General features: G+C 29.6%; 3 protein-coding genes and 1 pseudogene across 3 annotated transcripts in view; 3 read left to right on the top strand and 1 right to left on the bottom strand.

The window, feature by feature from the left end:
• Nucleotides 1–7,638: 7,638 nt before the first annotated feature.
• On the top strand, nt 7,639–16,424 carry LOC129321079 (protein SIEVE ELEMENT OCCLUSION B-like; annotated as a pseudogene).
• Nucleotides 16,425–29,230: 12,806 nt separating this feature from the next.
• LOC129320997 (protein SIEVE ELEMENT OCCLUSION B-like) lies at nt 29,231–35,106 on the top strand. Its single transcript, XM_054966719.1, has 8 exons — nt 29,231–29,475; nt 29,851–29,931; nt 30,275–30,696; nt 31,297–31,388; nt 31,492–31,631; nt 32,253–32,720; nt 33,548–33,857; nt 34,621–35,106. The coding sequence occupies exons 1-8, from the start codon at nt 29,266–29,268 to the stop codon at nt 34,884–34,886; spliced, it is 1,989 nt and encodes a 662-aa protein (XP_054822694.1). The 5' UTR covers nt 29,231–29,265; the 3' UTR covers nt 34,887–35,106.
• A 15,631-nt stretch (nt 35,107–50,737) lies between these two features.
• Nucleotides 50,738–53,324, top strand: LOC129319628 (protein SIEVE ELEMENT OCCLUSION B-like). Its single transcript, XM_054964724.1, has 3 exons — nt 50,738–50,986; nt 52,147–52,366; nt 53,041–53,324. Exons 1-3 carry the CDS (start codon nt 50,738–50,740, stop codon nt 53,322–53,324), a joined length of 753 nt encoding a protein of 250 aa, XP_054820699.1.
• An 11,991-nt stretch (nt 53,325–65,315) lies between these two features.
• LOC129319627 (protein SIEVE ELEMENT OCCLUSION B-like) overlaps nt 65,316–67,191 on the bottom strand; it is a 3,476-nt gene continuing 1,600 nt past the window's right edge. Inside the window, exons 4-6 of the mRNA XM_054964722.1 lie at nt 66,691–66,785; nt 65,937–66,073; nt 65,316–65,762 (exon numbers count right to left, since the gene is read on the bottom strand). Coding sequence (XP_054820697.1) covers nt 65,316–65,762; nt 65,937–66,073; nt 66,691–66,785 — 679 coding nt within the window. The remainder of the gene's footprint in view (nt 65,763–65,936; nt 66,074–66,690; nt 66,786–67,191) is intronic.

Raw genomic sequence — 67,191 nt, 5'->3', positions numbered from 1 at the left:
TAATGAGACTCAAAAGTCCCAGTAACTAAAGCCAATTTATGATAGTGTATACAAACAGTTAAGTGTGTGCTTACTAAGTGAGAATTAAAAATAATATTATTCCAACAAATATAAGAAATATTACAATATACACAAACAATCATCCTTATATCCCTCCATTAACCTCGAGCCGTAGCCCTCACTCGGTGCTAAATTACCCGGCCAAAGGTAGATTAGCCCGAGCCCTTACAAACCACCTATTAAGCTCCAATAGGGGCGTACCACGTGGCACATAAATGCAACAATAATAGCAAGTCTTCCAACACCTCCCACAATAATCAAACAAATTCATAATAATATTGCACAATTATATAATATTACAAAATTTATAATTTTCTTAATAATCACCCAATTAACATGAAGTAACACAAATCATAAATTAAAAGCATGGTTACCTTGTGGCTTTTTCAATAAATTATTCCTTAAAATTTCTCTCTCACCACAATCTTCACCAGTAATACAATCTATAAATAACATATTATTTATAAATATTAGTTTCAATTTTTGAAACTAATAAAATAATTCTAATAATAGAATTAAAAATATAACATAATTTCTAATCTCAATCTTAATACAAATCTAGAGTTAATACTATTAAGTAAAATTTTTAACTCCTCTTTTAATTATCAATAAACATTAATAATCTAAAAATCAACTTCTAAACTAATTTCTATTATCAAAATTTTCTTTTTATTTCATAAATTCGTACCTAAAATACCCAAAAATTAAAAATTGAGTCTCTAGCTTAGAATCATAATCTTATAGCCATAATAATTCATTTCTCATCCCAAATAATCATCTAAACCTCAATAAATCAATATATATTTTTAGATCTAGTTTAAAATTTGATCCATAAGCCACAAATTCAAAGATCATCAATAAATTTATACTCTAGAACATTTATTATACTACTGACAGCCTCAAAAATCATATTTATTCAACATAAATTCATCCCTCTTTCAGATCTTAAATTTTCTACCACTACAAACTCAGAAACCAAAGAAGAAGGATGACTAAAATTTTTTTTAAAATACTTACTTAGTCTTGAAAAGCTTAAAATCACACCTTAAATATCCTATTAAAAACTCTTACCTTAAAAATTCAGATCTTCCGCACCGGCGACTCACGCTCACAGATGCTCTCGCTGATCGCACACGAAAGAGGAAGGAAATGAAGAAAAATGAGAAGAGAACGGTGGTTTTTAAAAATGAATGTGGGTCCTACAATTTTTTTTTATTTTTCCCTTTCCTCTCTCTTCTTTCCTTTTCTTTCTTTTTTACTATTTTACATGTAATCAATGCGGCCACAGAAAGCAAACTCATTTTTCTTCTTCTTCTTCCTTTTTTTAAATACTTTTTCTTTTTTTTATTATAATAATAATTTAATAATATTTTTTTATTATTTTTTTAATTAATTTTTTTAATAATTTTTTTTAATTTTTTTAATTTAGAATTATATCCTAAATTAGATTTAATAATCATTTTCTACTAATTTGCTTACCTCTAAATATTTTTTTTAAATTTCTATTAACCCAAATTAACTATTAAAATTTAAATTGGGATGCTACAGTGCAAGAGGCTATATGGCTTAAGAGATTTATAGAACATCTTGGGTTTAGAAATGAAAGTACAAATCCAGTGTTAATTGATTGTGACAATACTGCAGCTATAGCTTATACCAAAGATCCTAAATATCATAGCAAAACCAAACACATAGACATTAAGTATAATTTTGTAAGGGATTATCTAGAGCAAAAGGTTATCACTGTTCAATACATTTCCATGAAATGTATGATAGCAGATCCCCTAACAAAACCCATAGCCGAGGAGATATTTGAGAAACATGTAAGGGCTCTTGGCATGGCTAGATTGACTTGATGTAATATATTGGTTATATTAATAATTTTTTTTACTTCTATATGTGTACAATTGAGAACATACAATGTCTAGTATGTCGTACAGGTTGATAAGGTTGACTCTCTCACACGAGCAATTACCTTTGATATTGAAATCAAAGATGAGACATTAGTGTTCACCAGCAAGGCAACACAAATGTTGATTTGGTAGAAAAGAAACACAAATCATATGTCACCTTGATCAAAGAGCAAGTCGAGATGAGATCCGTAAGCATACTTGGATCGAATCATGGATTGCCATATCCATAATACCTATAGCCAAACGATAAATTCTTCTAAATTGACGTCATGTGAGATCAATAGAAAAGAAGAATTTGGGTTTATATACAATGAATATCTAAACCTATGTTTGTATGGTGCTAATAATAAATGAAAATGACGTACAATCTTATAAGCAAGAGTAACACCATAACATGTGTTTCATACCACATGTGCTTAAGAATCACAATGGGAAGCAAGTGAATAAATCCCTGCTTTATTGCTGTGTGAGTCCCAGAAAGAAAAAAAATCCTTTTATTGATGTCCTTTGACTTTGACATTATCATGGAGATATGTTACAGTGTCTGCTACTTTAACATGCACCCTATGGTCATGATTGATGCGACCTAAAGGTTTCATGTTAGGAAAGCGACTGTTTCCTATCGAAGTGGTATATGGGCAAAAAGAAGATTATCTTAAATATACACATCTATGCTCGTATTCAAGACATGTCCCTTATGAAATAATTTATGAATTCATAAGTGTAGATACTATGCATATAAGAAAAACTATCTGAGTCTTGGACTGACTTAAGAGGGATCAAAGTAGTCATAATGAGAAAAAGTGTATATTGATAAATCTAAGACATTAAGGCACGCATTTAATCTAGAATAAAATCAACTTTAAAGTTATTTGTGCTGGTCCTTAATAGGATTCCCTAGTACAAATAACTGAGATGAAGACGTCAAGCTTATGCGATCACAGCAAAGCACCTAGTATGAAGAGAGGAAAGAGAAAGAGATAGAAATGACATTATCTTCTCCACCAAGTGTGAGTGGGAGATGTTGGGTTATCCACCCTTAGTGGATCAGGCCCATATAAAAGCTCAAATTGGTGAATGGGGCTCGTATGAGAATTATGAAAAATGTTTGGGTTCAAAATGCGATTTACTCAAGGCCAAGTGATTGGAAGTGAGGAAACTTAAGTTTGGAGGTTAGGTAAGTGCATGTTGTGATTGTTGTTGGTTTTTGTTGATTAATTATTTTAGTTGAGGATGATAAGACTCCATGAAAGTGCTGTCAAATTTTTAAAAGTATTAGTGTTTGACATTATGATTTAATAAGGATTAGGTGATGTTTAGGGCTTAAAAACATGTGTTGGAATAATGGAAATCAAACCTAGAATTATACTCTTATTTATTGACTTTTTGGCCAAGGAGAAAAGTACGGGAGTAGCCATATTGTTTTTGTTAATATGATTTTGTGTGGGAAAAGATTAGGTGAGTGACGCTAAAGCTTAATGATAAATAAGTGAAGTTTAAGGCAAAAGGGGAAAAGTTAGAGCAAGTTATGAGTAATTTTTGTTTCCATGGATTTAATGAGTGAAATGAATATAGCGTTAATGTATTCAGGGCATTTGGTTACGAAGGAAGATGAATTAGGGGTTTGGTCAAGTAACCCTGAAGATTTGAAGGGATAAAAAAGCAAGAGTTAGAAACTTTTCTCTTGTATGTGATATTATCCTTTTTATGGAATGGTTAATATGAAATTTCATGTCATGTTATGAGTAGCTAAATGCTAGCTTTATGTGAAGTTCTTCCATGGTACAATGATATGTTATGGCATAAAGTTTTATGTGCAATATTTGTTAGCAAATGCATTGCATATATCATGCCATACTTGTTAGTTATGTTTGATATTTGAATAGATCATACTATGTGGAATGGTTATGTTGTTACTGAAACTTTATGTCTCACTCCCAATTACTAACCATGTTAGGTGGAATGCTAACAAGAACAAGAAGGAAAAAGAATTCAAAGAATTAAGTAAGTGGCTTGCCAAGTTGGAGACTTTATGTTCTAAATCACATGTAAATTCATGTGAGCTATGTAAATTCACTCAAAAACAATAATATGAATCTTTGATATGTCTAGACTGATAAAGTATGAGTTGAAGCTTTAGAAATTTATTGGAGCTGTAATTTAACCATGTAAGTATCATGCTGTCTGATGTAGGATTTTCTAGAGGACCATTACTGTTTCATTAAAATGTTCATAGTTGATGGACTATGTCGACTCTAATAATTTGTATGCATAATCTAGACACATTAAGCTTTTCATAAGTTCAAAACTGAATCAATTGGAGCTCTGTAGCTTGCGTTAATTATTTTTCTAAGTGAAGGATCAGAATCTGTCATGAAAACAGAGCAACTTAAAGGAATGTATTAACTGTATCAGTTGGCCCAATCAGAGTTCTGTTTCGTATTTTTCTTTTGTAGAGGGCTCATCAAGGTTTATAATGAGTCAAGAATAAGATCAAGGTCAGTTTTGTAGAATTAGTTATGGATTTTTAAATTTAAGGAGCATAACCATTTTTTGAAAAAAAGCAGTTTTGGGAAACAAATAAGCTGTACTGTTTGGTACAAAAAAGGTTAAAAATGTATTTTTGTCATGTAAAGGACTTCATAAGATTTAAATATAATTTTAGATCATCTTAAATACAAAGTTTCTAGATTTAGTTATGTTTTTTTGAAGTTAAGCAAAAATTCTAGACTACACAATTGTGTAGTAACTTGATAATTGATTTATGAATTTTAATTTATGAGCTTAAATTTTCATTTTGTGAAACATATCGCTTTCAATTTCATAGTGAAACTGTGTAAGGAGAGGTTTTGACAATAAATTTTCTAGATTATTGGTAATTTTTTTTTCAATTCATTCTCCTAAAAATTTTTAATTGTTCTTAGATTCAAAAATCAAGATCAATGTCTTCTCAATTTCAATTAAATAGAAAATAAAAGAATAATCAGCAGATAAGAAAAATTGGCCTCTAGCAATCAAGCAATATAATTGTGCAATATAGAGAAATAGAAAAAGAAAGAAAGAAACGTTAATTGTTGAACTTTGGAGTCGTAATTACTCTCTTTCTTTTCTTAATCACGCAATCAGCTAATTAATATAGGAAATGATCACATGAGCATGCTATTATTTGTCAATTTAAAGAATAAATTAAATTTGACATTTAATTGCTTATGTTTACATCCACTAATAATCATCATATTTTTAATTTTTTAAAAATTTAAAATCATGGGGACCATTTGCATTTGAACTTTTGTTTTTGAAGTAAATCAAATTTAAATTAATAAAATAAAATAATACAAAAAGAAATAAAAAATATTTAATATCTAACCAGGTTCAAGATGAGGAGATAGTAGCTGAGAAAACACATTCTTCTCTTCAGGCTTCTTCATCGAAAATTGCAATATAAAAAATATATAGAACTTCCAATAAAAAGAAAAAAAGGAAAAGAATTTATATCAAGTTGCAATAAAATGGATGAGATATAAATAGCAGCCTTATTAGTTTCTCATAGGCTTCCACGAGCTTCTTGTCGACAATGCTTTACACGAGCCATGCATTTTTAGGCTTTTAAATAATAGGAAAATATAGTTTCACCATTAACTTTTTTCTTAAGCCAATAATTCTACTCTTATCTTTATATTCATTTTTTTATTATTATTGATTATTTATAATATTTTTAAGGTAAGATATTTATACTTTTACTTTATATTTTAGGTAATAGTCTTCAACCTAGTTTTAGGCTTCATATGGGTATAGTTTTATACGAGACTTCCACTTTCTATTTTAGGTGATAGTTTTACCTTAACTTTACACTTCTTTTATTGTATTTTCATTTAGCTAAAGCTGATAATTTATTTATTTATTTTGGTAAAAGCTATTTTTAGGCTTATTAATATAATATGGATTTTTACAACATGACTTTTTCTTTCTGTTTTAGACAATAGTCTTTCTCTTAACTTCACACTTCTTTAACTTTTGTACTTCCTCCCCCAATTTGATAATATATTTTTAATAAAATTACTAATGTCAATGAAATTAATTAATTAAATATACTTTAGAAATTTACTTTTTTCCAAAAAGAAATATAAACTTAAAAGAATTTCTTTCATTGAAAAAGGGATAGATAGAAAGAAATATATTTAAGGAGTGAAATAATGAGGGATAATTTTAGAATAAGTTTCATTTATTAATGAATCATTATTTTTTTTCAAAACATCTTAAAATGGGGAAAATCAAATACTATAAAAAACATAGTATAAAATGGGGCTATGGAGGGAGTATTCCCATTTACCTAATGATGATTGTTTATATTTTTCGGGATTGTGTGGCGCTCATTAGGGTCCCGCTTTTCATAAAATATGGGCTTTCCAAAATTTTGGATAATCTAGATTTAAATTTTTTAATTTGTAATTTTTTTTACAAAGAGATCATTTTTGAGAATTGTCAATTAGAAGATTTTTTGTATTCTGTATTTACCAAAATAAAAATTTATAAATTTTTTTTAACAAATCTAATTTTACCTATTTGGATAATCTAGATTTAATTTAAATTTAATTTGAAAAGTCCATATTTAACATTAGTTATTTTTATAAATTGATTGTTTATATTTATTTTAAACAGTCTAAATTTAATAATAAATTTTTTTATAATTTTTATAAAGTGATGGTCCAAATTTATTTTTGGAAGTCCAGATTTATTATTAAAAAATTTTATGATTTTCATAAATTTTTTATTTTTGGAAAATACAATATAAAAGTAAAGATAATCTCTTAATTAACATTTCTGAAAAAAATAATTTCTTTTTTAAAAATTACTCTCTCTAAACCACAATATAGAATATCTTTTAAAAGTCATACTTGGTCCAAAATATAACATTATGTAATTTTTATAACTATTTTTTCAAGCATACCCTTATTTTATTTACTATTCTTTTTTAAAAAAGAATGATGCATTGTAATTTTATAATTGTTTATTACTCATTATCAAGATAACTATTTTATTACTCATTATCAAGGCACTTATATAAAATATTTAACGAGAGTATATAATTAAATAGATTTAATTTTTTTTAAGGGATTAAGGTTTTGACAAATCTTTTCTAAAACCGTACGTTAGTTACTAATGCTTTGTGTTAATAATGTGGTCCAAAAGGCATATACTCCTTCGTCCCTATATATATATATATATATATAAGTTGTTTTTTAAAAGCTTATTTTGTCTTTAAATATAAGGGGTGATAATGATATTTTTGAGTAATTAGATAATTTTGCCCTTGTCTTGAAAAATGAAATAGATCATTAATTGTATATTTCCCCTACTACCATCATGATATTAATTATGATATTATTAAGGGTACAACTGAAAAATTATTGTGTTTTTATGTGAGTTTAACTAAATAACAAACCTTTATTGAGATACAAAATTCAGTTAAAATACCTTATATATAGGGACCGAGGGGGTAAGTTAAAAGCTTTAAATCCTGAACTGTTTAGATTAACTGAATAGAACAGCTCAGATCTCATCAAAGTGGAGCACACCACTTGATGAACACTGAAGATGATGGTCCCTATAAAAGAGTCATGGTTGTGAGGCAGGAAGCAAACACACTCATCATCATCATCTCGTGGCCATTTTGCTTTTGAAAAACCTGTGAGAAAGTGATGGATCAGCTTCAAGCATTTTCTTCGATCCCTTTCCTCTCTGCGAACAAGTCGGAATTATTAGCAGCAGCAGCAACAACCACCACCACCACCTCCTCGGAGGTGAACCCATTTACGACACCCGATGAGGAGATCTCCAAACTCATCATCGGAATCCATGACACCAACGCCGCCAAGTGCGACGTCGAACAACTTTTCAACGCTGTCTCTAACGTTGTCAAGAGCTCTGTTAATATCAGTAACATCAAGGTAAAACATCGTCCTCTTCCGTACGTTCAAACTTTTTCTTAAGTTTTGTCTCCCCTATTTATTTGTTTAATTATTTATTATAACGCACATTTTAAGAGAGATAGATGATCCATTGTTATTATATATTAGTATTAGTATAATATTTTAAAAGCTGAACCTTTTTTAACCAAACTACGCACTTGTTCACAGTATATTGGTCTAACCATAGTTAAACTAGTTGATATTAAATTAATATATTTTTAATTTATATATCATAATTAAATAAGAAATACATTTATTTTTTTAAAAAAATTATATAATGTAATTTATTATTGATGAAGATTAATATTAACTATGAATGAAGCTTTCCATTTAAAAATAAGAAAGATATTGATAGAATGATAAAATATTAGACACATTTTGAAGGCACAATGTTTAAGCTAAATTAAAAAATCAAGTTTAAACAAACAATATACATAAATAATGGAAAGTATAAAGATCAGAAAGATGTGTTTACATAAAAAAAATTCAAGATATATGAAAAAAAATCATTTAAAACTAATAAGATTAAAGGATACCAAACTAAAATTTTATATAAAATTAGAGCATTAAAAATATATTAAAAAAAAGGAACTCATTTACGTGTGTACTGCGGCGTTTGTTTGATCCCCACATCGCTTGTATCAAAAGGGGATGGAGGCGCGCATTACTATAAAAATAAGGGGTGGGAGACGCTAGCAGGTGAGAATATAAGAATTTTCTCCATCTAATCTTGATCCAAAATATATAAGCAACAAGTATTAGTAAATTTTTTTTTTATCATTTTACCCGTGTATTTATTAACCTGGATTCTTGTGTTTATAATTTATAAAAAGGGAACGTAATCTATATTTTCATGCGGATAAGAATTTTATTAGAATGCAGATTATAGTTAAAAGCTTCTTATATTTTAGACAAAATTAATGACTTAACAACCTCATTGATTCCACTGAAGTGGTTAGAGGTGTCCTATAATAGGAATTTAAGGGAGTATCATGTTAAAAAAATATAAAGCATCTTGGATCTTTTAAGGTGTAATTAATACAATTAAATACTCTTAATTAGGGGAATATTTAATTAGTTTTTCTTATTGGTTCAAACTTATTTAATAAGAATAAACATCAAAAGAATGTGTAGTTTTAAATGTCATTAATTAACCCTCATTGAGAGTATAAATTAGTTAAAAATATCTTGTAATAAATGAAAGGAGAGAGTATAATTAACTTGAATCCTTTTTTTTAATTAACAGAACTAATTCTTGATGCAATATTTAGAGGAGATTTAATTAGTGGTATTTTTGTAATTTACATATGTTTCTTGTTCTCTTTCACAGCGTCCCCAGAATGTGGAGCTTGTGGAAGACACATCCGATTATATGCCACCTTTCACTACACTCAAAGAAATTGCCTGTGAGGTCGTTCATATATTTCTTGCTGTTTCCTTCTTCAGAGTTCACTAACTTCTTTTCATTTTACATGTCATCGTTATTATATATATTTTGGTTCCACATATGTATGTTCTCATCGTAATATCGTATGTATTTTGTTTCCTGTCGGAAACCATCAAAAGTGAAAACTATAGTTTTCGAGGGATCAGGAGATAGTTATCTGCATCCACGAAAACCATGGTTTTAACATAATTGAAACCAAGAATATATAAAAATAAAAAGATTTTTGTGACTTCAGCATTATAAAGAGCTAATAATAATGCGATAAGCTAATCAAGAAGTATTGGTTGCATATATGCATACTCATCATTATTATATTGCATGTGTTTGGTTTCATGTTGGAAATATTAATCAAAATCATACATAGTAATATAGTTTTCGTGGAATCAATAGGTAATTATTTGCTTCCACATCAAAACTATGATTTTAGTAGTTTTTATTAACATGAAACCAAACATAAAAGTCAAAGGTTTAAGTGACTGCAATTGTATTGAAATGCCATCCTTCCAAAAAAACAAAAAACAAAAAACAAAAAACCCTTTGTCTTGTAGAGATTTTGCTCACATCCTTCCAAAAGTTCAAGAGAGAAAACAAATGCATCCGTAAATATCTGATCCTAACACATCAATTCCTTCAAGACGAAACTCCGATGTTAACGAAGCAGGGAAATTTGAATCACAAAAGCCTCACTACCCTTGCTCATCACAAGTCGTTTACTCATATCGACAAAAGCTAATTGTATGGTTAGAATTGTTTAAAAATTAATGACGTTTCTAATTTTTTCCCTTAAGAATATTATAAATTAAAAGAACATATGTATTCTTTACTCTCTCAATTTAATATTATAAGACCTTTTTAAAGTTTTATTTTTACAAAAACTCCCTCTAAACTATTATATAGGATATTTTCTATACAATTTTCCAATTATACTGTGCTCAAGTAGTTTATAAGTGTATTTTAGATAAACCATATGTAATCATCTAAGAACATGATTAGACAGATATGAAAATTTAAAAAAAATCAAAATTTTTATTATTTTTTAAAATATAAATTAATTAATACTCCCTCCATTAAAAAATGTAAGGTATTTTTTGAGGAGTTGGATGTTCAAAAATATAAAGTATTTTTAGTCTTTTGATGTGTAATCATTGTCTTTTTTTTTTTAAAAAATACCCATATGATTAATGATTTTATATTTATTATAGAGTGTTTAGTAATATAATTTTGGTGGAATCAATAGGTAGTTATTTGCTTCCACACCAAAACTATGATTTTAGTAGTTTTTATTTACATGAAACCAAACATAAAAGTCAAAGGTTTTAGTGACTGCAATTGTATTGAAATGCCATTTAAAATGTTGATCAAAATGAACAATTCATAAATATCCTCCCTTGATTGCTTATAAACTGTGATTTAGGAATTAAGAGAGATGGTTAAAATTGGGGGAAAAAATATATTTTTTGGTCCTTGAATTTTTCTCAATTATTAATTCAGTCTTTGAACTTCAAGTCAAAACAATTTATTTTTTATAGTTTTTCAATTCGAAACAACTTAGTTTTCAAACATAATTTCTTGACTTGGTGCAATTCAGTTTGTATAATTTCTTAACCCAATGAATCACGAGGATGAAGCTGTATTGTGTCAGGTTTCATGAACTAAATCAATAATTGAATGAAAATTTAGAGACTTCAAATTATATTATTTCTTGAAATTAATTAAAAGTCTTGATTGTTTCAAAAATTATACTATAACATTCCAAATCACTTTTAATTATAAAGCTATTTACCTTTATTTTTAATGGAAAAACACAATAATTGATCCCTATAATTTCATTGAGTTTAACTTTTAGTTGCCATAATTTTTTTAATATTTTTAATTCCTATAATTTAAGAAAAATTGGGTAACATTTGTTTAAGTCCTTATAGTTTCAGTTTTTTCTGTGTTTTTAATTCTTATCAAGACTTAAAACACTGAAAAAAATTACAAGAACTAAAAGCAAAATCCAATAAAATTATAGGGACTGATAATTATGTTTTCCCATCTTTAAATTTTAAAGTACTCATACATTGGATTTGATTGCAGATGACATGCAAGGATTTTAACAAATCTACAGCACACCAAACCATAGTTGGTATTCTGGAGAAACTAAGATGCTATACATGGGACGCCAAGGCAGTGATCGCTTTGAGCTTTTGCATTAGACTATGGGGAAACATGGCGTCTCTCTCTCATGAAAACTATAGATGAAAACTCTGTTGAGCTTCACATCTTCAAGCTTGGGGAAGAAGATAAAGAGTCTAATGAAGATCACATAAATCTCATTAGAACCTCAGTGGAAGACACTTTGAAACTGATTGAATATATCATCAAGTTGGAGAAGACGAGAGCTGATCTCAAAACTTATACCAAAAGAGACGTCCCAACTCTGTATACTACCCCTCGAGAGCTTTACACTTACTGGGCAATCCTCGCTCTTCTTGCTTGTGCTAATCAAAAGTTTGAACAGTGAGTCTTTCAATTTTCATCTCTCTTACGTTGTTTATTAAGTGTGAATGGACTTTTAGTTGATGTGCAATGTCTTACATTAGATAAAGTTGGACATCCTAATTAATATATAATAAATGAAAATGATTCATCATTAATTTAAGTCTTCAGTTAAAGTGGGTGGTGTCGTTCCACTATTCTGTTGTGTTAAATTCTTTATATTAAGTATATTTGAGAATATTTTACTTCATCAAAATAGTTTAAGACATGTAATTAGACATATCTTAAACTTTATATATTTTTAATTTTAATTTCTGGATATGAGATTTCTTTAATTTCTTTATCTTGAATATTTTTTCTACTACTTTTTTTTTCTTTTTCTTGTTTTGTTTTCTCTTTTAACCTCAAGAGGTCTCAGACCTATTCAATTATATATATTTTTTCCTCCTTCTCCTCTCTTCTCTTATTTCTCTATCTTTCATTCATTCATTCTCTCTCTCTGTTCTTCAGAAAAGTAGCTTAAGCCATTTTTTTATGATAGAAAACATAGGTTAAGCCATTTGATCAAATGCAAACACATATAAGTATGACATTACATTTTAACACAAAATTATAGTAAGTTTATATGTCTTATCCACTAATATACTTCTTTTTTAACTCAACTTTATTCAATGTAAAACTTTTTTGCTATACCAACGAGGTAAACTTGCACTTGACATCCCAACATACTCTTGTCTATTTGTTTTCCCCTCCCCATGTTCAGGCTATTGTTTTCCTAACAACATCACTTGTGAGAAGTTTGATCTAAACCAAGTTTTGAGAATCTCAAACATGAAATTGGAATTGCTTTAATTCAGGGATTGGGACATGAGATCGGAAGTTTTCAAGAAGCTCAAGTTTGCTGTCACGCGTGCAAGTGGAGATTTGACTAGGATCAGGGAAGAAATAGGTGATAAGACATTATTGTTTATAAATTTTCAAAGTTTTGAATCTGTTTCGGTTTTTTCTCTTGAATTCTGTTCGTAGGATTTATTGAAAATTATATTGCAGATTCAACAAAAGATCTGACTTGGCGATTGGATGTGATTCACTCTCCTTCTGGAACTTTGCAGCTCTTAAAGGCTCTGATCTTCCCTGAGGACACTCAAGTTCAACAGCTTGAAATATTTGAATATACTTCTGAAACACAGGTCAATATATAATGTTCAAAATATTCATATATACTTAAGGCAAAGAAGAATAATATGTTTTGTGTTATTTATTAGTCATGTCATTAAATTTTTATTGCAAAGTTTTACTTTTATTACCCCACTAATAGCTAGTAAGAGAAAATATTCCCCCTATTTTTAAATATAATTAATTAAGAAAATTTTAACTAACTCACACAGTTAAAGAAAATTAATTAATCCTAATAATTATATCTAAAATTTAAAAGTTTGAACTAAAATACCCTTGTGATTAATCATTCATTTTTTTAATTTAATGATCTTATCATTAATGAAGGGTAATTAAGAAAAGATGCCATAAATAAGGCTTCTTGAGCATTGTTGTTTTGTTTATAAAAAACAAGAAACCATATGATTTTTTTTTTCATATATTTAGAAGCAAAGGAAGTATGTTACTAAAGCATTTAATTTAATAGGGGCAAAGTTAAAAATGTATTAAAATTTTAAATATATTATTTAATAATTTTAAGATTTTTCTTGATTTCAATAAAACATACTAAAAATGACTTATAAATAGATTATAATACTTGAATATTATAATAATTAAAATCCTGGATTGATCTTTTTATAGGCCAAATGGGTTGGTGAGGACGAGCTAAAGACAAAGAACCTCTTGTTGTTCATTTCTGGCCTTTACAACATCGAAGAACAGATCTCAGTTCTGACATCAATCTATGATGAATTAAAAACAAAGAACTATCAGATTCTGTGGATTCCAATGGGAAACAAGTACAATGAAGCAGAGAAGAAGGAGTTCAATGAAAGAAGATCAAAGATGGCATGGTACGTGTTGAAAGATCTGTTTGAGATAAAAGGTCGAAAGCTGATAGAAACTGAGTGGCATTACATGGGAAAGCCTATGGTGGTGGTGGTCAACACAAGAGGTGAAGTAGTCCACATGAATGCACTGTACATGATATCCATATGGAAGATTGAAGCTTTCCCATTTGAAACTGATAAAGAAGACAACCTTTTCGAGAACTGGAAGTGGTTTTGGAACCCTATAACCACAGCTTCCAAGCAGGTTACAAAATCAAAGGTGAGATACAAGTCTTTATGCAAAATATGACCAAATATGGGCGGACATGAGTTGATGTGCGAACTTTAGTATCAAATAAAATTGCGTTTAATGAGTAGCAAAATGACACCACATTTGAATTCAATAAACCTTCAGGCTTAGTTCAAATTTATGGTTCTTTCTACTTTATTATATACTAATTAATTAGTTAAGCCTAACTTTATTAAATGTGAGACTTCACACATCGACTTAGGTCCACTCACGCTTAAACAATCTAACATGGCTTAATTAATTATAGTATAAAATAAAGTAGATGGATCTGTCAATTTAAAAGCTTTGAGATTTTGAATTAAAATGTAGCGTTTTTTCACTACTCTTGCCCATTTATTCTTCTCTCCCCTTATTTCTAGTTGGTCATTCTCTAGTCTTAACATACTCCCACTAGTCCTTAATATAAGATGTGGTGCCCTCCACTCCTCATTATCCATCTGTTCTCCCTCTAGTTCCCAAGCGTGGTAATATCTTTCTTGACAACATCCTGCCCATACACTATACAAGGACCTGAATTAATCTCTATCTAGGTGGAGAGAGAAGGATTTGTGAACTCCACTTGAATTTTCTTGCATCTAGAGAAGACTTGTGTTTTTTTTCCCATATAATTATTTAATTGGGTCATATTCAAGTATTGTCAGACCTAATTGAGAATAGCTCTCCCAAATGCATTTTTTTTTTCACATGTACATGAACTCAAACAATTGTAACTGTACCGCTTCCATTAGCACCAACATCTATTTGCACATATATCTATTTATCTATATGCAACCTTGCTATAATCATCAAAATCTAATTTTTAATTTCATGACTTTCCCTACTAGCTAACCAATTCTATATATTTTATATATCACCCACCAGCTGGTTGACGGGAACAACAGTTACATCATCATCTATGGAGGGACAGACACTACGATGATCCAGAAGTTTGATTCACTGATAAATGACATAAAAAAAGCTTCCATTGTTGTCAAAGATTTCAACTTGCAAAAGGCTGGTGAGAATGAAATATCAGAGTTTTGGAAGAGCATCAGCATCTTGTTCTTGAGCAGAGTTCAGAAGGAGAACTACGAGCATGACAGCGTTCTCAAAGACATTCAAACTGTACTGTCCTTCAAGACCCTAAAGGGATGGGCCATTCTAAGCCAAGGCGAGAACGTTATAATTACAGGTATTAAATTCTTTTATGATGTGTTTGGATTAATAAAAATTTGGATTTGGACCAAGTTTCTCATTTAGGTACACAAAAATTAGTCAAATCCAAATCCACTTCTTATTATAATTGATTTATAATTTTAAATTTTCCCTACACCCTAGTCAATTGACATTTCAATCATTTCAGATATCTTATTTTTATTGTGTTTTCATTATTGAGGCTTTCATGACTCTTATCTTTTCTCATTTGTTGTTCTCATCTCTCATCGGTTAAAAAAATAGAAGTAAATCCATCACTCTCAATATTTCTGTTTTCATTTCGCATCTCAACTCCTCTTTGTTCTTCATTTGAATTTTTTTAAACTACCACAATAAAGAGATTGAAATACATGGATTTTAAATATGAGATTTGAAATGTAAGATTTTAAATCTAAAATCTTGAAATAAAGAGCTTTAAATACATGGATTTTAAATATGCTTGAGAGTAATCTACCTTACCAAAATAGCTTAAACCATTATTTGATTAAATACATCTCAAGTTGTATATATTTCTAATCTATCTTTTAATTTTTAGATGTGAGACTTCTTTGATCCTTTTGTATCTAATAACAGGGTATTACACTGTGATGATTGACGCATTAGCAAAACTCAAAGAGTGGAAAGTGAGTGGCCAGAAACAAGAGTTTGCCGATTACTATGAAACTAATAAAGCGGAATCAGTTGCTTCTCCTTGCTATGAGATTGAGCTGAGCAATGTTAACTCAAGGATTCCGATTTCCATGGCTTGCTCTGAGCCATCTTGTCATCTTAGTATGGTGATTGATGTTGTCAAGTATAAGTGCTGCCATACTACTAGTCATGATCACCATGATCAAGCAAATGTGCACCATGCGTGAAGAAGAAGAAGAATGGCTATACATGATAAATAAACTTGTGTGTGTGATTATTATTTATGTAGCTTGATTAGTTTGTTGTTGTGTGCTACTTGATCTCCTTGTGTGATTCTGTGTGTCTCGTCTTCTATTGTGTCTGGTTTTGTTGTGTTGCTATTTTGTGAGGCTTTTTGGATATATCATAATGTATCCTTCATTAATAAATGATTAATATAATTTGTTACCCACTGCAGAACATTGTTATTTAGTAGCAAGACCTAATTTATATGCATGTTAATCACTGCACTAATATCAATATAAAAAAAAATCTACAAAATTTATGTTATTCATAAGCTATGAATAGTGTGGCTAATCAAACTTTATATAATATGTTTAGGGCTAAAGTACACATTTAGTCTTCTAACTCTACATAAAATTTTGTTTTGGTTATTTAAATTTATAAAGTATCTTTTTAATCTTTTTTTTTTTTTGCATTCATGTCTTTTTAATCCTTTAACCCTAATATTGTTAATTTTATTAACAATAAATTTTTATATTAAATTTTTAAATATTGATAAAATATTCTTAAACATTGACATTTTAAATTTAATTTTTTAAAATAACAATAATTAATATAAAAAATAATTATTATTTGAAACTAATAATGTTAGGATTAGAGGATTGAAAAATATTTTAAAAAATTAAGAGACTAAACTAAAATCTTATATAAACTTAGAATACCAAATGTAAACTTTAGTCTACGGTTAGTGTGAGAGACCATTTGAGTCATGATAACTAATTAATTATTAAATATGCATATGTAAAGTATGGGACCATACTTTTTTAATAAAATATTGTTTGGATGGCTAATTTTTTTTTAAATAAAAGCATTCGCACATTATATATATAGCTTTATTTTACAAAAGAATGCATTCCCTCCAGACTATAATATAAATAAAGGTAATTTGTGAGTATTGTACTTATGCTTGTTTTCATGGGCTCATGCCCGTGCTTGATTCATGACTTTTGCCGTATTTGTTTTGTAGCTTTTAGCTGTGCTTAATTAGTTATTTATCTTCATAGACTATATATCCATGCTTTTTTTAGTTTATTTACCCTTATAAACTGTGTGTTCACATTTGTTATTCATTTCAATAAAACCCTCCTAAATTTAAATGAATTTTTGTCATTTTTTATTTATTAGTTCTCTAAAAGAATTCTACCTAAGTGCAGCATTAGTTAAATTTTTTTACAATCTATGAGCGGTACAAAATTTTGATAAATTTTTATTTTCTATTAGCATTGTTTAATTTCATAGTTGTATTATTTAGAAAATTTATTATTTGTTAGTGGTTAAATATACGTTTCATCATTTCATTGATTTGTTTTAAACTAAATTTATTAGTTACTATCTTTGTAGTTATTTATTTATAATTTTGATTGGAACACTACTCAACAAATTTTTTTTATCTCAAATGCTGCAGTTGATCTTGCATTTTCTGCATATCATTGAGGGGCCTTAATGTTTTTTTTATTGAAAAGAAGAAGCACATTGTAAATATCTCTTTTTGATGAAACTATATATTGTATTATATAATTATAATTTAGTGCTTTATGTACACCATAGTTAGGTCCGGTCCTAGTTTTATTTTGTTGGTATGTAACTTGTTGATGTGGAGTTAGTCTCCCTTGTGGTTTGATTGATAAGTTTTATTATTGTAGAAATTTTGGGAGGTGCAAATTATTAAGGAGACTTTGTTGAAATTTCTACAAAACTTCAAAACTTTATGAATTTTATTATATATAACTTATATATTGATATTTTAGCTTAATCTCTAACTAATCATGACTTATGGAATATGAGTATATCTCATATTTCATGCTGGTTATATTCTTAGTATTGGGATGTGACATATATATAAGTTTGACCCAAATAGCTGTATTATCAAAGAAAAAACAATAGAAAAGAATATGTGAAGGATAATATCCCAAATGAAATCATACCCAAATTTCGCTCCTTGTGTGCAATCAAGCCAATTAAGCCATAAGAAACCTCCAAATAGAATTTATAGTCAACATATATACTCAAAAGTTATTGAAAAAATACAAAAAAAAAAAAAAAGATACTTAAACCGAAGGAGGAATTTATTATTATCAGCGAAAATCCACAACCACAAACAATAATTAAACAGAATTGCAGCTTGAAGCCTTTATTATTATCATAGCATTACTAATAATTCATGAAGACATAGTATTGAACATTAAACTAATAATTCATCAAGACAACATCTCCTTCATTCTTTCTTCAAATATGATGAGCAGGTCCATCATCCAAAACGACGACGTGCGTTTCCTTAATGGACTCGTGCATGTCGATGAACAGATTTTGCATGGGCATGGTGTCCATGACAACGCACGTATCTCACTAACTGAATCTCCATCTCACATTGGCATCTCACACATTCTAAAGGAATCAAAACATCACTCATATTACTATTAGCCTTTAGATCCAAATGTAAACAATTCGATTCAAGCGGAACACATTGAAACAGTGATTCTTAATTAGAAGCCCCATCGTCGAAGCCATGTTTAGAGTTGTTCTGTTTCCATGACTCGAACTCGTAGAGAGTTCGATAAACACTATCATAAGAACCAGCCATTGTAACATCGAACCCTCGGCTTATGATCACTCAGCCAGACTTTTCTCGTCGGGGGTGAGGAATTCCTTGAGATGGTCCAAGGAAGGGTCCTTGTTGATCTTCGTCCTTCTTTTCATCAAGCTAGTGAACACATTCTCTACAAAAGCCCAGATCGTGTCTGCATACTTCGTTAATCTCAGCCTTTCCATGATGATAATATTTTATAGCAAAACCGCTTGAACTTATGATCTTGTCCATTTTTATTTTCTCTAACAGAACAGTGATTTTGTCCATAAAACACTATATTTTCTTGTTCATAAAAGGAATTTTGTTCCATGACATAGATCTGGAGGAATAAATAATTTAGGAAGAATTACTCTTATATCCCACATAAGAAATGTAAATATAAAAATGTTCTATTGAAATCACAAAATTATTTTGAAATCCTATGTCCTTTATTCAAGTTGTCATATACTGTTACAATGTTGTTAATTATTAATACTTTGTTGTCAACTAAATAACTTCACTAATAACTACCAAACAGTAATTGATAGTTTGAATATAGCAAATTGGCAATAATTTATTAAAGAATATGAGACTTTAGAATAATTTTATAATTTCATGAGATTTTTTTATATTTATATAAATTGTTTTGTGTGGGTCCTCAAAGTGATCTTCTCAATAATTTAATGTCAAAATAACCCCATGTCATTAAAGCTAAAACGTACGGTTCGTTTCCAAGTCTCACATGTCTTTTTTTTTTTTTTCAAAAAAAATAAAATAATGGCCGTAACTTAACTTGTGCAAGGGTAGGTCAAGCAAAACTACAAAGAACGTAAGAATCAGTACGAAGATTTTAATATCGTGACCATCTTAGATGGGCATGACAATGGGCTCACCTATTAGTCTTGCATGTGAAAACACTGCGTTTTGATCACTGTACTGAGCTTTTCTGCTTTTCCTCACCTGCAAGTACTCCACTGGCGGTCCTATAATTTTCATTACATAACTGTACCCTAAAATTTACTGAGCTTTTCAGTAATGGAAGATTAATTTTGAGACGAGATGCCTCATTTAATTAATTAAGCAGGAAAAAAATAAACAGAAGAGAACAACATCCTGAGACAAAACTTAGATTTGGAGATCTAAATCTACTCATTCAGTTAGTGTCATAATTACAACTAATGAATTTTATTAACGTCTGAACATTATCATCAAGATGCATTAACTTCCCTGAAAAAAGTGCAAAACAATCCACCTCACATTAGAACACTCTTTGCATATGTTGCCCCCTTCAAAAGTTCAAGATTTGGTGTGCTTCGCTTGAGTATCATATGACAAACACCTCATAAAGAAATAAAACATGATACGGTGGATAACTAAATTTTCAAAATCTCAGGATGCCAATACAAATATATAGTCTTTCTGTTCAAAAAATATAAGACATTTTTAATTAAATTTTACCTTTAATAAAGTAGTTACTTGTCTTCAAATTAATCCCTTTCCATATTTACCCCTATTTAATAACGTGTTTCACTCTAAAATAAATGTAAAGTGATTTATTTAATAGAGGTACTTTTTTAAAAAAGACAATGATTATACCTTAAAAGATTAAAAATACTTTATATTTTTTAACATTTAACCCCTAAAAAATGCCTTTCATTTTTAAATGGAGGGAATATATATATATATATAAACACATGTTTCAAAATATTAGGATACATATAGCTATGTATTTTGATTCTTGAGTTTTAAACAAGTATTATTTCTAATTATAAAAAATTTACAGCAGTTAACAAAAATTTTAATTTTTTTGAATTTTTTAAGTAATATAAAAATATTTTATTGAAAAAAATTCGTAATAATACAAATGTTAAAACATGCAACATGTATCATGAATTAGAAGAAGCCCATCGCACTGGCTATGCATATTATCAAGTAATATGTATAAACAGCCTAGCCTGTTTATATTTTTTGAAATATTGGTGCTGGGGGGGAGGGGGCGAGGGTAGAGACGGAGATGGAGAGAGAGATATTAAAAGTAAAATAACTACTTACCAAACTTGAGAGTTGTTGATTGAACTCATTGAGCGTGCATTGACCAGAACCGGGTGAACTCATGACATCCCAACATACTCTTGCTTATATATTCTCTCTTATTTTCGAGTATTTGCTTCTCATTCCTAACATCATCACTTATGCAAAGTTTGATCTAAACCAAGCTTTGAGATCTCAAATATGTAATTCGGATTGGTTTGATTCAGGGATTGGGACATGAGAGATCGGAAGTTTTCAAGAAGCTCAACTATGCCGTCACTCGTGCGAATGGAGATTTGATTAAGATCAGACAATAAATAGGTGAGAAGACATTATTATTGTTTATAAATTTTCAAAGTTTTGAATCTGTTTCATTTTTTTTTCTTGCACTCTGTTTGTAGGATTTATTGAAAATTATTGAAGATTCAACAAGAAATCTGACTTGGCGACTGTATGTGATTCACTCTCTTTCTGGAACTTTGCAGCTCTTGAAGGCTCTGATCTTCCATGAGAACACTAAACTTGAAATTTTTGAATATACTTCTAAAAAAAAGGTGAATATACTCAAAATATTCATACATATACTCTATTTGATCCTATTTATAAGGCAAATAGAAAGATTTCTTTGCTTTATTTAGAAATTATGTCACTAAATTTTTATTACAAGTTTTTGCTTTTACCTCCACTAAATGATGGTAAGAGAAAATATTCCCTCATCTGTTTTTAAATATAAAAAAAATTTAACCTGACATAATTTAAGAAATTTGGTTAATCCAAATAATTATATCTGAAATTAAAAATGTTTGGACTAAAATGCCCTTGTATTAATCCTTCATTTTTTCCCTAATTTAATGATAGCATCATTTAGTGAAAGATAATCAAGGAAAGATGTCATAAATGCTTCTTGAACATTATTGTTTCGTGTTTATGAAAAATAACAAACCATATGAAAAATTTTCATATATATATATATATATATATATTTAAAAGCACAGGAAGTATGTTACTAAAGCATATATATTTAATAGGAACAAAATTAAAAATTTATTAAAATTTTCAATAAACCATTTAATAAGTTTTAATATTTTTTTATTCTAATAAAACATGTTAAAAGTAACTTATAAATAAAATTGGCAAGAGTACATGTAACATACTCAGGTAATTTGAATATTATAATACTTGAAATTCTAGATTAATCTTTTTACTGGCCAATGGGTTGATGAGGATGAGCTGAAGACAAAGAACTTCTTGTTCATTTCTTGCCTTTATAATATCGAAGAACAGATCTCAGTTCTATGTTCTATCCATGGTGAATTAAAAACAAAGAACTATCAGATTCTTTGGATTCCAATGAGAAACAAATATGATGAAGTAGAGAAGGAGTTCAATGAAAAAAGATCAAAGATGGCATGGTACGTGTTACAAGATTTGTTTGAGATAAAAGGTCAAAAGCTGATAGAAACTAAGTGGCATTACATGATAATGTTGTTCATATTATTATTCATTATTTGTTCATTACCCTACTGTCTATTATTTGCCCATTACTTTTAGTTGATTTTATTCCAAATGTTGTCATTAAATTAACACAAGTTATTTATTTCCCTACACATTGTGGTCCATTATCCTACATTAAGTTGTTCATTACCCTATTATCTATTGTTTATCCATTACAAATGTTCAAAAGCAAATTAAAAAAAAGTCAATTATTAACTAAAAATAATGGACAAACAATAGATAGTAAGGCAATACACAACTTAACGTAGGGTAATGAATAACAATATATAAGAAAATGAACAATTTAAAGCAACGGACAACCATGTAATTTTTCTCAACATTTTAATTTTATTGCAGTACGTACCATTGAATTGCTGCGAAATTTTAGAGTTTTTGAAATTTTCTTTTTTATTAACTATAGTTATATTTAAGGGGTACGTCTATATTGCAATTTTTTCAATTAATTATGAGGGTTACTCCTTTGAGAAGTTGGGATATATCTTTATTTTGCTTTTCAAAAGGATGGCACTTTTCTCTTTAACTTTGTCCTACTGTGTGAGAGCAACTCTTCGAGAAAAAAAGAGTATATTATGTACTAAAGGTAATAGGAAGGGGAATATTTTAAGAGTATGAACAAGGAAAAGAATAATACACGGTCTTTATATATTTTTTCCATTTTAAATTATGAGATACTCTTAAAATTTTTTATATATTATTAAATCTCATTAAATATATTTAATAACTTTATTTTTTAAAAATAAAAATATAAAACTTTCAAAAACACTCTTCATTTAATATATTGAATATAGAGAGGGACGGAAATTAAATAGAGAAAAGATAAAGGGTAATATTGGATTAAGTTCATTTAATAAAATTTTAATTTTATAAAAATATCTTATATTTTGAGAGGTCGAATTTTCTCTAAAAGTATCTAATAATTTGAAATAGAAGAATTACACACACACACATATGAATATCTAGAATGTTCCTCTTTCAGTACATGCTGATAAATTAATATTTCTCTCTCTTTCTATATATATATATATATATATATATCGTAAATCTACATACATGATAAGACATTATTTTTCTTCAAGCAAATGGTGATGTATGTACTGATTCCTATATATATATATATATATATTTATTTTATTATTTGATATTCAATATTATTAAGTTAAATTCGAGCATGGTCATATTTATAAGGTTAATAGTTTTAACCTTATTCAAGGATATTATTGAATTTGTTTTGCTTGACCCAACCATGGAGTCTTTAACATGATTTTACAATAAATAAAAACTATAAAATGTAGGGAAATGATTTCAATTTATTAAATACAAGAGATAATGAAAGTGTTCTTCAAGTTTGATCCAGTTAACAATTTGGGTTCTCAAGTTTTTAATTTTTATCAATTTGATCTCTAAAATTTGCCTCAATTATCAATTTGATCTTTATTATTTAAAGAGAAGGTAGCACTATTAAAATATGCTGACATGGATAATGGAAATATTGAGGGTATCTATATAGATTAATTAAAAAATTAAAGGCTAAAATATACAAAATAGCCTCAAAGTAGTTGCAAACAACTCTTCTCATTTTTAAATGTTTAAAATTAACCCTCTAATCTTTTATTTTTATTTTCAAAGCTTCCTATCATTAATAGAGTTTGCTATATCAGATTAATGAAATACACATGGCATCTAACATGGACAAATATTTTAATTATTTTTAACACAATTTAATGAAGAATCATATAAATAAAAAATTATCCTTTAAAACAAGAAAAATATGCACCACTAATAATATAAAAAATATGGATAAAAATTTTAAGTTATTGTTAGCTTAAATAGGATGCTACATAAGTTGCCACATGTTTTTTTTTGTAATAGGATATATAAATTTCTGTTAGTAAAATAACTAAAAACTAACAATTGGGAAGGCAATGGTAAGAAAATAAAAGGTTAGGAGATTTTAAATTTTTAACGGTGAGGAGATTATGTACAATTGTCTCAAAATTCAAGACAATTTTATATATTTTAATCAAAATTAAACTAATTTGAAAGCTAGTTTATTTTCGTTTAACTATATATACATGCCAAGTTATTAACATACTTTACTCATTAGATTAATTTTAAAGTTAATTTGTGTTTTGAAACTTAATTAAAGAACTAACATAAAAATTTACCAAATCAATATATAACAACTAAACTTAAAAGACCAAACTAATAACTGAATCAAATTTAAAATACTAAAAATTTTATCATCCTTGAATATTAATATTGTGTGAGGACGTGAGTATATGAAAAAGATGTGTCAATAAATAATATACGACATAGAAGTATATGCCATTTCAACGATGAGCAAATGAACTTAAAGAAGACAGCGCATATTGAATTAAAGAAGATTGTGACTTGACCGGGAAAAAAAAAAAGAAGATTGTGACTGCTTTTCACCAAAAAAGAAAAAAAGGAAAAGAAAAAAAAAAGAAAAAGAACATTGTGATTGGGAAAAAAGACAATTAAGGACCACCTAAGGATGTTAATTTCAATTAAGGATCATAAAATTTTGAAATCCCAATGAAGGACTTGGGATAAAAAAATGTAATATGTCTTAAATGCCTTTGAGATTCACTAATGTGAGGTGAGATTTACTAAGGCCACTTGAAAATTTACTAACCCGACTTAAAAAAAGTGCTAACATATATTGTGAAATTAAAACATAAAACCTCATGTGGAAATTGATTATTTAACAAAAAGTGACTTGTCCAAATTGGGATCCACTAACATGAGATGTGATTCACTAATACCACTTAAAAATTTATTAACCCAATGTGAAAAATTGCTATCGTATATTGTGAAAACAACATAATTGGAATTTCAACATGATTGAGTTTTTTTTTCTTAGGTGCATTTAAGACAAACTACATTTTTTTTATCCCAATTAAGGATCATGAGATTTCAAAATTTTATGATCCTTAATTGGAATTAATGTCCTTGGAGGTCTTTAATTGTCAATTTTCCTTGTGTTATGGTCCTTAATTGAGATTAATGTCCTTGGGAGTCTTTAATTGTCAATTTCTCTTGTGATTGTGACCGCTTGACGAGAAGGCCGACCACATGCATTCCCTAAAAACAGGATAACATTTATAAGTAAATGAACTTAAATTTAAAAATAATAGAATAAATATATTTTGAAACATAATTATAGTGCTCAGATCTATTTATATATAGAAGTTAGTCAAGAGGTTTACTTTAATCTCATAATGCAACACCTCAATCTATTTTGTTTCTTAAATTAATTAATTACACATATTAAAATGGGTTTCGACGGGTGATTCCAATGCAAATGATTAAAAGGGATATATTTTATATAAATCAACACACATCTTTTACAAATAGTTAACTTAATTAATTTCCTTAATATTTAGAAATTGGTAATTTAACTCTTAAATTTAGCATCAGAAGGAGTAATTTACTTAAAAAAAATTTCTGTATGCATGGTGACTTGTGATACTGATAGAAATTAGTTATTGATAAAATCAGCCTATGTGAAGAAGTTTGGAAATGTAAAATAAAATTATTAAAGAGGCTTCACTTTTCTAGTTTTTTTTTTGGGCAAAATCATATATTAAATTTTCAGGTCGAAAATCATATATTAAATTTTGTAATCAAGTAATTCTATCTTCCATTCTTAATAAATAATATGTTTAATCCATTCAATATATCGTATCATTGTCAATCTCAAATATTGTTTATATAAATTTAATTTTGAAAAATTTCTTTCGCTTCATAGCAATTGTTATAGATATTTTTAATAATATTTTAAAATCAATATACTACTCACTTCGTTCAAAAATATAAGACATTTTTTAAGAGTTAGATGTTCAAAAATATAAGGTATTTTTAATCTTTTGAGGTGTAATTATTGCCATTTTTCCAAAAGTGCCCCTATTAATGGTGACTTTATATTTATTGTAGGGTATTTAATAGAGGTAAATATGAAAATGATATGGTTAGTTTAAAAGTAGATAATTATTTTATTGAAGGATGAGATTCTGTTAAAAATACTTTATAGTTTTGAACGGAGAGAGTATGTATTTAGACAATAGTCTAATCTTTTGACATAACTCAATTAATATAAATTTCTTTCGTTAATATTTCTCTTAATACCTACAACTTTAAAAATAAATCAAGATCATTAATATTATAATGGTCATTAAAACTTAATAAATTTTCTAGATTAGTACAAAAAAAAAATTTCAATTCATTCTCCAAAATTTTAATTTCTTTCAGATTATCAAGACCAATATCCTCTGCTTCAATTAATTTCAATTAGATAGCAAATAAAAGAATAATCCAGAAAATAGATAAGAAAAACTGGCCTCAAGCAAACAAGCAATATAATTGAGCAATATAGATAATAGAAAAAGAAAGAAAGAAATATTAATTTTTGAATTTTGCAGTCGTAATTACTTTTCTTTCTCTTCTTAATCACGCAATCAGCTAATTAATATAAGAAATGATAACATGAGCATGCTATTAATTGTCAATTTAAATAATAAAATTAAATTTGACATTTGATTGATTAATTATGTTTACATCAGCCAATAATCATATTTTTAAATTTTTAAAAAATTTAAATTCATGGAGACCATTAGCATTTGAACTTTTTTTGGTAATAAATCAAATTTAAATTAATAAAATAAAATATTACAAAAAGAAAGAAAAAAATTGTGGTTCAATATCTAACCAGATTCAAGATGAAGATCAGATAGCTGAGAAAACATGGGCCTTGCATTTTTAGGCTTACAAATAATTGGAAAATATATTTAAACTTTTACTTTGTATATATTTTAGGTAATAGATTTCAACCTAGTTTTAAGCTTCATATGGGTAGTATTTTCATTTAACTAAAGTTGATAATTTATTTATTTGTTTGTTTTCGGTGAAAGCTAGTTTTAGGGTTAATATAATATGGATTTTTACACATGACTTTTTCTTTCTGTTTCAGATAATAGTTTTACTCTTAACTTCACACTTCTTTCACTTTTATACTTCCTCCACCCCATTTGATAATATATTTTTTAATAAAATTATCAATATCAAAGAAGTCAATTAAATATAGTTTAGAATTTTAACTTTTTTTCAAAAGGAAATATAATCTTCAAAAATTCCCTTTCATTGAATGAGAGATAGAAAGAAATATATTTTAAAAGTAAAACTACTGGGGATAACTTTAAAATAAGTTTAATTAATGAATCATTATTTTGCTCGAAACATTTTATAATATGGAACATCAAATTGCTATAAAAAATCATATTATAAAATGGGGCTATGGAGGGAGTATTTCCATAGATTGTTTTCAATTTTTGGACTTTACAGTGCTCAATAGGGTGACGAGCATCCACTTCTGATGAGATATAAGGTTATTCCAATTTAATTTGAATAATATAGATTTAAAGCTTTTTAGTTTATAATTTTATAATAAAGCTTTTTTTTTTGAGAAGGATCAGTTAGAGATTTTTTTTATACTGTATTTATCAAAATAAAAAATTATAAAAATTATAAATTTTTTAATAAATCTACTTTTACCAATCAATCTATATTTAATCTAGATGGTCCAAATTTACTATTAGAAACTTTTATAATCTTTATAAATTGATTGCCAAGATTTACTTTGAATAGTCTGAATTTAATATTAAAATATTTTATAATTTTTTATAAATAGATCACTGTCTAGATTTATTTTTGGTAGTTTAGATTTAATTAATATTAAAAAAATTTATAATTTTTATATTTTTTGGTAACTACAGTGTAAAAAAATTAAGATAATCTCCTAATTAGCACTTCTTAAAAAATAATTGTTTTTTAAAAAATTACTCCCTCTGGATCATAATACATAGTATATTTAAAAAGTTTTATTTGATCCAAAATATAAGATAGAGTTTTCATACTCCCTCTACTCCAAAATGTAAGGTATTTTTATTTTTTAATCTAATCTCATCCCCAATAAAGTAGTTACTTATCTTCAAATTAACTCTAATTTTTTATATTTATCTCTATTTAATAAGGTGTTTCACCCTAAGATAAATATAAAGTGATTTATTCAAAGGGGTTACTTTTTAAAAAAGAATAATAATTATACCTTAAAAGACTAAAAATGTCTTACATTTTTTAACATTTAACTTTTCAAAAAATGCTTATATTTTTGAATAGGGGGAGTAACTGTTTTTTAACAATATCCTTACTTCATCTATTATTCTTTTTTTTTAAAAATAGTGCATTAAAATTTTAATTATCATTATTAAGAAGCTTTATTTAACAAGAATATAATTGAAAAGATATAAAAAATTTTAAGAGATGAAAGTTTCGACTAAATTTTTTAGTATTGTGAATTACTCCTTTCGTCCCAAATTATAAGATACTCTCGAGGAAGATTTGACATCTCAAAATATAAAAGACTTTAATTATATAAAAAAAAGGGTTCACTAATGATTCTTTTCTAATATTACCCTTCTTATATATTCTTTCTCTTTAATATTCTACAAAGAGAATATTAAACGAAGGACATTTTTAAAAGTTTGTATTTTTTTTTCATAAAAGATTGTAAGTGTATTTAATGAGTTTTGTTAGCATGTGTAATCTTATTTAAAAATATTTTATAAATTGAGACATAAAGAGTAATTAAGGATGTTTTATATATTGTAGTCCAAAAAATATATATAAGTTAAAAATTTTAAAATAAATCCGAATGGATGACATCTAATAAAGTGGAGTAACACGTGATGATGAGCACAGAACATGATGGTCCCTATAAATAAGTAATAGGTGTGAGGCGTCAGGCAAACACACTCTTCATCATCTCGTTGGTCTTTCTGCTTTTGGAAAACCAGTGAGAAAGTGATGGATCAGCTTCAAGCAAGTTCTTCGATAATCCCTTTCGACTCTACAGAAACAACCTCGGAGGAGAACCCATTTACGGCACCCGATGAAAAGATCTCCGAACTCATCATCGGAATCCATGACGCCATCGGCGCCAAGTGCGACGTGGAACAACTTTTCAACGCTGTGTCCAACGTTATCAAGAGCTCTGTTAATATCAGTAACCTCGAGGTAAACAAATCGTCCTCTTCCGTACGTTCACCATTGTTCAGCATTATAAGAAACTTTGTCTCAATTTTTCTCTCCCATATTTATTGTAAGCCACATCTTAATTAGAAGAGAGAACAATGTGATGCAAATTTAAAAATTTTTCAGTTAAATATGGGAAAATCAGAAATTTACTCCCTCCAGTCTAAAATATAAACATTTTTTCTAACTAATTTTGGTTCAAAATATAAACAATCGAGTATTTATAAAGAATTGAGTTTTTCTTATTTATTATACTAATTAATTCTTGATGTGATTAATATATATTTGGAAGAGATTTAGTGGTTCGTTTTATTTATTTATAACGTAATTTACGTTTCTTTGTTCTCTTTCACACAGCGTCCCAAGAATGCTGAGCTTGTGGAAGACACATGCGATTTTATGCCACCTTTCACTACCCTCAAAGAAATTGCCTGTGAGGTCGTTCATATATTTCTTGTTTAATTTCCTCGTTCAGAGTTCATTATCTTCCCTATGTTTTCATTTTACATGTCATTGCTAATTTATTCTTTGAGTCATTTTACATGTCATTGCTAATTTATTCTTTGAGGATTTTATTGTTATTCTTCCTAATGTTACTCATCATCAATAGAAAATACTTCCTCGATCTTATTTACAAGATAGTTTTAAACGAATCATGAGTTATGATTGATTATTATTAAACCTATAAAGATTAAAAGCAAAACTCAATAAAACTATAGAGACTGATGATTGTGTTTTTTCACCTTTAAATCTTAAAGTCAAGTATCGGATTTGGTTGCAGATGACATGCAAGCATTTTAACAAATCTACAGCACACCAAACAATCGTTGCCATTCTGGAGAAACTAAGAAGCTATACATGGGACGCCAAGGCAGTGATAGCTTTGTCAGCTTTTGCATTGGACTATGGGGAAACATGGCGTCTCTCTCACATGAAACTTGCAGATAAAAACACTGTTAAGCTTCACATCTTCAAGCTGGGAGAAGAAGAAGAGTCTAATGAAGATCACATAAACCTCATCAGAACCTCAGTGGAAGATACTCTGAAACTGATTGAATATATCATCGAGTTGGAGAAGACGAGAGCTGATCTCAAAATTTGTGTCAGAAGGAACGTCCCAACTCTGCAAGCTACCCCTCGAGAACTTTACACTTACTGGGCAATCCTCGCTCTTCTTGCTTGTGCCAATCAAAAGTTTGAACTGTGAGTCTTTCAATTTTCATCTGTCATGCTGTTTATGTGTGGTTGGACTTTAGTCAAAGTGAAATGTTTTGTATTGATTAAAATTGGGTTTAATAATTAATATATAAGAAAGGAACAGTATCCATCATAAACTTGAGTTCGAAGTTAAAATATGATGTCTTCTCTAAACCTTATTAGGCCGGGGGAGCATCTTGGTTGGGGTTAAAAAGTGGTGCCCTTCTACTACTCTTGGGTCTAGTCCGCAGAACATCTTGATCCTTCCACTACTCTTGGGCCTATGAGAGCATCTTGGTTGTGGGGAGAACATAAATTTATAGTAGGCCAACAATTCTAAGAAAATACACATAAATATGATATCAAATTTTAACTCAAAGTTTTAAGACACTAAATTTATGGATTTTTTCCATTTATATACCTCTTCTTCAACTCAACTCTATTCAATGTAGGACTTTAACATCCCAGCATACTTTTGCTTATTTGTTCTCTCTTCTTATTTCCGAGGTAGTTGCTTCTCATTCCTAGCATCATCACTTAATGAAAAGTTTGATCTAAACCAAGTTTTGAGATCTCAAACATGTAATTGGGATTGCTTTGATTCAGGGACTGGGACATGAGATCGGAAGTTTTCAAAATGCTCAAGTTTGCTGTCACGCGTGTGAATGGAGATTTGACTAGGATTAGAGAAGAAATAGGTGACAAGACATTATTGTTTATAAATTTTTAAAGTTTTGAATCTATTTCTTTTTGTTTTTTTTAAACTCTGTTCATTGGATTCATTGAATATTATTATTGCAGCTTCAACAAGAGATCTGACTTGGCGATTGGAGGTGATTAACTCTCCTTCTGGAATTTTGCAGCTCTTGAAGGCTCTTATCTTCCATGAGGACACTCAAGTTCAACAACTTGAAATATTTGAGTATACTTCTGAAACACAGGTCGATATATAATGTTGAAAACATTTATATATACTCTCTTTAATCTTATTTATAAAGTAGAGAGAATTTTTTTTTGTCTTGTTTATTTTATAAATCACGTTATTAAATTTTTATCACAAGTTTTTATTTTTACCCCCACTAAATGTTAGTAAGAGTAAATATTCCGTCCATTTTCAAATATGAAGAAATTTTAACCAACTTATAAAAATTAAGAAAGTTGGTTAATCCAAATAATTTATCTAAAATTAAAATGTTTGGACTAAAATGTCCTTATGATTAATCCTTAATTTTTTCCCTAGTTTAATGATACTATCCTTTAATACAGGGTAATTAAGGAAAGATGTCATAAATACTTCTTGAACATTGTTGTATGGTGTGTAAAAAAAAAAAAACCGTATGAAAACTTTTCTTATATTTATAAATAGAAAGAATGTGTTATTAAAATATGTATATTATTAAATTTTTAGACCAATCAATTTATAACTTTTAAGATATTTTCTTGATTTTACTATAATATGCTAGAAGTGATTTATGAATAGAACCGGCGAGAAATATACATGTGACATACTTGGGTAATTTGAATATTATAGTACTTGAAATTTTGGATTGCTCTTTTTATAGGCCAAGCCGGTTGGTGCGAATGAGCTAAAGCGAAAGAATCTTTTGTTGTTCATTTCTGGCCTTTATAACATCGAGGAACATATCTCAGTTCTAACATCAATCCATGGTGAATTAAAAATAAAGAACTATCAAATTCTGTGGATTCCAATGGGAAACAAGTACGATGAAGCAGAGAAGAAGGAGTTCAATGAAAGAAGATCAAAGATGGCATGGTACGTGCTACAAGATCTGTTTGAGATAAAAGGTCGAAAGCTAATGGAAACTGAGTGGCATTACATGGGAAAGCCTATGGTGGTGGTGGTCAACACAAGAGGTGAAGTAGTCCACATGAATGCACTGTATATGATATCCACATGGAAGATGGAAGCTTTTCCATTTCGAACTGAGACAGAAGACAAGCTCTTCCAAAATTGGAAGTGGTTTTGGAAGCCTATAACCACAGCATATAAGCAGGTCACAAAATCAAAGGTGAGAGGCTAGTATTTTGTAATAGCTTGTGGGGTAACATCACATCTTAATTCAAAACCTCAAAACATTTAAATTTATGGGTTCTTATACTCTATTATTATATACATGTTAATTAAGCCCAACTTTATCTGATGCGGGACTTTTCACATCGACTAAGGTTCAATTGCACTTAAACAATTTAACATGGCTTAATTAACTATAGTTTATAATAAAGTAGAAGGATCCATAAATTTGAAAGCTTTGAGATTTTGAGTTAAAATGTAATATTCTTTCATTATTTTTTGCCTATTTATTCTTCACCACATTATTTCTAGATATTCATTCTCAATTCTTAACTTACTCCCTCTAGTCCTTAATATAAAATATGGTGTCCTCCACTCCTCATTATCCATTTGTTCTCCCACAGTTTCTAAGTAGTAATATCTTTCTTTGTACCATCATGTCCATACAAGGACTTGGATTCTCTGTCTAGGTGGAGAGAGAAGGATTTGTGAGCTCTACTTGAATTTTCTTGCATCTAGAGAGGGCTTGTGTGTGTGTTTTTTTTTAATATGGCTATCTAAACAGGTCATATTCAAGTATTGTCAAATCTAATTAGGAGTAGCTCTCCCATGTGCATTTTTCGTACACACACAAACTCAAAATTGAGACATCATGTTTAAACAATCGTAGCTGCTTCTTTACTAGGACCATCCGTCTTTTGGCATGTCCATCTATATATATATATATATATATGAAACCTTGTTATAATCATCAAAATCTGGTTTTTAATTTCATGACTTTTTCCTACTAGCTGACCAATTCTATCTTATATATCACCCAACCAGCTGATTGATGAGAAAAACAATTACATCCTCATCTATGGAGGGACAGACACTACTATTATTCAAAAGTTTGATTCACTAATAAATGGCATAAAAAAGGCTTCCATTGGTGTTAAAGATTTCAACCTGCAAAAGGCTTGTGGGAATGAAATATCAGAGTTTTGGAAGAGCATCAACATCTTGTTCTTGAGCAGAGTTCAGAGGGAGAACTATGAGCATGACAGCATTCTCAGAGACATTCGAACAGTATTGTCCTTCGAGAATCTCAAGGGATGGGCAATTCTAAGCCAAGGCAAGAAAGTTTTGGTCCTAGGTGAGGATGTTCAAAACTGATCTAAACTGATTATATATTAACACTCAACCAAAGCAACATATAAATCGACCAAAATTGATCATAATAAAGGTCTGGTTTAGTTTTCTTTTAGCAAAACTAATCGGTTTGGTTTGACTTAAGTTTTTGTCTTTTAAAACTTGATTCAAATCAAACCAAGTCTTGTTATATCTATTTTACATATGTTTATAAATTTGTCTAATTTCTTTCTCTTTCTTGCAATTATTTATCTATAAATTAGTTGTTAAAAATATGTTACAATTAGTTACATTTTCTCTTATAATCTTTTATGATAATTTATCAATTTATAATCAAGTGTTGTAAGGATAATATGTTAGTTTTGAATAGTTAAATGTGCTAAATAATTATTAAAAATATTCTTTTGTTCTCAAGAGATTTTTTTCATTGAAAATACCAATTAATAGTTAAAAACTAATAGGAATTTTTCATATATATATATATATTGATTATGAAAATATCTAAAAAAATAAAACTTGATCCAAACATAAATCAAAATGATTAAAAGAACTTTGTTGAAGTAATTATTCTGGGTTAGTTATGAAAACCCATATATAGTCACAAGTGTTAAATTCTTTTATATAAAGTATCGTTGAAAGTAGTCTAGCTACTTCAGCAAACTAGCTGAAGTTATTTTGTTAGAAACATCTTTAGCTTTATATATTTCTAATCTATCTTTTAATTTTTAGATGTCGGACTTCTTTAACTTGTTTATCTTTAATAAAAGGCGATTACAATGTGATGATTGAGGCATTACAAATATTCAAAGGGTGGAAAGTGAGTGACCAGAAACAAGAGTTTGTAGATTACTACAAAACTACGAAGGTGGAATCAGCTGGTTCTCCTTGCCATGAGATTGAGCTGAGCAATGTTAACTCAAGGATTCCGATTTCCATGGCTTGCTCCGAGCCATCTTGTCATCTTAGTATGGTGATTGACGTTGTCAAGTACAAATGCTGCCATGGACAAGCAAGTGATGTGAACCAAGCATGAAGAAGAATGGCTATACATCATAAATAAACTCATGTGTGTGATTATTAATGCACCTTAATTAGTTTGTTGTTGTGCATGTGATGCTACTTCATCACCCTGTGTGATTCTGTGTGTCTCGTATCTTCTATTGTATGATTTTATTGTGTTGCTGTTACTTGTGAGGCTTTGGATATGCATAATAATGTATCCTTCATTAATAAATGATTAATGAGTGACCTACTGCATAAGATTGTTATTCAGTAGCAATACCCAATGTATTGGCAGGCAACGTTTCATATTTAATTTCAACAATACGCATGTTAATCACTACGCTAATATCAATGTATAAAATCTATGAAATTCATGTTATTCAAATCAAAAGTTATGAATAGTATGGCTAATCAAACTTTATATTATATGTTTAGGACTAAAGTGCACATTTAGTCCTTAAACTTTACATAAAGTTTTGTTTTGGTCATTTAAATTATATAGTGTCTTTTTAGTCATTTAATCCTAATACTATTGATTACATCAACAATAAATTCCTATAGTAAACTTTTAAATATTCATAAAATATTCTCAAGTGTTGACACAGTTAGGGTTTGAAAACTGAAAAAATATTTTATTAAATTAAGGAACTAAACTAAAACCTTATATAAAGTTAGAGAGCCAAATGCAAAATTTAATATATATTTAGTGTGGTAGACCATTTGAGTCATGATAAATAATTAATTATTAAATATGGATATGTTATGTATGGGACCATACTTTCTTAATAAAATCTTGTGTGGATGGTTAATTTTTTTAAAATAAAGGAACGCAATATATATATATATATTACAAAAGAATATATTTCCTCTTGGACTACAATATTTAGTTTAAATTTTGCTTGGTTTAGGATATAAGACAATCATGGATAGATGTATATATATTTTTGAATTACACCTTTACTTTATTAAATACTCCCTTCATTAAAAAATGTAATATATTTTTAATTGAATCTCATCTCCTAATAAAGTAGTTTTCTACTTTCAAACTAACCTTATCTTTTCATATTTACCCCTATTAAATATTCCATAATAAATATAAAGTCACTATCAATAGGGACACTTTTGAAAAACAAAACAATGATTACACCTCAAAAGATTAAAAATGCCATACATTTTTTAACGGAGGGAGTAACTAATGAGAGCTTTTTGAATAAATCAAATGTTATATTTATTCCACTCAAGGGCATGATTAGAAAATATAATTTTTTTTAAAAAAATCAAGATTTGAAAAAACATTTTGTGAGAAACATGAATTAATTAACAATGACCTATATTGTAGTTGAGAGAGTAAATTTGGACCCATAACAGGCCAAGTTTGACAATGGTTTGAAAATAATTAATTAGAACAGGTAAATATCTTTGCTTCCCAAGTTGGTGTTGTAATTTTCACATGATAACCCAATATATATATGTGTGTGTATATGTATATATATATATATATAGAGAGAGAGAGAGAGAGGTTTGACCCAAGTAGCAATTAGTGTCAGAGAAAAAACAATAGAAAAGAATTTGAAGGATAATATCCCAAATGAAAGCATACCCAAATTTCGCTGCTTGTGTCAAATCAAGTCAATTGATCCATGACAAAACCTCCATATTTCAATTTACAGTCAACATGTCAACGAAAATCCACAACCACACATGTACACAAAAATTAAGCAGACTTACAGCGTGAAGCCTTCATTATTATTATAATAAAAAAAACCCCCTATGGAAAAGCTTTACTAAAGACATAGCAATGAACACTAAACTAATAATTCATGAAGACAACATTTCCTCCATTCTTTATTCAAATCTGACGAGCAACTCCATCAGCCAAAACGACGACGTACGTTTCTAACCGAATCTGATGAACACTAAACGACTCGTGCATGGCGAGGACCAGATTTTGCATGGCCATGGTGTCCATGACGACACACGTATCTCACTAACTGAATCTCCATCTCACATTGGCATCTCACACATTCTAAAGGAATCAAAACATCACTCATATTAGCCTTTAGATCCAAATGTAAACAATTCAATTCAGTTGGGAACACATTGAAATAGTGATTTTCTTAAAAGCCCCGTCGAAGCCATATTTAACGATGTTTTGTTTCCATGACTCGAACTCGTAGAGGGTTTGATAAACACTCTCACCAGAATCAGCCATTTTAATGTCGAACCCTCAGCTTATGGCAAAACCACTTGAGCTTATGGTCTTGTCCTTTTCTATCTTCTCTAACAGATCAGTGATTTTGTCCGACCAACCACCGTCAAATTTATTGGCATAAGCGTGGTGGATGCATCCGCAGATAATGACGTAATCTCTGTCATTCTGATATCAATTCACATGTCACTTTATTGGCAATTTAATATAAAGACATACTCCCTACATTCAAGTAAAAATATAAAGTATTTTTTAAAAAGATTGAATATTAAAAAACTATATAAAATATTTTTAGTATTTTAAGCTTTAATTATTATTTTTTTAAAAGTATTCCTATTAAATAATCACTTTATATTTATTTTAAAGTAAAATACCCTCACATAGGGGTAAATATAGAAAAATAATATTAGATTAAAAACAAGTAACTACTTTATTTAGGGTGAGATTTAATTAAAAATGCTTCATATTTTTTAATGAAAGGAATATAGCTTTTATTATTGTATGTATAAAGCTCTGAAGCACTATGTGTATTAGATACAATACAACATGATATAGTAAACACAATAATTTTTAAAATTTTAGGATGTGTTTGAAAATATATATATATATATATAATACATATATGGGATATTTAGCTATGATAGCTCGAGTACAGCATGTGGTGGCCTTCTACGAAACAATCTTGGCGCGTTATTACATGGATTTGCTTGCAAACTTGATGATGGGAATAGCCTCATTGCTGAGCTGTGGGCTTGTATTCATGGCTTGAAATTGACGTGGGATGCAGGTTTCAAGAAAGTAATTCCAGAAACTGACTCGACTGAGGTGGTGGACATGATCTCTAATGGCTGCAATGAGGAACATAGGGCCTATGGCTTGGTTATGGAGCTGAAGGCTATAATGCAACGTGACTGGTTTGTTCGATTGAATCGCATTAGCAGAAATCTGAATCATGCTGCTAATTACCTTGCGAAAATTGGCCTAAACTCTCCCACGGGGATCACTTTCTTTAAGCAAGCTCCTATGGAGCTCCAAGCTATTATGGCTAGGGACATTATGCACTACTGTAAGGATGCAGGCTAGTTTAGCCTTGGTTTCGTCTTTGTCATGGAAAAAAAAAAAAACATTATGCATCTCTGATATGTCTAGACTGATAAAGCATGAGTTGAAGCTTCAGAAATTTATTGATGCTATGATTTAACCATGTAAGTATCATGCTATCCTGGGGCAGGATTTTCTAGAGGACTATTATTGTTTCATTAAAATGTTTATAATATATAGACTCTGTCGACTCTAATAATTTGTATGCATAATCTAGACATATTAAGCTTTCGGAAAGCTCAAAACCGAATCAATGGGAGCTCTGTAGCTTGCGTTAATTATTTTTCTAAGTGAAGGGTCAGAATTTGTCATGAAAACAAAGCAACTTAAAGGAATGTATTAACTGTATCAGTTGGCCCAATTAGAGTTTTGTTTCTTACTTTTATTTTGTAGAGAACTCATCAAGGTTTATAATGAGCCAAGAATAAGATCAATATCAGTTTTGTAGAATTAGTTATGGATTTTTAAAGTTAAGGAACATAACCAGTTTCAGAAATAGAGCAGTTTTGGGAAACAAATAAGCTATACTATTTGGTACAAATAAGATTAAAAGTGTACTTTTATCATGTAAAGGAATTCATAAGATTTAAATATAATTTTAGATCATATTGATATGAATTTTCTAGGTTTAGTTATCATTTATTGAAGTTTGGTAAAATTTTTGGACTAGACAATTGAGCAATGACCCGATGATTGATTTGTAAATTTTAATTTATGGGCTTAAATTTTTGTTTTGTTTGAACCATACCGCTTCCAATTTGATAGTGAAAGTGTGTAAGGAGAGGTTTTGACAATTAATTTTCTAGATTATTAGAAAAAAAATATTCAATTCATTCTCCAAAAATTTTTTAATGTTTTTTAGATTCAAAAATCAAGATCAAGGTCTTCTCAATTTCAATTAGGTAGCAAATAAAAGAATGATCAGTAGATAAGACAAATGGGCCTCTAGCAAACAAGCAATACAATTGTGCAATATAGAAAAATAGAAAAAAAAGAAACATTAATTGTTTAACTTTGTAGTCGTAATTACTCTCTTTCTTTTTTCCCCCTTAATCACGCAATCAGCTAATTAATATAGGAAATGATAACTTGGGCATGCTATTATTTGTTTAGATTCACTAATAATCATCATATTTTTTAATTTTTAAAAATTTTAAAATCATGGAGACTGTTTGCATTTGAACTTTTGTTTTTGAAGAAATCAAATTTAAATTAATAAAATAAAATAAAACAATACAAAAAGAAAAGAAAAAATTATTTAATATCTAACCAGATTCAAGATGAAGAGATATATAGTGGCTGAGAAAACACATTCTTCTCTTCAGGTTTCTTCATCGAAAATTGCAATATGAAAAATATATAGAACTTCCAATAAAAATAAAAAAAGGAAAAGAACTTATATCAAGTTGCAGTAAAATGGATGAGGTATAAATAGCAGCCTTATTAGTTGCCTATAGGCTTCCACGAGCTTGTTGTCGACAATGCTTTGCACGAGCCGTGCATTTTAAGGCTTATGAATAATAGGAAAATATAGTTTCACCATTAGCTTTTTTCTCAAGCCAATAATTCTACTCTTATCTTTATATTCATTTTTTATTATTATTGATTATTTATAATTTTTTTAACGTAAGGTATTACTTTGTATTTTAGGTAATAGTCTTCAACGTAAGCTAGTTTTAGGTTTCATATGGGCACAGTTTTATACGAGACTTTCACTTTCTATTTTAGGGATAGTTTTACCCTAATTTCACACTTCTATTACTTTGTATTTTCATTTAGCTAAAGATGATAATTTATTTATTTATTTTGGAAAAAGCTAGTTTTAGGCTTATTAATATAATATGGATTTTTACAATATGACTTTTTCTTTCTGTTTTAGATAATAGTTTTACTCTTAACTTCACACTTCGGTCACTTTTATACTTCCTCCGCTCCATTTGATAATATATTTTTTTAATAAAATTACTAATATCAAAGAAATTAATTAATTAAATGTAGTTTAGAGTTTTACTTTTTTTCCAAAAAGAAATATAAACTTAAAAAAATTCCTTTCATGGGATAAGGGATAGATAGAAAGAAATATATTTAAGGAATGAAATAACCAGGGATACTTTTAGAATAAGTTTCATATATTAATGAATCTTTTTTTTTTCGAAACATCTTAAAATAGAGAAAATCAAATTAGTATAAAAATAGTATAAAATGGTGGCTATGGAGGGAGTATTCCCAATTACCTAATGATGATTGTTTATATTTTTCAGGATTGTATAGTGCTCATTAGGTGACCAGCACCTACTCTTGATGGGACATGGGCTATCCAAAATTTGGATAATTCAGATTTAGAGCTTTTGAATTGTAAATTTTTTTTACATAAAGATCATTTTTGAGAAATGTCAGTTAGAAGATTTTTTTATTATATATTTACCAAAATAAAAATTTATAAATTTTCTTAATAAACCTACTTTTATCAATCTAGGTAGTCCAGACTGAATCTGAGTTTAATTTGGACAGTTCATATTTAATATTAATTATTTTTATAATTTTTATAAATTGATTGTTTAGATTCACTTTAAATAGTCCAGATTTAATAATAAATTTTTTTATAATTTATATAAATTGATGGTCCAAATTTACTTTTGGCAGCCCAGATTTATTATGAAAAAATTTTATGATTATCATAAGTTTTTATTTTTGGAAAATACATTATAAAAATAAAGATAGTCTCTTAATTAACATTTTCCAAAAAATAATTTATTTTTAAAAAATTACTTCCTCTAGATCATAATATAAAATATCTTTTTAAAAGTCTTGTTTGCTTCAAATATAAGCACTGTGTAATTTTTATAACTATTTTTCAAGCATACTCTTACTTCATTTTTTACTCTTTTTTTAAAAATAATGATAAATTGTAATTTTAATAACTTTTTATTGCTCATTATCAAGATAATTATTTTATTACTCACTAGGCACTCATATAAAGTATTTAATGAGAGTACGATTAAAGAGATTTAAAATTTTTTGTGGGATTAAGGTTACGACAAATTTTTTCTAAAACCGCAAGCTAGTTACTAATGTTTTGCATTAATAATGTGGTCCAAAAGGTATATAAGTTAAAAGCTTTAAATCCCGGAGTGTTTAAAATAACCGAACAGAATAGCTCAGATCTCATCAAAGTGGAGCACACCACTAGATGAACACTGAAGATGATGATCCCTATAAATAAGTCATGGATGTGAGGCGGCAAGCAAACACACTCATCATCATCATCATCATCTCGAGGTCATTTTGCTTTTGAAAAATCAGTGAGAAAGTGATGGATCAGCTTCAAGCATTTTCTTCGATCCCTTTCCTCCCTGCGAGCAGGTCGGAATTATCTTCATCAGCAGCAGCAGCAACAACCACCACCACCTCAGAGGTGAGCCCATTTATGAAACCCGACGAGGAGAACTCCAAACTCATCATTGGAATCCATGACGCCAGCGCCGCCGAGTGTGACGTCGAACAACTTTCTAACGCTGTCTCCAACGTTGTCAAGAGCTCTGTTAATATCAGTAACATCAAGGTAAAACATTGTCCTCTTCCGTACGTTCACCAGTGTTCAGCATTATAAGAAACTTTTTCTTAAGTTTTCTCTCCCCTATTTATTTGTTTATTTATTTATTATAAGGCACATTTTAAGAGAGATAGATGATCCATTCTTATTATATGTTAGTATTAGTAATTAGTAATGTTTTAAAAGCTGAATTTTTGAACCAAACTAAGCACATGTTCATGGTATATTGGTCTAACCATGGTTAAACTGGTTAACATTCAATTAATATATTTTTAATTTATATATCATAATTAAATAAGAAATACATTTAAATATGTATTTTTTTAAAAATTATAAATTCTTGTAATGTAATTTATTATTGATGATTACATGATTAATATTAATTATAAATGAAGCTTTCCATTTAAAAATCAAGAAAGATGTTAATCAAATGATAAAATGTTAGACATATTTTGATGGCACAATGTTTAAGCTAATTAAAAAATCAAGTTTAAACAAAAAAATATACATAAATAATAGAAAGTATACAGTTAGAAATACATTTAAATATGTATTTTTTAAAAAAAAAATTATAAAAATAAGGGGGTGGAGACGCTAGCAGGTGAGCGGGGGAGGTTGAGCTTCATTTTATAAAAATCACTGTTCATGCCCCAAAGTTTTTAATATTTTAATTTTAATTCTAGTTTGGTTTTTTTTTAAGGGAAACAGTATGGTTTTCAACTAGTTTTACCTGTTATTGACTAGTTTTATTAGTTGTTGACTAGTTTTCTAATGGCTAGTTTTGAGGTGTCAACTAAACTAGACCAAGAGTTAGTTTTCAGCTTGATCAATTGAATTGGTCAGTCCAGTTTGATTTTAAAGAATAGTACAGTTTGAATGTCGTTGTAATATTATTTTTATTTACAGTCATTAATTATGAAGATAATGTAATACAAATTTGAAGGTTTTTCAGTTAAATATGGGTAAATTAGACACTTACTCTATCCAATCTATAATATAAGAATTTTCTCCTTACTAATCTTGATCCAAAATATATAAGCCATGAGTGTTTGTAAAAACTTTTTTTTCTCATTTTACCTGTGTATTTATTAGCCTAGATTCTTGTTTTTATAATTTATAAAAGGGAAACATAATATATATATATTCTCATGGGGATAAGAATTTTATTGATATGCAAATTATAGTCAAAAGCTTCTTATATTTTTATACAAAATTAATGACTTACAACCTCTCATTGATTTCAACGAAGTGGTTAGAGGTGTCTTACAATAGGAATCTAAGAGACTATCATGTTAAAAAAATATAAAGCATCTTGAATCTTGTAAAGTGTAAATAATACAATTTTCCCAAAAAAAAAACACTTAATTAGAGGAATATTTAATAGGTTTTCTTATTGGTTCAAACTTATTTAATAAGAATAAACATGAAAAGAATGTGTAGTTTTAAATATGTCATTAATTAACCCTCATTGAGAGTATAAATTAGTTAAAAATATCTTGTAATATATGAAAGGAGAGAGTATAATTAACTTGAATCCTTTTTTTAATTAGTAGAATTAATTCTTGGTGCAATATTTTGAAGAAAATGAGTGGCACTTTTGTAATATATATATATATATATATATATATGTTTCTTTGTTCTCTTTCACAGCATCCCCAGAATGCTGAACTTGTGGAAGACACATCTGATTATATGCCACCTTTCTCTACACTCAAAGAAATTGCCTGTGAGGTCGTTCATATATTTATTGCTGTTTCCTTCTTCGGAGTTCACTAATTTCCCCATCTTTTTCATTTTATATGTCATTTTTATTATTATATATATTGGCTCCACATATGTATGTTCTCATCGTGATTTCGTATGTATTTAGTTTGATCATGTCGGAAACCATTAAAAGTCAAAAATATAGTTTGATGGAATCAGGAGATAATTATCTGCTTCCACCAAAACCATGGTTTTAATATAATTGAAACCAAACGTATATAAAAATAAAAATATTTTAGTGACTGCGGTATTATAAAGAGCTAATAATAGTACGATAAACTCATCAGGTAGTATTGGTTGCACATATGCATACTCATCATTGTTATATTGTATGTGTTTAATCAAAATCATACATAGCAATGTAGTTTTGTTGGAATCATTAGGTAGTTTATTTGCTTCCACACGAAAACTATGATTTTAGTATATTATATTGACATGAAACCAAACACAAAAGTCAAAGGTTTAATTTTAGTCACTGCAATTGTATTGACATGCCATTTAAAATGTTGATCAAAATGAACAATTCATTACTATCCTCCCTTATGATTGGTTATAAACTATAATTTAGGAATTAAGAGAGATGGTTAAAATTCGGGAAAATGTATTTTTTGTCCCTTGAATTTTTTCTCAATTATTAATTTAGTCTTTGAATTTTAACTCAAAAGCTCAATTCTGTTAGTTTTTAAATTTGGAACAACTCAGCTCTTATAATTTCTTGAATCAATGCAATTCAATCCTTATAATTCTTTAATTCAGTGAATCACAAGGATGAAGTTGTATTGAGTCAGGGTCCATGGACTAAATTGATAATTGGAAGAAAATTTAGAGACTAAAAATTATATTATTTCTTAAAATTAATTAAAAGTCTTGATTGTTTCAAAAATTATACTATAACATGAATTCCCAATGACTTTTAATTATAAAGCTAATTACTTTTATCTTTAAAGGAAAAACATAATTATTAGTCTCTATAGCGTTATTGGGTTTTGCTTTTAATTCTTTTAGTTTTTCTTTTAATGTTTTCGTTCTCTAATGTTTCAAAAAAATTAGGTGATGTTTGTTTTTCAAGTCTTATAGTTTTAGTTTTTTTAGTCCCTGTAAGGGTTTAAACACTAGAAAAAATGCTACAAGCATTAAAAGCGAAACCAATCAAATTATATAGGGACCGATATTGTGTTTTCCCATATTTAAATCTTATAGTACTCAAACATCGGATTTGATTGCAAATGACATGCAAGGCTTTTAACAAATTTACAGCACACTAAACCATAGCTAGTATTTTGGAGAAACTAAGAAGCTATACATGGGACGCAAGGCAGTGATAGCTTTGTCAGCTTTTGCATTGGATTATGGAGAAACATGGTCTCTCTCTCTCATGAAAACTACAGATGAAAACCTTGTTGACCTTCACATCTTCAAGCTTGGGGAAGAAGATAGAGAGTCTAATGAAGATCACATAAACCTCATCAGAACCTCAGTGGAAGACACTTTGAAACTGATTGAATATATCATCATGTTGGAGAAGACGAGAGCTGATTTCAAAACTTATACCGAAAGAGACGTCCCAACTTTGTATACTACCCCGCGAGAACTTTACACTTACAGGGCAATCCTCGCTCTTCTTACTTGTGCTAATAAAAAATTTGAACTGTGAGTCTTTCAATTTTCATCTCTTGCATTATTTACGTGTGAGTGGACTTTTAGTTGATGTGCAATGTCTCACATTAGATAGAGTTGGACATCATAGTTAATATATAATAAATGAAAATGGTTCATCATTAATTTGAGTCTTGACTTAAAGATGGGTGGTGTCATTCCACTATTATGTTGTGCTAAACTCTTTATATTACGTATATTTGAGGATATCTTATTTCATCAAAATAGTTTAAGACATGTAATTAGACATACCTTAAACTTTATATATTCTTAATTTATTTTCTAATTTCTAGATATGAGACTTCTTTAATTTCTTTATCTCTAATATTTTTTCTACTACTTTTCTTTTTCTTTTTTTTTTGTTCTTTTTTAGTCTCAAGAGGTCTCAGACTAATTCAATATATATATATATATATATATATAAATGTTTTCGCCTCCGCCTCTCTCTTCCTTTTTTTGTCTCTCGTTTTGTTATCTTCCATTCATGCATCCATTCATTCTCTCTCTTTTTTCCTTTTTTTTTTCTCCTCAATACTTGATAGTAGTTTATTTCACAAAAGTAGCTTAAGCCATTTTTTTTTATGATAGAAATTATAGTTTAAGCCATTTGGTTAAATGCAAACACATATAAATAAATATGATATCATATTTTAACATAAAATTACAGAAAGTTTATATGTCTTATCAACTTATGTACTTCTTTTTTAACTCAACTTTATTTGATGTGAAATTTTTTTCCTATACCAAACGAGGTAAACTCACACTTGACATCCCAACATACTCTTGTCTATTTGCTTTCCCCTCCCTATGTTCAGGCTATTGTTATCCTAACATCATCACTTATGAGAAATTTGATCTAAACCAAGTTTTGAGAATCTCAAACATGTCATTGGAATTGCTTTAATTCAAGGATTGGGACATGAGATCGAAAGTTTTCAAGAAGCTTAAGTTTGTTGTCACCTGGGCAAGTGGAGATTTGACTAAGATCAGAGAAGAAATAGGTGACAGGACGTTATTGTTTATAAGTTTTCAAAGTTTTGAATTTGTTTTGTTTTTCTTTGCCCTTGAACTCTGTTCGTAGGATTTATTGAAAATTATATTGCAGATTCAACAAAAGATCTGACTTGGTGATTGGATGTGATTCACTCTCCTTGTGGAACTTTGCAGCTCTTGAAGGCTCTGATCTTCTATGAGGACACTCAAGTTCAACAGCTTGAAATATTTGAATATACTTCTGAAACACAGGTCAATATATAATGTTCAAAATATTCATACATACTTAATGAAAAGAAGAATAATATGTTCCGTGTTATTTATTAGTCATATCATTAAATTTTTATGGGAAAATGACAATCAAGTCCCAAAAGATCAATTTTATACCAGTTAAGTCCCAAGTAATTTTAAAAGGCCAATAAAGTCCCATACTGTTTTTCACAAATCAGAGTTTTGATAAAAAAGATGAAAATGCCCCTATAATTATTGACTCAAGGAAGCTTTATTCTCTGCTGAGTTTGTTTGGCTGGTGTGTTTAGACATGTCTTTTTTTTTTTTGCAAATCCCTGCATCTGAACAAAAAAGTTGACTCCATTAAAGTCAGATTTCTTGCAAAACGACTCTCGTAAGGAAGAAGATGGAACGCTTTTTTGCAACTGAACATGAAACATTTTTTTTTATTTCACGTCTCTAAAAATTTGACATGAAGATTCGACATTTTGCAACTGAAAGTGTAAGAATTTATCATCGAGTATCCATATTTTAAGATGAAACGTTCTCACTGTCTCACTGATGCAAAAATCACTTATGTCAAAAGTAACTTGTTTCTAAGTGATATATTATTACATTTTAATTTGGTAAGTTTGTAAGTTCAAGAATCAAATAGTTCTTTGATCCAAAATTTCATGTACAAGTTGCAAATTATTCCTAATGCAATTGCAAAATTTGGTGTCTCAGTTGCAAAATACTGGAACATTGTCCTAAAAGAATAACTCATGTAAGAATCTAATAGTTCTTTGATTCAAAGTTTCAAATACCAGTTGCAAATTGTTCCTAAGGAAGTTGCAAAACTTGGTGTCTCAATTGCAAATTACTGGAACATTGTCCTAAAATAATAACTCTTGAAAGAATTTAATAGTTACTCGATCCAAAATATCGAGTACCAGCTGCAAATGCTTCTTAAGGAAGTTGCAAAATTTGGTGTCTTAGTTGTAAATTACTGAAATGTTGTCCTAAAAAATTTAACTTTTTTACGAATTTAATAGTTTTTTGATTCAAAATTTCAAGTACTAGTTGCAAATTATTCCTAAGAAAGTTACAAAATTGGGTGTTTCAGTTGCAAATTAATGGAATATTGTCCTAAAAGAATAACTCTTGTAAGAATTTAATAGTTCTTCGATCCAACATATCGACTACCAAATGCAAATTGTTCCTAAGAAAGTTGCAGAATTTGGTATCTCAGTTGTAAATTACTGAAACATTGTCCTAAAATATTTAACTTTTTTATGAATTTAATAGTTCTTCGATCCAAAATTTCAAGTACTAGTTGCAAACTATTCCTAAGGAACTTGCAAAATTTAGTGTCTCAATTGCAAAATACTAAAATGTTATCCTAAAAGAATAACTCTTGTAAGAATTTAATAGTTCTTCGATCCAAAATTTTGTGTATAAGTTATAAATTATTCTCAAAGAAGTTCTAAAATTTAGTGTCTCAGTTGCAAATTACTGGAGCCATGTCGTAAAAGATTTAACTCTTGTAGGAATTTAATAGTTCTTCGATCCAAAATTTTGAGTATTAGTTGCAAAATTTGGTGTCTCAGTTACAAATTACTGGAGCTTTGTCCTAGAAAAATAACTTTTTTAAGAAATTCAGTAGTTACCCCACCTAAAATTTTGACAAACAGTTGCGACATTGGCTATATATAATTGATTTAGTTGCTTGTTCAGCTTGCTTGATAGTCACAAAGAGTGTTTTATATCACTTCACTTGTCCTAAAATAATAATGAAATTAGAAAATTCCATGATTCATTTGTTACATTAAATTGGATCACCATATGATTAAAGTAATATAAGTAACAGTCTAGCTGTTTCAATTGGCAGGAAATACACATTATATAGATAATTTTTGCCACTCACATTGAATCATTGGCTTATATAAGACCACTAAATTTTCCTTCATTTTTTTTAGAAACTCTTTTTTGAAGTTGTCGTATCCAAACTTCTTTTTTGTTGTAGCTTTCTTGTTGTTCATAATTTCTTGGTGTCTCAGTTGCAAATTACTTTTTTCTGGTCTGCAACAAAAGCAAATGAAACAGATTCAGCCAAATGTTACACCCAAAAACACACCACATACATATACACTGACATGGAATAGTGAACATGTAGGGTAGCAGCTTTTAATGGATTAATTAAAACTTTGGCAAATATGAGAGAGGAGAAAGGGGCTAATAGTGGTCATTTTCAAAAACATCAGGCCACTGTGATTATAGATAAGCTAAACGTAAAGGACATGTATACGCAGTGATTACAGTCCCAAGCCACATCATTACAAATATCATCCTAATACAAATGTAAAGAATGCACATACCAAACAACACCTAAAATCATATTCAACTTCTTCTAATTTGATAAGCATTTGCAGTCAAATTTCATGTAAAACATATGTCAAACACTTAATTTATCTCTAATTTGTGTATCCACAAAACTAATTGTCAACCAGAAACTACATAAAATAAGCAATAACTTATGGTCTCAGCAAGTAAATACGTTACTAGCCTTAGTTTCTGCTAATGATAGACAAAAGTAACAATAGGACTAATGGCAATTTTAAGCCTGCTTGAAATGTGCATGAAAGGGATACGAAGTACTAATATTTATGGTTAGATAAAGTAGAAGGCTGTACATGTACCCATCATCATATTAAATGGTTCCCCTGTCATTCTTTTTTGCAATTTCACACATGTAAAAGTTGCTAACCTACTGCTTTATCATGGGATAGAACCCTTTACAAGATCCCTGCATCCTGTAGCTTGCTTCTGTAACTTTGTTTTTTGCATTTAACTGTGATTGGCTCTTGAATATGATATAGAACCAAAGTCCATCAGCTAACTCAAATATCCCCAAGCTCAATTCCAATATAGAAAACACAGAAACTAAAAATTTTGCTGTTGAAAGATTCATATATACTTCTTCCAACTTAGAGAACTCATGTCTAAAGCTAGAGTATGCAGGCAGCTTAAGGACAGTCAGACAAAACATAAACAGTAATTGATGCAAAGGTTATGTGAAATTAATGGAAAACCATAACTTATGCAAGAAGACAGAAGCACACGAATGACATACTGACTTTCAAAAAAGGGTAAAGAGAAAACAAAGAAGAGATGAGGAGTAATATACAAAGATGACAAGATGAGAATAGACACAGATGAGAAGCAATGTACCGACAAATCAATCAAAACAGCTTACATTAAGGAAGAGAAGCTTTCCTATGGTCAATCAATCGAAAGAGCTCATGCTAGGGCAAAGAAGCTTTCCTCTGATCAATCAATTGAAATAGCTCCTCGGTAAGGCAAAGAAGATCAGAAGAGAGCTCGTCGTTAGGGCAAAGAAGAGAGCTCGTTGCACACATAGGAACTCATTAGCAAGGCAGAGAAGAAACCGAGCAGAGATGAGAGCTCGTCCTACATAGGATCTCGTTCCGGTAGAGAAGAAAACGAGCATTTAACAATTACTTGAGAAGAAGGGTGTTTTAGTCTTTTCCGTGACACCAAAATACCACTTAAGGACTCTGGGACTTCATTGGCCTTTTAGAATTAATTGAGACTTAACTGGTATAAAATTAGACTTTTGGGACTTGATTGTCATTTTCCCAATTTTTATTACAAATTTTTACTTTTATTACCTCCACTAATAGCTAGTAAGAGAAAATATTCCCCCTATTTTTAATTATAATTAAGCAAATTTTAACTAACTCACACAGTGTAAGAAAGTTATGTAATCCTAATAATTTTGTATAAAATTTAAAAGTTTGGACTAAAATGCCCTTGTGATTAATCATTCTTTTTTTTTTCAAATTAATGATATTATCATTTAATGAACGGTAACTAAAAAATATGCCATAAATAATGCTTCTTGAACATTGTTTTTTTTTGTTTTTTTAAAAGGAAACCATATGAAAATTTTTTCATATATTTAGAATCAGAGGAAGTATGTTACTAAAGTATGTAATTTAATAGGAGCAAAGTTAAAAATATATTAAAATTTTAAACAGATTATTTAATAATTTTTAAGATTTTTCATGATTTCAATAAAACATGCCAAAAGTAACTTATAAATAGATTATAATACTTGAATATTAATTTGAATATTATAATAATTGAAATCCTGAATTGATCATTTTACAGGCCAAATGGGTTGGTGAGGATGAGCTAAAGACAAAAAACCTCTTGCTGTTCATTTATGGCCTTTACAACATCGAAGAATGGATCCCAGTTTTGACTTCAATCCATGGTGAATTAAAAAGAGATCTATCAAATTCTGTGGATTCTAATGGGAAACAAGTACGATAAAGCAGAGAAGAAGGAGTTCAATAAAAGAAGATTAAAGATGGCGTGGTACGTGCTGCAAGATCTGTTTGAGATAAAAGGTCAAAAGCTGATAGAAACTGAGTGGCATTGCATGGGAAAGCCTATGGTGATAGTGGTCAACCCAAGAGGTGAAGTAATCCACATGAATGCACTATACATGATATCCACATGGAAGATTGAAGCTTTTCCATTTGAAATTGAGAAAGAAGACAAGCTTTTCCAGAACTGGAAGTGGTTTTGGAACCCTATAACCACAGCTTCCAAGCAGGTTACAAAATCAAATGTGAGATACAAGTCTTTATGCAAAATATGTCCCAGTAGGGGTAGACATGAGTTGATGTGCGAACTTCAATATCAAATAAATTTGGTTTTAATAAGTAGCAGAATGATACCACATCTTAATTTAATACACCTCTAGGCTTAGTTCAAATTTATGGGTCCTTCTACTTTATTACTCCCTCTGGTCCTATTTATAGGGCAGATAGAGAAGATTTTTTTTTGTCCTATTTATAAGTCACGTCATTAAATTTTCATCACAAAATTTCTCTTTTACTCTCCATTGATTGTTATAGAGAGAAAATATGTTATTAAAGTATATATATTTAATAGGAAAAAAGTTAAGAACTTATTAAATTTTAAGATATATTTAAAGAGTTTTAATGTTTTCCTTAATACTGAAGAAACATATTAAAAGTGACTTATAAATAGAACCAAAGGAGTATGTACTAATTATTTAAGCCTAACTTTATCAAATGTGAGACTTCGCATATCGACTCAGGTCCACTCATGCTCAAACAATTTAGCATGACTTAATTAATTATAGTATATAATAAAGTAGAAGAATCTAAATTTGAAAGCTTTGAGATTTTGAGTTAAAATGTAGCGTTTTTTCACTACTCTTGCCCATTTATGCTTCTCTTACCTCATTTCTAGTTGGTCACTCTCCTGTCTTAACATACTCACTCTAGTCCTTGATATAAGATGTGGTGCCCTCCACTCCTCAATATCCGTCTGTTTTCCCTCCAGTTTCCTAGTGATAATATCTTTCTTTTCACCATCCAATCCATACACCATACAAGGACCTGAATTAATCTCTGTCTAGGTAGAGAGAGAAGGATTTGTGAACTCCACTTGAATTTTCTTGCATCTAGAGAGGACTTGTGTATTTTATCCCTATATGATTATTTAATTAGGTCATATTCAAGTATTGTCAAACCGAATTGAGAATAGCTTTCCCAAATGCATTTCTTTTTTTGCATTTACACAAACTCAGACAATCGTAACCGTTCCATTGTGACCAACATCTATTGGTATATCTATCTATTTATATGTATGCAACCTTTATATAATCATCAAAATCTAATTTTTAATTTCATGACTTTCCCTACTAGCTAACCAATTCTATATATTTTATATATCACCCACCAGCTGGTTGACGGGAACAACAGTTACATCATCATCTATGGAGGGACAGACGCTATTATGATCCAAAAGTTTGATTCACTGATAAATGACATAAAAAAAGCTTCCATTGTTGTTAAAGATTTCAACCCGCAAAAGGCTGGTGAGAATGAAATATCAAAGTTTTGGAAGAGCATCAGCCTCTTGTTCGTGAGCAGAGTTCAGAAGGAGAACTACGACAATGACAGTGTTCTTGGAGAATTTCAAACTGTACTGTCCTTCAAGACCCTAAAGGATGGACCATTCTAAGCCAAGGCGAGAATGTTATAATCACAGGTATTAAATTCTTTTATGGTGTGTTTGGATTAATAAGAATTTGGATTCAGACCAAATTTCTTATTTAGGTACACAAAAATTAATCAAATCCAAATCCATTTCTTATTATAGTTGATTTGTAATTTTAAATTTTCTCTACACCCTAATCAATTGACATTTCAGTCATTTCAAACATCTTATTTTTCTCATGTTTCCATTATTCAGGCTTTCATGACTCTTATCTTTTCTCATTTGTTGTTCTCATCTCTCATTAGTTAAAAAATAGAAGTAAATCCATCACTCTCAAATTTCTATTTTCGTTTTGAATCTCAGCTCTTCTCTTTTCTTTATTTGAATTTTTTAAACTACAATAAAGATCTTTAAACACATGGATTTTAAATTTGAGATTTGGAATATAAGATTTTAAATCTAAAATCTTGAAATAAAGAGCTTTAAATAGATGAATTTTAAATATGCTTGAATCTACCTAGCCAAAATAGCTTAAACCATTATTTGATTAAACACATCCCAAGTTTTATATATTTCTAATATATCTTTTAATTTTTTTATGTGGGTCTTGTTTGACTTATTTATCTCTAATAACAGGCTATTACACTGTGATGATTGACGCCCTAGCAAAATTCAAAGAGTGGAAAGTGAGTGGCCAGAAACATGAGTTTGCAGATTACTACAAAACTAATAAAGTGGAATCAGCGGTTTCTCCTTGCTATGAGATTGAGCTGAGCAATGTTAACTCAAGGATTCCAATTTCCATGGCTTGCTCTGAGCTATCTTGTCATCTGAATATGGTGATTGATGTTGTCAAGTACAAGTGCTGCCATACTACTAGTCACGATCACCATGATCAAGCAAATGTGCACCATGCATGAAGAAGAAGAAGAAGAAGAAGAAGAATGGCTGGCTATACGTGATAAATAAATTTGTCTGTGTGATTATTATTTATGTACCTTGATTAGTTTATTGTTGTGTGCTACTTGATCTCCTTGTGTGCTTCTGTTTATCTCGTCTTCTATTGTGTCTGGTTTTGTTGCGTTGCTATTTTGTGAGGGTTTTTGGATATATCATAATGTATCCTTCATTAATAAATTATTAATATAATTTGTTACCTAAAGCAGAAGATTGTTATTTAGAACCAATACTTAATTTATATTCATGTTAATCACTGCAATAATATCAAATAAAAAAAATCTATAAAATTTATATTATTCATAAGTCATGAATAGTATGGCTAATCAAACTTTATATAATATGTTTAGGACTAAATTACACATTTAGTTCTTTAACTTTACACAAAGTTTCATTTTGATTATTTAAATTTATAGTGTCTTAGTTTTTTTTTTTTTTGCGCACTCATGTCTTTTCAATTCTTTAATCTCTAATATCATTAATTTCATGAACAATAAGTTCCTATATTGAATTTTTAAGTGTTGGCAAAATATTCTTAAACATTGACATTTTATATTTAATTTTTTAAAATGACAATGATTAATATAAAAAATTATTATTTGAAACTAATGATGTTAGCGTTAGAGGATTGAAAAAATACTTTGTAAAATTAAGAGATTAAACTAAAATCCTATACAAAGTTAGAGGACCAAATGACCAAATGTAAACTTTAGTCAACGTTTAGTGTAAGAGACCATTTTAGTCATGATAACTAATTAATTATTAAATATGGATATGTATTGTATGCATCGGACCATACTTTCTTAACAAAATCTTGTGTGGATGACTACTTTTTTTAAATAAAATCACACATAATATATATATATATATATATATAGCATTATTTTACAAAAGAATGTATTTTCTCTGGACTATAATATAAGATAATTGTTTTTTAGAAGCTTTGCTTGGTGTTGAGTAGGTATTATATATATAGCGTTATTTTAGAAGCTTTGGTTGGTTCAATTACACCCTTACTTTATTGAATAAATAATAGAAGTGTTTTAAATAAATCAAATGTTATATTTATTACACCCAAGAGCACGATTAAAAAATATGAAAATTTTAAAAAAGATCAAGATTTTAATGATCTTTTTTTGAGAAATGTAAATTAATTAACAATAATTTATATTTGTAATAAATCTGAAAAAATAAATAAATAATTAGTAATAGAAAATATATAGTAATTTGTTTAGAACATATTTTATTTATGTTTGGGAATAATGTATGAGACCAAAATAATAATTTTCAGTGAATAATGTCTCAATCATAATACTTTTTTTTTATAAAATTGAAGTGAATAAGATATAATAGTTACACAAATTAAAGAGAAAATAATTCAATATAAATGAATTTGGAAGCTCAAGTAAAAGTTCTATACAGTTCCAATATCATGAAACTTTAAATTTATAGCAACGAAACAACTTTAACATTTGATCTTGATAAATTAAAATAATTAAATAAATACATAAATAAAAATAATGACATTTGCTAATTAAAAACCATTAAAGTGTGAAATCATTAATTAATTAAAAATTCACATTTTTGGAGATTTATCAGAACAATTCACAAACGTGGACACATAGTCCACGAGGGTAAATAATCAAACGTAGCTTATGCCATGAAGACAAACATGGACACATAATTCACGAAGGTAAGTAACCAAACGTAACTTGAGCTACAAAACAAACGTGGACACACAGTCTACAAGGATAATGTTAACCAAATGTGACTTGAAGCTACGAAAACAAACGTGGGCACACAGTCCATGAGGATAAAGCTAACCAAACATGGATCAAGGCCACGAAATCAAATGCGGAAACAAAGCCCATGAATAACAAACGTGAGAATAAAGCTCTTAAAAATCAAACTAGCCAATCATTGACCATGGCGCGTCGAGGGCTAATGAAACTGCCGTTAGTAACTAGTGTTCTGTATAAAATCTCCTTTAAAAACCATTTTCAAACATGCGAGAAAATCATCACTTTTAAGATACAGTTCTCATTCTCAAAATCCAACTCCCATGAATAGTTTTAAGCATTAAAACTTGCCAGAATAAAATTCCATATCCATTGCTCATGCTTACATTTATTGAATGATTAAAAATTGTCAATGCTAGTGAAAAAGAATTTTATCAATCCTGAAAGGATATTTCATAAGGGTAAAACATTCATATGTTACGAAGAATTGTTTTTCACCACTATCTTAAAACTTAAAAAAATGAAGAAATTTAATTAACAAAGTATCCATTAATCAACATAATTATTATTAAAAATAATCAATGTAACAAAATAAATTTTAGTAAGAAAAATTAATTGATAAATTTGTTGGGACGCTATCCACTTACTTGTAGGATTCTCAAGATTAGCAATTCACTTATTCCAACTTCAACCAACTCCTTTTCCCCTTAAACACTATCCAATATACAAGGATGATTTAATGGCCTTGCTCCACTTAAATAAATTATCCTCCAAAATTGGTAACATAATAATCAGTTAGGCTCCAAATCATCATAATTTAATCAATCAATCGTTCCAATACTTTTCATACCCAACTATTAACCCAAACTCCTTTCTCTTCAATTTTCTTTCCAAAAATTCTCCAATATAATTATTAAAATTATTTAACTTCCAAAGTTCTGTTCCTAGAATAAAATCAACCTCAGTCTCAAAGAAATACCAATTCAGGCTTGAAGAAGAATCAACTCCTCTTCCTCTTATAATGGTCAAAATTTTCGAGTGAAACCACATGCTAAAGATGCGCTCTTAAAACATGAATTTTAGCTTAACTGAATCCTCACGTCCTCACAGTCACAGAGAGCAGCAGAACTAGGAAGAAAGAATTTAGAAATTTCATACCCCTAAGACCCACGCACATATGTCGTACTAGAAGGAGGGTTCAAAATTGCCACACCCAACCAGTCCAATAAAATGAAGAGAAATAAAGACAGAAAACGAGGAGGAAGAACCTGAAGCAGCTCGAACAGAGGGAGGAAGCTCACGTTGAAGAACATGGGAGAGAGAAGATCGACACACGTACACCCCATCACCGTCAAAGGAGGAGGACTTCGGTGTTTTCCTCCATTTACTGGCAGCAGACGAGGAGAGACGAAGCTGAAGGGAGAGGAAAGCTTAAAACCCTTGCAAGATCACATGGACAGAGGAAGAGGAAGATCTCGATCAGTAATTTCCAGCAAAAAAAAAAAAAAAAAGAACAGATTATAAGTTTGGTGGACAGGAACGGCATAGCTCCGCTCCGGCGATGGGGCCAAGCACGAACGGGAAAAATTCTGGAAGCTGGAGCACGAGGGTAAAGGTTGTGGACAGGCTGTTGTTGTCTCCAATAAAGCCAAAAGTGCCCAAATATAACCGAGAAGAAGGAAGCTAAAAAAAAAAATTCTGATGAAGCCAATGACAAAAAGGTAATTACACCTAAGTCTAAAAAAATGCAAATATATATATATATATATATATAATCCCATTCAGCATAAGAAGAGCCGAACACGAAACCTTAAACCTAAACCAAATGATGCTTACCACCATGCCATCAATTTACTTTGAAAAATTAACGTCTAAATATATAAAAATATAATTAACATACCTTAACATAAATTTTATATTATTATTATTATTATTATTATTATTATTATTATTATGTAATACACCCATTTTTCCTTAAGAATTTAAATCCGAGTAGACATCAAAAGAATTTTCATTAAACCACCACATCTTTCTTGTTATATTTTACCTAAAATTATTAAAATTTATAAAATATATTTCAAATACTTTATTATAAATTTTAAATTTATATTTAAAACTTTGGATCGTTACATGTGAAATCACCAAAATACCCTCCCTTGTCAGATTTGTTTTCTCTCCCTTCTCCCTTATTTCAGTTTCGGTGGTGCAGAGTAAAGGGAGAAAATTCTGGAACTTGGGTATGTGGTTGAACTCTATCTCATCTGCATCTTTGTCTCTTCCTTCTCATTTTCGGCAGTCGCCGGTGGTGGGAATGCCGTAATTCTCCACTGCTAGCTACAACGTTGTGAGTCCTTGGTCCTTCACTTCACCGTTGGTCTCTGTTTTTTTTTTTTTTTTCCCTTCACTGTCGATGCTGTCATATCTTCTTCTACCTCCATTATTCTTTTCGTTCGTGGGTGGGGAGCAAAGGAAGAGCTGGTCTGGTGCTGTGGGAGGACTGACTCGTGGGTTAGAGGCTAAATTATTGCTGTTTTCTTCTTCCCCTGTTCAGCTGTAAGTTTCGTTTTTCTTCTTCCCTGTGTATGCGCCGTCAGCTAGTTGAGGTGAGGAGTTTTGAACTCTTTCATTTGTTGGTTTTATTATGCATGTGAGTGGGTGAAAGAATGGAGTTGAATGCTGAAAAATCTGCCTTCTTGGTGGCTGTACGTTACCAAATATATATAGGTGTAAAAGAGGAAGAAGTTTGATCTAAATGGAATTTTGTGGCTATAAAGAGAAGGAAATGAAGAGAGAAAAAGAAGGAAATGAGGTGGTGTGGAACTATAGAATTCCAATGTGTGTTTGCTACTGCCCATGCTGTTTTAGAGAAGAGAAAATTTTAAATTTTAAATTGAAATTCTGATTTAGTTTTGCTACGTGAGGTGTGGAAGATGATGATTTAATTTCCTAAGTTAAGATTGATTTATCCAATGAAGAGAAGGAACTTAGGAAGCTGAATGTTCATTATTTATACTAGAGAATTGTGGAAAATGGAATCAAAGAGAAAGAAGCTTGGCTTGAGCTTGAATAACTAATGAATGAAAGGTGTTTGACATAATGCCCTATCAGAAGAAGCTTTACATGATTTTGCATTTTTGAAAATTTCATTAGTCCTTGTGAGAAGTATGTTAGTATAGAAGTTATTGATTTCAAAATTAACTTGTAAATTTGTAGAAGAATTTGATAATGAGTTTGCATGTAGCTATTTAAATACTGGAAACTTATGTGGGTATTAGTAAATTTTGGATATTTTAATTGAACGATTGGAATCAATGCACCTAAGGTTTTGATGTAAAGCCAAGAGTAAATTTTACTTCAAGTAAGTAGATTGTTTTGACTAAAACAAATTGGTGGAGATTAGTGAAATGAATAATAATACTTGGGCTAACTCTAAAACATAAATTTTAGTTTTGAAATTCTAGATGATGGTGGTTGATTTGAAAATGTGTTAAAAAAAATTAAAAATCTATTAAAATTTCAATTATTATATCTTTATAAGGTGAGTAGAAGAGGAGGATGCTGGTAGAAATTGAAGAAAGAATATTTTAAAAATTTGAAATTTTGACAAGTAAGTAAATAACATTCCATTTAATTTATTTTTAATAGCCTTTTTCTGAAATATTTTATTCTTATGAATTATATTAATTTTAAAAATTATGAAATATCAATGAAGGACAAACGAGTTATGATATGTGTATTTATTATTTTCAAAAGTGTATTTTCAAGATTGATGAAAGTATTTTTGTATGGTTGTTAAGCTTTTGAATGTATTGGCTATTCAATTACTGCAAGTTTGGTATATTAGCTATAAAGTATGATTTTCACAAATTTTGAGAATAGAAACAGATCATGCAAGTTTGGCATTAAGAATGGTAATTTTATTATAGCAGTAATTATTCTTCTTGCATGTTTGAAATGTGATTTTTAAGAGGACTCAAAATAGAACATTGTTCCTAACGACAGTTCCATTAGCCATAGCGCACTATGGTTAAACACTAGCTAATTTATCTCGTGAGCTTTATTCTCACGTTTGATATTCGTGGGCTTTGTACCTACGTTTGATTTTGTGGCTTGAGCCATGTTTGGTTATTTATCCTTGTGGGCAGTGTGTCCACGTTTGTTTCGTAGCTTTCACTGCATTTGGTTGCTTATCCTTGTAGATTGTGTGTATACGTTTGTTTCTGTGATATAGACTGTGTTTGGTTAATTACCCTCGTAAACTGTGTGTCTACGTTTGTTACCTGTTCTACTAAGTCCTCAAAAATTTTAAATGTGGACAAATATTGTTTATTAAAAATTTACATGATTTTGGCTAGCAAATATATCACTTGGATTTATGTGTGAATAAATTGTTTTCTTCAAGCATGATAAAAATATATTGCTTCCAACTTACTTTCATTTTATGATTATGATTACGACTTACAGACTTACAAATTTTGTTGAATTATTTTTTGTTAGTTTATGCTATTATTAGAGGTTGTTAATTTAGATTTTACAATTTTACTTGGGAATACTATTCACTGAAAAAATTATTTTGGCCTTAAATTTGTTAGCTAATACCGATCCCACCATTGACCTCTGAGGGGCAAACTAGCTACAGTGGATGAAAATTTTTGATTGGTACTGTTACTTTTAATGTAAATATATAATTTGTTGTTAGACTTTATTTTAGTTTGTATATTGGTTGCTGGCTGGAAAGAGCTATGCTCCTGATTTGTACTATTATCTATAAAAAATTTATTGTAGAATTTTCAGGAGATCCTAATTACAGGAAAAGTTCTGCTGAAATTTCTACAAAAAACATTAAAACTTTCTTATGACAATTAGCATGAAAAAAAAAATTATTTTAACTTTCATGTAATTTGATTAATTTTTTTCTTTCTTTCTTTTCTTTTGAAAAATGAAATAAATTTTCATTTTGAGACTTATGGGGATGTGTGAGTGGTTCACACCCATGCCGATCACTCTTTATTTTTGAAGCGTGACAATATTGTAGTTTGGAGGAAGAAAATTTGAGCCGATAACAGGCCAAGTTTGATGATGGTTTGATAATAATCAATTAGAACAACTGGGATGGTTTGAAAATAATTAATTTGAACAAGTGAGATTTTTTGCAGGTAAATATCTGCTTCTCAAGTTGGTGTTGTAATTTTCACATGATAACCCTATATGTGCGCACGCGCGCGACCCAAATAGCTGTAATATCAAAGAAAAACAATAGAAAAGAATGTGAAGGATAATATCCCAAATGAAGTCATACCCAAATTTCACTCCGTGGGTGAAATCATGCCAATTGAGCCATGAGAAACCTCCAAATTAGAATTTATAGTCAAAATATATACAAAAGTTTTTGAAAAAAATACCAAAAAAAAAAAGATACTTAAACCGAAGGAGGAAGTTATTATTATCAACGAAAATCCACAACCACACACACACACACACACAAAATTAAACAGACTTACAGTTTTCATAAAAAAACCGTATAGAAAAGCTTTACTAAAAAAAAAAATTAATGAACATTAAGATAATAATTGATCAAGACAACATCTCCTTCATTCTTCCTTCAAATCTAATGAGCAGCTCCATCATCCAAAGCGACGACGTACGTTTCCTTAAAGGACTCGTGCATGGCGATGAACAGATTTTGCATGGGTATGGTGTCCATGACAACACCCGTATTTCACTAACTGAATCTCCATCTCACATTGGCATCTCACACATTCTAAAGGAATCAAAACATCACTCATATTACTATTAGCCTTTAGATCCAAATGTAAGCAATTCGATTCAGGCGGAAACACATTGAAACAGTGATTCTTAGAAGCCCCGTCGAAGCCATGTTTAGAGTTGTTTTGTTTCCATAACTCTAACTCATAGAGAGTTCGATAAACACTCTCACAAGAACCAGCCATTTTAATGTCGAACCGTCGGCTCATGATCAGTCAGCCGGACTTTTCTCATAAACACTCTCACAAGGGTCCTTGTTGATCTTCGTCTTTATTTTCATCAAGCTAGTGAATACATTCTCCACAAAAACCCAGAGCGTGTCTGCAAACTTCGTTAATCTCAGCCTTTCCATGATGATAATATTTTATAGCAAAACCGCTTGAACTTATGATCTTTTCCTTCTTTATTTTCTCTAACAGAACAGTGATTTTGTCCATAAAACACTATATTTTCTTGTACATAAAAGGAATTTTGTTTCATGACATAGATCTGGAGGAATAAATAATTTAGGAAGAATTACTCTTACATTCCACGTAAGAAAATTAAGTACAAAAATATTCTATTGAAATCACAAAATTATTTAGAAATCCCACGTCCTTTATTCAAGTTGTCAACTACTGTTAGAAAGTTGTTAGTTATTAATACTTTGTTGTCAACTAAATAACTTCACTAATAACTACCAAACAGTAATTGATAATTTGAATATAGCAAATTGGCAATAATTTATTAAAGAATATGAGACTTTGGAATAATTTTATAATTTCATGAGATTTTTTTATATTTATATAAATTGTTTTGTGTGGGTCCTGAAAGTGATTTTCTCAATAATTTAATGTCAATATAACCCCACGTCATTAAAGCTAAAACGTACGGTTCCTTTCCAAGTCTCGCGTGTCCTTTTTTTCCCAAAAAAAAAAAAAAAATGGCCGTAACTTAACTTGTGCAAGGGTAGGTCAAGCAAAACTACAAAGAACGTAAGAATCAGTACGAAGATTTTAATATCATGACCATGTTAGATGGGCATGACAATGGGCTCACCTATTAGTCTTGCATGTGAAAACACTGCGTTTTGATCGCCGTACTGAGGTTTTTTGCTTTTCCTCATCTGCAAGTACTTCACTGGCAGTCCATAAAAACATAAATTTCAAAAATTTATTAAATACAAAATCAATTCAATCTAAGATTTAAAATATCTACAATCTAAAACTAGATTGTCTTCTAACATTACAACTTAGAATCATTTAAAACTAAATAATCCTAAGTTCTTGAATTAAAAAGATAAATGAAAAATCACTCCCAATGATCTTCAAAGTGTAAATTTTAGGCTCTAGTTTTTTTTCATGCTAGTCCCAGATTATCTCCCAAATTAGCCCAAGCTCCTATAAATTTTCTTCATCCCCCAAGCTTCAAGCAAGTCACGGCCATGAGAAGATGACTGATGGAGATGGAAATAAGAGACAATTCTCTTAATGTGCGCGTGTGCGCGTGTGGTGTATTCTCGATGATTATGAGAGGACAGGAGGTGTTGGAATGAATGAAACAAAAGAGAAGAAGGATTGAACGGTGAGTGCGTGATTAATTGGTGGAAGAATGGAAGGAAGAGATGAGGTGGCATGAATGAATGGAGTGGAAGAAAGGAGACGCTGGAGCTGATGATGATGACGCACGTTGAAGAAAATAAAAATCCGAGAGAAAGAGCTTCTTTCATTCCTTTCTATCACTCACACCAACTTTACGTACATAAAAAAATCAAATACACCAATTAATATAGATTATGTTCAAAATAAATCCTGTCTCATAAAATATTTTCAAATTAATGTTTTTAGCAATTATATGTTTTTTCTCAAAATGGCCAAAAACTCAAATAATGTATGATAATTCAAATGAAGCTCAAATAAATATTGAAAAAATTATACCAGATTAAAAATAGGAAAGTAAAATATTCACAATTAAGCTCAAAATTCTTATAATTTGTTCAAAAATATATTATTCCTCAAAATTGGCTAATAATTCAAATAATATCTAGTAAACCCGAATTAGTCTGAAATCATCATCAAAATGCATGGAGAAGGTGGGATAAAATATATAAAATCTATAATTCATCAATAACATACTTTAAATTAATGTTCACTAGATGTGTTGTACATTTATAAATATTGTGTTGAGGATTCGTGGATATTATATTGTATCTACATGGACATTCTATTAAGATAAGGGTAAATACATCTTTTCATCCACAATGAAATTTGTGAAACAGATCCTCTAGCATGCAGTGCATTTTTAGATTCTGTTGGGCCTTAAATGCAAATTTTGTGTTTTGGGGGCTCTAAATGAGATTCTCCCTTGAACATTTTGGTCCTTGGGAATAATTTGATATTTATACCTTCAACAATATCTGTGACGCAATCATAGCTGACATAAGACTAAATTTTTAATTGACATATTTGCATTTCAACCAACCACGTTATTTAAAAGGAAAAACCGCTATAAAGGACATCACCTCCAATTTATTAGCCCGTAGAGTCTTGGGACATATTTCAAAAAGAAAGTCCTTCACTGTCACTGCTCAGGGCTAAATAACCCTTGCTGATAAAAAAAAAAAAAGTTAAACAGGGTTCTTCACTATAAATATTTCATATAAGGTCTTGCATTGTCAATATGTTACAAGGTCCATCACTATTAATAATTTTGGTGTCCATAAGCCAAGTACGGTCCCTCAATGTCAATATCTCAACCAAAGTCTTTTGGTTCAATATGTCAAGCAAGGTCTTTTAGAAAACTAACCCTTCCACAAAATGCAAACACTCAAAAAAAAAAAAAAGCAATCTAGCTTCCATATATTCAAATATGCAAATTGCATATCTTGAAAATTATCTTGGTGTCAAATTTCACTTCTACTGTATAATCTTTAAGAAAATGCAATGTATCCAAAAACAGGGGGTTTAATTTTGACCCAAACATCCATATTATCAAAGAAGAAACCGCAAAGAAAAATATGAAGGATAAATACAATATCTCAAGTGAAATGTTACTCAAATTTCCTTCCTGGTGTGAAATCAAGCCAACTGAGCCGTGAGAAACCTCCAAATTAAAATCAAATTTCCCTCTCAAGTATTATATTGTCAGTATGCTTGTGACAACAAGCGATCGAGTTCGGAACAGCAAAAGGGAATAAGCTTTATTGGGAATAAGGTTATTTTAAGATTTTATTGGGAGGGACATTTTAAAATTTATAGTGTTAAACATGCTCAAATTTACGTTTTTTTTAAAACATACAAACAAATAATAATTAAAAAAAAAAGATCCTCAAACCGAAGGAGGAATTTTATTATCGATAACACAAATCCACAACCACACACTGACACATGCAATAATTCAACAGACTCATAGCCCGAAGGCTTTAATATTATCATAAGCCCTATAGAAAGGCTTTACTAAAGATACAGTACGCATAAACAAGCCCATAATTCAAGACAACACCTCCTTCTTCCTCCAAATTTGAGCATCGGGTCCATCAGCGAAAACGACGACGCTTCATTAAAGGACTCATGCAAGGCGATGAACAGATTTGGCATGGCTATGGTTGCCATGACAGCACACGTATTTGACCAACTGTATCTCCATCTCCGATTGGCATGTCACACATTCTAAGGGAACATAGGTCTTCAGATCCAAATAGAGACAACTTGATTGAGGTGGAAACTCATTGAAATAGTAATTCACAAAAGCCCCATCAAAGCCATGTTGAGTGATATTGTGTTTCCACGACTCAAACTTGGAGAGAGAGTTTTGCAGACGCTCTCACCAGAACCAACTATTCTAACCTCGGATCCTCGGCTTATGATAATCCAGCCGGACTTTTCTCGCCGGAGGCTGAGGAATTTCTCTAGATGGCCCAAGGACGGGTCGTCCTTGATAGTTGTCTTCCTACTTTTCAAGCTGTTGAACACATTCTCAACAAAAGCCCAGAACTTATATGCAAACTTGAAGTCATTCTCAGCCTGCTTGCCATGATGATAGTATTTTATAGCAAAACCACTTGAGCTTATGATCTTGTCCCTTTTGATTTTTTCCAACTCTAAGTTGATTTTGTCCAACCAGCTACCATCGTAGTTGCTGGTGTCCACATCGTCCATGCATCCGCAGATAATGTTGTATTCTTTCTCATTCTGATATATATCAATTTACATGTCACTTGTTGGCAATTTAGTTAAGACGTAGCAGCTTTTAGTCTACATACATACATATATATATTTGAGTTTGTATAGGTATGAGAATCTTGAGTTTTGAACAAGTATTTTTCAAAGAAATGTAAAGATATTTTCAACAATTAACAAAAACTATCATTTTTTTAGTTTTTAAATATTACTTTAATCCTATTTATAAGGCGCTTTATAAAAGATGGAATGTGATTCTAATTATATGGTGTGTCCAACAAAATAACAAGTCTTATTTCAGAACAGGACTTTTTTTAGTTTTGAACGCATGGCATCCCCATGCAGATAACATGGGCAAGGCATCGTTATTTGTTCTTCTTCCTCGTTGGTTGAACACAACAACCATAGGCCTTTTCACGTACCCCAGCTCCTGTTTGATCAGTTTCTGGCTTGCAGGTTCAACAATGGAATAATCCACCACACACGACCATGTAACAAATTGTTGTGCGACAACGTTGAATTGTGTCTTGATCTTCTCACTCTTCGAAGAAGAAGAAACAATGGGGAGCCACAAGATCCTGAAGTCATTCTTTCGCATCCCATGTTTTTCGCATTTTGGATCCGAGGCCAAATCTTCGCTGATTTTTTTCAAAAGCTTAATCTCGTCTTCGATGCCGAACAGTTCGGAAATGAACAGAAACACACACTTGTTGTTGAACATTTCATCATCGATCTTCACCTGTAACAGAAATAAAACTGATGAGTAATGATTAATCTCATATATATATATATATATATATATCGCTCTAACAAAGCTTACACCAAAAAGGGAAATTATCAGTCTAAACAGATCAAATCCTATACACTGGCCAAAAAAAAAAAAAGAATCCTATATATAATTCGAAGTTCTAACCCTTGATTTCATGGAGCCGTAATACACGTAGTGCTTCTTCGTATCTTTGGGGAATAACAGACACTTCAAAACTTGTAAAATTCCTGTAGGAGTTACGAATGCCCCAACTTGACGTTCTAAATATTCATCCACAATACCTGCAATGACACCATTTTTTCCCTCACATTTTAGTGCCAATTATTTTGTTGGTGATACACACACACACACATATATAGACACACACTCTCTCTCTCTGAGGTCCTATTACAACAGTGGATAAAGAAGATTTTTTTTTTGTCTTATTTTCTTATTGAACAAAGGGTCATTTTTATCCTTGAATTATACACAAAATGTTACAAATACCTTTAAACTTAACTGTGAGTTAATTATCCTTCTCAACTTTAAAGATTCCCTCCATCATCACTTTGACGTTAAAAACACTTAACGTCTATTAGTAATCAATAGATCCCACTATATTTTAATATTTTTTTATTATGTTAAAGTTCATTCTCAACTTCTATTCAAAGGGTATTTTTGCTCTTCTACTCAAATATTTTATAATAAAAAAATATTAAAAATATAATGTGAGACCCACTACTGGTCAATTAACAATGAGAAAATGACAAAATGATGATAGGGTTAGAAAGTTATTGAATTTTAGGCAAAATTGATGATCAATTTTAAGATTTTTTCTTGTTTGAGATAAAACGTGTTGGAAGTAACTTATAAATAATATTAGAAAATAAGAATTAGAATTAGTATATAAGATCCTAACCTTTCACATCCTCTATCTGCTTCAGGTAGTCATGTAATGTTTCAAGAACATGGGAAATCCAGTCTCTAGTTTCGGATAGTGTGCCGTTGCTGACCCTGAAGCAAAACAGCATGTAATAGAAAGTGTGATGACTACATAAACCAAACTAATTTTCTCCCGGTACTAAATGTAAGAGATAAATATATAACCAATTCACATAGATTATAAGGATATTTGTCTAGTTATTTATTAACCATGTATTGGCAGTGGTTTCCTTAAAATACAGTTCCTTAAAAACTAACCTTGTTAAAGTATATAGTTTGAGAACAAAGAAGATCGGGATCTTGCATTTAGATCCAAAAAGAAAAATCCTTCAACCGGCTCTTATATCAAGAAGCCTTGCCTTTGAAATTGAATAAAGGAATAGAATAGATTAGAGGCGTATGTATATACCCGACTTCCCTCCTTCGAGCATTCTCTCATTTAACCCTCGACTACATTCAGGAAACATTTGGACCGTCT

The sequence above is a fragment of the Prosopis cineraria genome, unplaced genomic scaffold (assembly GCF_029017545.1).
Source record: "Prosopis cineraria cultivar Desert tree isolate PC_DT_omini unplaced genomic scaffold, ASM2901754v1 PC9, whole genome shotgun sequence".
Taxonomy (NCBI): Eukaryota; Viridiplantae; Streptophyta; class Magnoliopsida; order Fabales; family Fabaceae; genus Prosopis; species Prosopis cineraria.
The sequence above is the reverse complement of the archived record's forward strand: the minus strand, read 5'-3'. Positions and strand labels throughout refer to the sequence as shown.

Coding starts and splice junctions, on each gene's coding strand:
- LOC129319628 (XM_054964724.1), top strand. CDS start 50,738: ATGGCGTGGTACGTGCTGCAAGATCTGTTTGAGATAAAAGGTCAAAAG. Junction 50,987..52,146: donor TAACCACAGCTTCCAAGCAG/GTTACAAAATCA, acceptor ATCACCCACCAG/CTGGTTGACGGGAACAACAG. Junction 52,367..53,040: donor GGAGAACTACGACAATGACA/GTGTTCTTGGAG, acceptor CTCTAATAACAG/GCTATTACACTGTGATGATT.
- LOC129320997 (XM_054966719.1), top strand. CDS start 29,266: ATGGATCAGCTTCAAGCAAGTTCTTCGATAATCCCTTTCGACTCTACA. Junction 32,721..33,547: donor AGCAGGTCACAAAATCAAAG/GTGAGAGGCTAG, acceptor TCACCCAACCAG/CTGATTGATGAGAAAAACAA. Junction 33,858..34,620: donor CAAGAAAGTTTTGGTCCTAG/GTGAGGATGTTC, acceptor CTTTAATAAAAG/GCGATTACAATGTGATGATT.